The sequence below is a fragment of the Rutilus rutilus genome (genome assembly GCF_951802725.1).
Source record: "Rutilus rutilus genome assembly, chromosome: 5".
In the NCBI taxonomy this organism is placed as follows: domain Eukaryota; kingdom Metazoa; phylum Chordata; class Actinopteri; order Cypriniformes; family Leuciscidae; genus Rutilus; species Rutilus rutilus.
Window position 1 is genome coordinate 1,438 of NC_140213.1, and position 72,089 is coordinate 73,526.

The window sequence follows — 72,089 nt, forward strand, 5'->3', positions numbered from 1 at the left end:
CACGTGCAGATTGCGCGCACACAGAATCATTCAATAGCACAGAAATGTATTGTCAACACTTTTCTGTGATTTATCAACAAAATAGCTTATAAACTGAAAAGTTCTAACTAAAACCCACAGCTTCACTACTGACTGAGAGACGCTGCCACAATGTATTCATATAAATGTAATCTTTACTGTGCTACTTTATCTGTATCTGATTTAGAACGAGCAGAAATCTGTGAAAAATATATTGACCCAAAGAAAGCACATTTTAATTTAGCAGTTGATCAGGTGATGCAATGAACATTCTGATCACATAGGTGTGATCGTATGCGTCAAAGGGTCAAGTCAAGTGGCACCGAAATCTGTTTTCTGATTCGGTCTGGTCATATAGGGGGTTTCGGTACCCAACCCTAGTCGCCGGCCAATACAATTGTCGCATTTAGACACCGGTCATGCTGAGGCATTCCCCATTAGCGTCCTAGAACGCAGAGACTCGTTCCCATTTTCAGAGAACCAAGGTTACACTTGTTAGCAGAGACGTTTTGCTTTATCGTTTTCCAGCAAAAGCATGTTTATAAATGTATATCCGTCATGTAGTTTATGGTTTCAGCTCACGAAGAAATGTTTCTGACCATATTTCAAAAATGATAAATATAGATGTATAATTTCCAGCTACATTTCCAGCTAACTAAAAAATATTTGTTGTATATAAAATATAAAAAGTAAAACTAGAATAATTTATAGTATAAAGTATTATACAGTATTATGGAGTAACAAGCTGTTGCTGTTGTTGTTGTTGTGATCAGTACCTCCTCCTGTCTCCTGTGGGGCTCCTGCAGATCTCCAGGCTCTGAGCCGGTGGTGCTCCTCCTCACTCTGCGTCTCCTCACCACAGGGCTGGCCTTCATCTCATCCTCCTCATCCTCACTGCTGCTGGTACCGCCGTCTTGCTGCACAGGCTGATCCACTGGGAAAACTGTGTACAGATAAAAACACACACAACCCAGAGGAATTAATATCTATTGTTCTTAAATGAAGCCAATTATAATTACCATTGAGTAGTGTGGCATAATGGAATGAATAAAAATAAAAAATGATTACGTCTAATGTACTGTTGATTAAAATGCTAAATTAGGTATGGACTTGGTATTTTTGTGGACTTAAATAGACTTGAACTTGGTCCTGGTCCCCAAAAAAGATTCTGAAGCTGAAAATCCAGAATGATGTTAGACACATGCTTGCACTCTCTGTCACTAATTAGTAATTACATATAAATAATGCCCTTTTTTACTGGTAAAATCAGATATTTGGCATTATCAGGACCAACCAATATTCCACCATTGCATTATTATACATTGGGTCCTATTTTAACGATCTAAGCGCATGGTCTAAAGCGCACAGCGCAAGTTCACTTAGGGCGTGTCCGAATCCACTTTTGCTAGTTTAACGACGGGAAAAATGGTCGGCGCGCCAGGCGCATGGTCTAAAAGGGCTGTCCTTATTCTCTTAATGAGTAATGGGTGTGTTTTGGGATTTACATGCGTTAAACCAATCAGAGTCTCATCTCCCATTCCCTTTAAATGCCAGTTGTGCTCGCGCCATGGCAGATTTGCTATTTACATGACGGAATTTGATAGTGGAAAGACCGAAGCCGTCTCCAGAGCGCAAACGGAACTGCTCATGTGCAAGGTAAAAGTGCGCAAGCAGACCATCTACGGGACAAGCCAGATTCCACCATATCTTTATGTACACAATAATATTTGTGTAATCCTTACATTACATTGTAATCCTTTTAATTTTAATATTTGGCATGTTTGTGTGCTGATGTGCGTCCCAGTGTGTGTAATAAGCAGAGTGTACGCGTGTTGTGGACCGGCCTATAGGCGCACATTACTAACACGCTCATTATATAACAAAAAAATAAAAATATTGCGCCATTGACTTTAGACCAGGTTTCAGTTGGTCAATGGCGCAGTCTATTTCTGTTGCCTCAAAATAGCAACGCGCCAACAATGCGCCAGAACACACCTCGTTTTCAGACCAGCACACCAATGGCGCACAAATGCACGCAAATGCATTTGCTATTTAAACAACGTGGCGCAGGACGTGAAAATGATAACTGCGTCGGGCTGAAACTAGCAAAAAACACTTGCGTCGCGCTTGGCGCTGCATTGCGCCGGGTGTCAGATAGGGTCCATTATATTCAACGTTATATATACTGGTTTAATGTAGTACTGCCACTGAAACTCCGTAAACTAAAAAAAAATTCTCACGCAGTTCTTTTGCACTTTCAATGCAGGCATTCACACAATAATTGCACTAAAATGATAAGAATAAACCATCTAAAAGACTTTGAATACTGTACAGTTCCAAATTCAAGATGGTGTTTTTTTTCTTAGAAATACATCTGAAAAAATGGGGTTGTCTTATATTCAGGGTTTAGATTTTTACGTCAATAATACACTCGCAACAATAGGGAGCGCCAAATAAAATGAGTATGTCCCCCAGGACTGATAAACAACAGGGTATACATCAAACAACTCTCATTAAGCAGCCAAGAAATATGTTGCGTCAAAATGTATAGTTAGAAGATGGCGAGCCCAAAAAGACAGTCATAAAAATGCTAAAGAGCTAAAGAAAAGCTTACTGCGGTCCTAAAAACAGTCGCTTCAAAGAAATTGACATGCAAGTGTGTCAGTACATAGCCGAAAAAAGAAATGAGGGGCTGCCCATAACCAGAGCTGTCATCCAACTGAAGGCACAGGCTGAACATACCCACCAGCGAGGCCCTTCATTTCTTATTTCGGCTGCATACTGACACACTTGCCTGTCAATTTCTTCGAAGCGGCCGCTTTGATGCGGCGTAAGAAGGATGCGGTGTAATGGATTAGCATTACGAGTCTTGCCCAGCGCTTGCCCTCCAACTTCAGGGAGAAACTGATGTCTTTTCAGTGCTATGTGATCAGCCTAAGGAAAAAACATTCATATCCCCTGGATCAGATAGGTAATTCGGATCAAACACCTTTGTTTCTGACATGCCAACATATGTCACTGTACATAAAAAAAGGTGAGAAATCAGTCATTGTGAAATCTACTAGAAATGAGAACTACAGGTTATTTTTATGGTATGTTTATTTTTAAAAGTGATATAATTGGTATATTTAACCAGGATTTACCATACTTTCAATATAAAAATTTTAATATGAAAAATAAATCATTTTCTATATAAAAGACAATATCTGGTCCCCAAAAAGCCTTTTTCCAAAAGGTACATTTTGAAAAGGTGGGGTCATCTTATATTCTGAACAATATGGTAATAATACTACTAAAACTAAATGTGATATGGTGATTTAAATTATGTTTGTGCTTTCACTTTACCCCTAACTAACAGCTAGTTGGTCATACTAGTAGTAGTTCTTAAGACACAGTCTTAACATAATGGCTATGTTTATGCAACTGGCCCCAGGGCGTATGCGCTTCAGATGATCAGTGCAATTAAGTCGCAGTTCTAATCGCAAAGCGTGTCAAAATGGCTATTCTCAAACTTTAAAGGGTTAGTTCATCGAAAAATGTTAATACTGTTCTCCATTTACTCACTCTCATGTTGTTCTCACGTGTCGCGCACGCATTTGAATGTCTGTGTTTACTACAGTATGCACGTTGTAAATCTGTTCATCATGCCATTGTGTCCTTCAGAAGACTTTGATTTGGATTAGGCCGCTCGATAGATGCCTTACTGACCCTTTTAGATCTTTCAAGATTAAGGGGAATGGACTTTAAATAGTGCAACATTTATTTTTTATTTATAAAAAAAATATCTTCATTTGTGTTTTGAAGATGAGCAAAAACCTGATAATTACAGTAATCTGAGTTTTGGATAAAACTAACTCTATATCGCGAATCATGTAATTTACATCACTGGTACATATTGTCGCATTTTGATATTGTGATATCGCGATTTAACAATGTATCATTACAACCCTATCATCCAGTAATGAAACAAGTGAAGTATTTATGAGTGAGTCATTGAATCATTCATTCAAACTGATTCATTAAACATTTTAAATACTGCAGCAATTAAAATTTGTCATGGATGGATGGATGGATAGATTTGGTCCAACACTGGCTGTAATGAAAACACTCATAACGTAGTAGAAATGTGTAGACTTGTTACTTAATCAAAACTCATCTAAAATTTGATGGTCAGTAAACGGACTATAGACATTGTGCCATCTCAGGCAAATTCATCATAATGACTCACTAAAGGACCTTTAATGTAGGTTATGTGGTGAGGTTTTACATACTTTTTAGGGACCAAATAACAAAACCTGACCAACACACAAATTTGTATGAAATTTGTATGAAAATAATGCAAAGTGCAGAACAGTGAATCCTGTAGCTTATTTTGTACACACGGCAAACACATGCTTGCAGAGCACATGCTTGCAGAACACATCTCGCATACCATGATGCAGTGCAGGAAAAGATAACAAACCTGTTTACGCTACAGTAACAAGCTAATCGACTAAACCAGCACATGACATGTGCTCCAAAAATACAGCTGCAGGCCTAAAGCTGTTGTGAATGTCTCCTTTGTATTTGTCGTTATGCTTAAACAGCTATTGCATCAATATTTAGAGAAATAATTCATACAGAAGAAGGAAATGATTTAAGCATACTGGAAACACACCTAAAGGAACCAAGATTCTATAAATAGAATAAACCTGGGTTTCCCCATGCTGCCTTGAGCGCAACGCGATTTTATTCACGCTGCTAGGCAGCCTGTAGCCTGGTAATACCAAACTCTGCTACTTCGCTTTGCTTCGTAGACAGAGTCTGGCATGGCATAATTGAAAAGCGTTTTCTTTCTCGCGGGGAGGCGCTTGTCTGAAGTTTAAAATCATTGGTTCCCGTAAGCCAATCACATAACGTTTGGTTATGGCGTGTGTTATGCGCATGCTCAGCCGCATCTAACTTCCACTGTAAACACATGTATGATGCGAAAACAAAACCATCTAGCGAAATACCGGAGTGAACATGGCTGTGAACGACTTTTGCAGATTATGTGAAGTAAATCTACGCATCCACGGTACAATCAGTGTCTACGTCACGGCTCTCAGCCCGCCCTCTGTTCGTTGATTGGCCGGCTGTTTTCAGGCCGGAGGAAAACGGAAAGCTATTACGCTGTCTCAGACTGAGTACAGAAGCGAAATGAAATTGAGCGGAAGTAAGAAGTCTGACGTAGTCAGGCTAGGCAGCCTGGATACCATGGACTAGATTTTCGCCTCAGCTAGGGAACCAATCACAGAATGGGGAGGGAGCAGCAAGACGATGACGACATAACCGCGCGCGCGATCTGCTTGCAGTCATCGAGATGGATGCTGAGGAGTTGAAGAAAATAATAGCTAGTGGAGATTGTAAAGTTGTCGACAATACGTCATCAAAAATCAAGTCCAGTGTGTGGGAGAAATTTGGAGTTATCTGAAGAAAATATTGTGAAAGGCTATGCTGCAAACATTTTCGTGTTGGATAGCCGCAAATGTGGAACTTCATCCCTGAGGAAGCACGCAGATAACTGTGGTAACAAAGCAGTTCTATCGAACAGTATTTTTCATATTTAACACTGTTAAGTATGTGTGGTGTGCAGGGCGTGTTTGAACCCAAAATGGTCAGATGTAGGCTATACGAAATTGCGTGGCATATAGTGTTGTAGCCACGTCTGTTCGATTGGTAAAATGTTATAAGGCTACTCAGTTTTGTGGTAACGTTAGCCATGTTCTTCATGTATCGGCCTTTTGACAGCTTCGGCTGAAGTTGTCCTTGTGTTAATTGTCGTGTAATAACTTCTGTATGATCTGGCAATAAACATTTTTGTAAGTGTGTCTATAATGTGATAGTCTAAACTGATTTTATTTCAGGTGCGGGTCGGGTGTCGGTTCTATTTTAAGCGGGTCGGGTGCAGATTTTAATTAGTGCTGCTGTTGGGAAACGGGTCGGGTGCTGTTTTAAGCACTGCGGGTACGGGCAGGTGCGGATTTACAAAATCGGACTCGTGCAGGACTCTGGTGTACACATAAATCTCTGACCCATCGTCGTCTTCTTCGTTGAATATCTGTCGCTCTACATACATAATCTGGTATAATTGAAACGATTGGCTATGAGCTACGTACAGGCGCATTTGATAGACATTTGTAGTGCCCAATAAACAGCTCTGGGCATTCGTAAACCACGCCTCAAATACGAGAAAATGAACATGTGGTTCCCAGACCACGTCTCAAAGAGAAAGAGGTCTGACGTTAGCCAGGCTATAAATACTAATGAATATTAACAACATCTCTCCACAACAACACAATTTGAGGACTCATTCAGGTCTGGAGCACAAATAACCTAGAATACTCTCTAACACTTGATGGCTGCTCTGTCAAGTCTTCATCTTCAGTTGCTCTTTGATACCAATCTTTCATTTGAAAGCCACATTTCTAGCATCTGTAAAACTGCATTTTTTCCCCATCTTAAAAATATATCTAAATTATGACACATGCTCCCAATGACACATGCAGAAAAGTTAGTTCATGTGTTCATGACCTCAAGGCTAGATTATTGTAATGCTATTATGGGTGGTTGGCCTGCACTTAATAAACATACTACAGCTGGTCCAAAATGCAGCAGCTAGAGTTCTTACCAGAACCAGGAAGTATGACCATATTAGCCCAGTTCTGTCAACACTGCATTGGCTCCCTATTACACATTGCATAGATAAAAAAAATAATAATAATTACTCACAAAGCACTAAATGGTTTAGCTCCTCAGTACTTGAGTGAGCTCTTAATGCATTATAGTCCTTCACGTCTTTTGCGATCTCAAAATTCTGGCCAGTTGATAAACACTTCCTATAACACCCGGTGTACTTGTTACATCGTAAGAGGAATGGTATCTACGCTAAAATCAGTCTGTCTGTCTTATCCTTATCCCGAGGTCCATATGTAAATCAGATGGTGGACCTGCACCTAGACATGACCAACACACAGCCCAAAACACATTCTTTGCAAAATCTATTTATTAATTGATGATCTTTACAACGTAACTGAATCAACGCTGAAGTGACTTCAGCTGAACAACAGCCGAAATGCATATTCCTGTCATCACTGTAAAGCTGCTTTGAAACAATCTGTATTGTATAAAGTGTTATATAAATAAAGATGACTTGAGTTGACAAATTCTGACAACTAATTAACCCACAGTCTCAGACATGGAATTGGGACATATGACAGCACACAGCAATGTAGGTCAAACAAACACATTACTGTGGCTTTTTCCACACACTTTACACGTGTTATCTCTTCTCGCAGCTATTGGCTGGGCGTTTCATCAGCCAAGTTAATGTGGCTGAACCTATTTTTGCCACATCACTTAACTCACTCACAAACACACTCGCTGTCCTCAGAGCTTTATCAGCATGCTGATCACAACATGCTCACACTCCCATGGCAGAGCACCTGAGAGAGAGAGAGAGCTGTGAAGCTGGCTGCCATATTCCCACAGTGTCCTGGAAAATCCCCATCCACTCCAATGCCAGTCTGCTGCCACTCAGGAGAGAGAGGAACATTTCAACAAGGGCGAATGACATGAAAACAGTTTTTAAAAAAGTGTGGGTCATATTTAACTAGAAAATATTTATATATAGTATATACAGTATATAAAAAGAGCCTGTTTTAGGATCATTACAAAATTTTGCATTATGACGTTATTCTCATTAAAATTAGGAATTATAATTATATAATTAATTATTAAGAAATTAAGTATTACATTACTTTTATTATTAAGAATTATATGTAGAAATGTATTTATGCAAAAAATTTAACATTTACATTTATGCATTTCAAAATATAATTTCTGATTTTACCCTTTTTGGTAACACTTTACAATAAGGTTTCATTTGCTAACATTAGTTAACATATTAACTAACATTAAAGCGGGGCCAGAGCCCATCTACGGAGAGCCTGCCCACTCCCTATTAAGTCCTATTGTACCGAATTTTGGTTGTAGTTCCACCAGAGTTCCACTGGGGGCGATCGACCATGAGTGCAGATTGAATGGGAGTCTATGGGGCTAGACGGCTAAATTTATCTCTTTCACCCGATTGCCGTTGAGAAATCTCAGATTCGATAGTAGGTTTTGCAAGTTCAACATGGGTTATAGGTCGAAAGTTGAATGAACGAGTACTTATGTCCTTTCGATTTCTTACAGGTTGAGTTGTTGTTGCCCATAACACGTTAGCATTCTGCTAATGAACGCTGATTGGTCAGTGAAGGACTGATTACGACCAGAGATACCGCTTGATGGCATCGTGGCATCCGAAGCGGGACCAGAAACAAACAAAACAAAAACTCGTCTAGCACGTGTATTTACCTGTGTCAGCTGTGTTGTCGATGCCTGGAGAGAAAAGAAACTGCAGAGCGCGAAAGCACCAAAGTGACTGAAGGATTGCCGTAAAGCAGTATCTCTGGTCGTACGATGTGTATGACGTCATTGACACTTTAAAAGACTTTTTAAAGCAAATAAGTGACTCTAAAAAATCTAACACCCAGCAATGTGTAATTTCTTTGCATTTCCTTTCGAATACAATATTCAAATTACTAGACAAAAAATTATATCCTGAGAAAAGTGGATTTTGATGGGTATACTGCCATAGACCTCCATTCATTCTGCACTCGTCCTGTGAGCGCCCTCATATGGATTCAAAGTGGAACTGCAACCATTTCAGAAGCCGGAAGTGTACTGAGAGTGAAACTTCTCGCCTTATTAGACATTGGCTGCGTTCCAAACCGCATACTCAATGAGTAGGTACTTAATTTCAATAAGTACTTACTTAACGAGCGCTAAAAGAGTAGGTACTTTATAGCCAGACCTCGTTGAGTATGAATGCGAACCGGACATCTGCCATGTTGACGTTATCATGTGACCTACGACTCGTTATCACACGCGCAACAACTTAAAAGATTTGAACGACACGTTTAATTCATCTATCTGTAAATATCTTGATATTGATTAAACTTGCTCATTTTGTGGTCTTTTTGAAGAAACTGCTGCCCATTTATTTTGTGAATACATTTAGGGTTGATTTAAGTTCTTATATTTAACCCTACTAATGTGACCCACCGTTTTATCCTTAACGATATTATTTATTTTTATTACGAAATCCCCAAATTGTCATCTCTTGAATATGTTGGTAATTTTTTTTTTTTTTTTATCCAAACATTTTCATCCACAAGCAAAAGTGGCTAACTGCTTTATTTTTTCCTCTTTTTCTTGTTGAATTTAACTGTCGTTTCATCCCTCAGGCCTAGGCCTATAAATAACTAAAAATGTTTTTTTTAAATGTATTATAATTAATTATTTAAGAAAATATATATTAAGATATTCAACCTTGTAGGTTCTTTTTTCCTGTGTAAAAAATCTCATATTATGTATGCAAACCCATAATATATATATATATTATATATATATTATGGGTTTGCATATATAATGAGATTTTTTACAGATCTCATAACATCAGTAACTCGACAGCCCTACCTAGAACGGGTTTCCTCAGCGTTTGTAATGTCTGCACAAAGGGCAGCTTTTCGAAGATTCGCCTTTGAAGGAAAACTGTTGATTTTATACTCGAAAATTTTAAGTATCATTAATATAAAAAATGTATATTACCTCAGAATGAATTGCATTGCTATCCCACCCCAAAACATACAATAACAACAACGATAAATGCTGACCAATACTTAATTATATTACTTTTTACTGAAAATTATATAATTCAATAAAACAAACAAAGTGTGTATGTCATATGACATAGCTATGCATGATTGAATACACTCTAGATGTGTATATAATGAACATATCTACATTTTCTTTCAAACAATTAAATAAAACATTAATTAAATAATTATATTTTATTTACTGACAACAATGAGAAATATTAATAAATTAGTAAAAGAATGAATGAAAGTCACCATCACACAATAAACAAATGCATAAGTCAACACATGAAACAAAGCTTTATTCAAACTACAATCATGTATGTAGGCTACAGGCGCTGAACCCCACATCCTTCTGCCATCTCAACACAGCGGTTCCCATTCTGCGGCTTTATTCTGATGAATCAGCTGACCCGCCAGAGGTGAGCCGTTCCCTCGTGCCGGAGGTTGTTGCGTGATGTGTTGTCGTGCTTCACATTCTGAGGCAATAAGAGCAGGTGGAGTGATGGAGGGTCTCGTAAGGGCAGGTGGAGTGATGGAGGGTCTCGTAAGGGCTGGTGGAGTGATGGAGGGTCTCGTAAGGGCTGGTGGAGTGATGGAGGGACTCATCCATGGCACCGTTTCCAGGATTCAGCTCTGGGCTCCTCATCCTCAGTGCTCACACCAGCCTGCTGACATTTCAGATCCTACAAAATGCACAAACATAACACAAAAGCAGTAATTTTAACCGCACAATGTAATTTGATTGCAGTATTATTTAGAAGACAAAAACACTTTTTTTTCCACAAATGCCGCCATCATCTTTCCTTGCAGGTCCTGCTCCACCACAAAAGCTGTGCAGCAAATGCACAGAAATCAAGAATCAGAAAGGTGCTGTAATAGCTCTGTTTGAAATTACAATAATTAAAATAAACTACAACTTAAGATTTAAATAGTTGTTATTCATTTCTGTAGTATACTCACTCAAAGCCTTCATGAGCCACTCTCCACCAGATAAACACACATGAGGTTGTTTTAACTTTTTATCCAACATAAATGTTCCTCAATTTATCAACTACTAATGGACAAATAAAATAGATTATGTTTAACGTTAGTTACTTTATAGATTTGTTCTACATAATAGCACACATTCATCACTCAGATGTCTATTTCATGTTGTGATATTTCAAGATTTTCCTGTCAGATGTAAATAGACATTTAAAATAAGTGTCTTTAATATGTATATGGTTTATGTAAATCCACTTTAGAGACGTAACTTACGTGTCTTTACTGGAGCTCCCCTGTTAGCTAACGTTATACATAATAAAACGTGTTTTTACAGCAAAATCACAACTATACATTACTGTGTAACGTCTTTACACCTTCAACAATTCAACAGTTTACTCTACAGTAGTTCAACACATGCAATTTTAACAAAAGGAACTGTGTTTACTCACATTTGAAAGCACCCGCGTCGCCGATCTCTGCGATGTTTGATAATGACGTATCCTCTCGCGTGGCCTCCTGAGATAGAAGAGTATCCATCGGTTGAGCACTCAAAAATCTGGCCGAAAGCAGTAAGCCATCCGGGAACTTCTCGCCTACTCTTTTATGAATACTGATGTTTCGAACGTACTGCTTCCTTCACGTACTGTTTTCGCCTACTATATAGTAGGAAAGTAGGCATATTCGAACGCACTTAAGTCCGAATCTCGCGATAATTAGTACGTCACCCAGGTAATTCTCGCCTACTCTTTTGGATTCGTACATACTTTTTCGCTCGCCTACTCTTTTTCCCATACTAAATAGTAGGGAAGTATGCGGTTTGGAACGCAGCCACTCTCTGGCGGGGCTCAGTAGTTTCGGGATTTCTTCGCTGTATTCTCGCTTTTTGCTCGCAGGTTTCTCTCTAGAGCTCCCCCCACAGCTTCGGAATAGATATTTGACAACACTGTTGTAAAAGCTCGTTGGCGATTCTCAGACACTAGTAGATCAACGACATCAAAGCAGATGGGACATTCTTTAAAACGTCTTCTTCATTCGGGTTCGAACAGCGTGAGGGAGCGCAATAATGACAGCATTTTAGCAGATTTCTTTTGGCCGTAAAGCAATTGTTTACATCGCGAGACCTGATATCACGCGATACTTCCTGACGCGGCGGCCGGCGGCCCGCCGGCTCAAAGTTGCAAGTGCGGATTTTCCGCTCACGGGCACCAGAGGGGTGCGAAACGACCACCATTCAACCCGAAATAAGTAATATAAGTTAACCATTCCAATGACTCCGAAGCTGTTCAGTTAAGGTAAAAAAGTTACTTAGATCACCTTTAACTAACAATGTGCAATACATTAGTTACTGTATTTGTTAACCTTAGTTAATAAAAATGCAGTTGTTCATGTTAGTTCACAGTGCATTAACTAATGTTAAAAAATACAACTTTTGGTTTTAATAATGTATTAGTAAATGTTGAAATTTACAAACAAAGCTGTAATTAATCCCAACAAAGATTAATAAATGCTGTAGAAGTACAGTTCATTACTAGTTTATGTTAACTAGTGTAGTTAACCAATGTTAACTACTGAAACCTTATTGTAAAGTACTTTTTTATTATTTATTTCACAGGAAAGCTATATTTGTTAAGCTCTAAGCTGTTCCTAATCATCTCTCACGGTACGTTCACACGGGGCGTCAGCGTCAACGCTTCCCATTGACTTTGAATGGGTGACGTCAAGCGTTGCCGAAAAGAATTGTGGATCCGTCGGCGGCGCTTCACTGGCGTTGCTCGCGGCAGAAGTTGAGAATTTTTCAACCTTTGCCGCGAGCAACGCCAGTGAAGCGCCGCAGACGGAAGCGTCAGCCAATCAGGATTGCTCTATGCAAATACAGTAGCCAGGCGGCAGCCAATCACGTTCATCCTGTTCAAGAGCAGCAAACTGAGGATAAATTTGAGTTCCTGTCTAATTTCATTGGCTGACGCTGCTATGACCATGGCGTCAGTGCCAAACTTCAGCCAAGCCTTCCGTCAAGCGTTGACGCTGACGCCCCGTGTGAACGTACCGTAAGAGAAGGAATGAAATATGTTGCACACCAATAAATAAAGAGTAGTCAATTCATGATATATTCTTATCTCTTAAAGGTGCTGTACGTAATTATTTTGACTGAACTAAAGCATAAATCTACCATAATATGTTAGTAGATATTTAGGAAAAAATGCTGTTCACCTACTTGTTCCTAAGAAAAACAATGCTTCAGCCAGTTATTCTACTTTGAAATGTGCGTTCCGTGTTGGAATGTCTGTTTTTGTAGGCTATGTGTTTGTTAGGTCTGTGTTATCCTACCCACAGCCAATTTACTAGTATTTCAACACCCCGGATTGCACAGAGTATCATAGCCATGGAAGTCAGCAAACGAACTGGGTCAGAGATCGCAGATTATACCAACTAAAAAGCCTTGTCATCCATCTAAAAAGCTCTATGACCATAGGCATATTAAAACGGGAAAAAATCTACTCAAACTTACAGTTAGAGCTGCACAATTAATCTTTAAAAGATTGCGATCTCGATTGAAACACATTGAAATGCAATGTAAGTCGCTTTGGATAAAAGCGTCTGCCAAATGCATAAATGTAAATGTAAACACCCATGTGATTTCATTCCTAAATGACAACGATTTCACTGTCTATTAAACTTTTGACAAAAATTTTAACAAAACCTGTTTCAAATAAGTATTATCACAAAAGTACTGAGATAAAAGTTTATAGTTCATATATAAACACTGATGTCTATAGTAGCGATCAAAATAGAGCAAATCCCCTTTTGAAAGTATCTTGCCACTTCAAATAACAATTGTATCAATTACATTGTGTGACTGTTAAAAAATGTATTTGCCATTGAATCATTAAAGGAATGGTTCAGTGTAATTTCAACCTAGGGTCGTTTGCACCATGATCTCGAGCAACTCTAACGGTGCGTTTCCACTGGCGCGTTGCGAGCGGAGCGGAGCGAGCGTTTTCAATTCATTCCTATGGAAGTTGAGCTTCACGCTAGCGCAGTGCATTTTGGGATTGACAGCGGACCGGAGAAAGCGTTGAGAGCGACCGAGAGCGTCAAAAGGTTGGGCAGTTCTCGACTTTATGCAAATATCAAGCGTAAAACGCGGTCGGCAGCCAATTGCTGTGAGGTTCGGGATGTGACGTCTGTCTTGAGAGTTTAAACATATGCAAATTGTGCCGGTGTTATTGCTGAATTTAGTACGTAAATCGTTTTGTTTACGAATTAGAGGCTTTGCAGTTGTTATATATGTTAAATATTTCATTGTGGATGTGTTATATTGGCTGGTTTTATAAAAGTGTATACAATTGAAAGGATATCTTTGCTTGGTGCATTTGGAAACAAAGCTGGTCTATTTCTAATGTAATCCCGTGAATCTCTAATGATTATACTGTGTGTGTGTTGTAAAAAAACTTAGATTAAACACACTCGTAACAGACACACCCCAAAGCGGAGACGTTACAGCGTTTCCAGCGGCACTGAGCGGAATTTCGCCGCTGTAGTGGAAACGCACCGTAATGGTGCGTTCACACCAAACGCGAATATGCGTCTGGCGCGAGTGATTTCAATGTTAAGTCAATGGTAAGACGCGTTTACGCGCGTCTGGAGGTCTTGCGGCGCGAATGAGGCGTTTAGCGCGGCGCGGTAGACGCGAATTCGCCTCATTCGCGCGAATTGAGCGTTTGGTTACGCGCGAAATTTATTAGTGCTATTTGTGCATTCACGCGTTTGACGCGAATTCGCGTCTGCCGCCCGAGTTGAAAAATCTGAACTTCTGCGTCAATTCGCGCCGCGTTAACCAATCAGGAGCCTGCTTGCTGCTGTCACGTGGTGAACTGACAGTTTATAATGTTATTTTATGTTTGGCCTCAATAAATTATTTTGTAATATGACTAAAATGCACAACAAAGCAAATAATCTTTCACATAAAAACTCGATTTCAATGAGAGATACTCATTTTGTAATGAATGCTATTTATTTCATATCTATTCTAGATTATATGAAACTTTATTAATCTAATGTAAAGACAACAAACACAATATAAAAACTTTTCAAAAAATCACAGGACAGGTTTCACTTTTGGAGGCTGGCTCCATTTATTATCAAAACAAAAATAAATGACAGATTAGGTGCGGGAGAGGGTGAACCTCGCGCCGGGCTGTACAGCGCGGGCTCGTCATGCAGAGACCACTCGAGGCCGAGGCTTTATACGGCCTACGCTGTCCTCGTCAGCGTCCTCACCGTTAGGTCCACCAAACCTACCTCCTGAAGCAAATTGTGAAACTCCTGAAACCCTCCGGAGGGTTTGGTGGACCCGAGTACAGCCACGATGTCCCCTACGCAGCTGTTTCTGCTCTCCAGAGCATATACGAGCGGTGACTCTCTCGATTAATGCTATTGCTAATGCTCGATAAACATCTAAAAAAGATGGCCGCCAACAGGTTTCGAAACTCTCGCCCCCGGAATTCGCCTTTGACGCGCGTAAATTTTGCTTCAAACTTTTGATTTTACGCGCGTCAATTTCGCTCTGACGCGCGAATGCACACAAAGTGGTCACGCGTATAACTAGACGCGGCAGGCGCGAATTTTGACGCAGATTCGCGTTTGGTGTGAACGCAGCATTAATAGGTTGTGCGATTATTCTCTAAAATAAAATCTCCATGTTCTGGTGCTGATGCGGTGGTGACGCGTTCATGTAACCAGAGGGTGACGCTGCCAATAACGCACATAACAGCTGTCACAAAGAACCGGCAAAAGTAATGATTATGAATGTGTCAAATATAGCAAGGAGACATTTTAATTGTTTATTAATAAAGTGTTTTCTGTGTCAGTGTCGGGCTGCAAAGATGAAGTTGACGATGCTGACTTGTCATCTTCGCAGTGAACGCGCCTATATAGAGAAATGCACACTTCATACGGAATACATAAACATATGCTAGTCGGTTTATTTTCGTTTTGAATTGTTTTGTTTAAAAGTAGACAATTCAAGCTTTCTATATGGAATAACTAATGGAATATTGTTAAATTCGCTGATAATCGGGTGACCAGATCGCAACCCAGAATTCAAAGCCGACAAAGCTTAAATTTAACGCACAACTCTCTCATTCGTCATGAATCCAAACTTTTCCATGGCTGCGATGTAACATTTAATTGCTAACCTATTATTTCTTTTGTAAACAAAGCTTTGTGCTTCACTCGTGTCATAATATTCATGTAAAATAGCCTTCACATACGGAATTTTTTTTTGCCGGACCACCGCCGGTGCTACTCAGCAACCGCGGTGGTGCGATTGTCAAGTTTACCGGCACATCCCTACACTACATCCTTATTAGCTTCTGGGGGGGTGTTTGGCTCGAGGTCATGGTGCAAAGGACCCTAGGTTGAAATATCTCCGAACCATCCCTTTAATTCGTAAAGTCAGTTATAAAGATAATTCCACTGCTAATTACGGCATTGCAGTGGCATTGATATGCATGTAAACAAGTATTCCAACATGAATTGAAGGCAACATTTTCCACTCACTTGTCTCTGACTCTCCAAAAGTATACTGGCTGCTCGATGAGCTTCCGAGATAGAACTCATCACTTCCTGCTTCCTTTGCCTCCTTGGCAACAGGCTCCTTCCATGCATCAATCTCCGCCTCACAAGAGTCTGGCAGGGTTAGGATGTCAGAGTTCTCACTGGAGGAGCAAAGAATCACATGTTCTTCTCCACCCACATCATCTCCGGTCTGCAAGAAAACATAAATGCCCCTTCTTTAAGCTGGCTTACTTTGTGCAGAACAATAACACATGCCAAGAGGTAATTTTTGGATTTAATCTCACCTTTTGGGCAGGTGCCGCCTCCGTTGTCGTCTCCTCTCTCAGTGTGAGGTCTAAAGAAGTCTCTCCCAAACTCTCCTCCCCCCGCTCGTCTGAAAAACGAACATCTACAGAGACAGGCATGATCTTCACTTGCAGTAAAAGCAACAGAACATGTCTTACAAAAATTGGGCTCTACAGGCGCTGTAACTCAACAAATGTCTAGAGACCCCAAGGCGCAGATTCCATTGCCTATCGAGACAGAAGAATGCCAATGGAGTAGTGATTTCACAAGCTGATCACAAGATTTGCTTTTAACTGATCAGTATCGGCTATCTCAAGCCCGATCTTTTATTTTACATCCGCTGTCATGCAGGTGTCTTGCAGTAGGTGGTGGTATGTACTTCAAGTGGGTTTGCCAATCCCAATTAAGAGGAAAAGAAAAAGCTCAAATGTGCATGCCTGCTCTGTTCTAGATCTTCACACACACACATTCAAGCTTCCGTGTTTAGCATATTTGAAGCGCATGTTTGTAACGAATCACTCGAAAGTAAATTATTTACTGTATATTTTTATCTGCCATCTGACTGTCTGAGACGTTGTTGCCATAAAGTGTTGCTGTGGGTTGCGTCTCTCTTTGGACTTGCATTCTGACACCACAAACGTCATGCTTTATAACTTTAAAATCCACTTTTTTTATTTTGTTGCAATTATTTTGCTTATTGTATATAAAATACAAGAAGTTTATATTAGTAGTCCCATATTCATAATTGTGACCACACACAATCTTATTATAATTTACATACATAGGCCTATAAATATAATTACTGATAGATAAGCATTTTTTACATTTGAGCCCCTGCCCCTAAGAAACTCTCTGCATGGCCCTGTATACATTGGATTATTTTTAATAACTTTAATGTACTTGAAAATTGCACCAAGCACTAGGAAACTTCAAGTATCGGATAGGGACTCTGTATTGGTAGATACTCAATATTCAATGACTCGAATCTCAGGCACCAATTGGTTGGGCCATTCCTAATAAATAGTTTTGTGTTTATTCATTTTGAATGACACAAAGGGTGACATCCTCACCGTCAGGTATGTCCGGAGCACGGCTAACTGCTCCATCCTCACACTCTCCAGCGTTATCCGGCCCCAGCGTCTCAATGTCTGAACCCTGTAACACACACACACACACACACACACACACACACGCACGCACACACCAAGGTTATCACTATGGCTTGACATTAAAAGCATCAAACTTTTAAAAATAGAGTTGTTGCTTAGTAAACAAAATAAAAAAGCAGCTGTACTGGCTTCTAAAATAGGAAAATAAAAGACAGAAGCAGCGATATAAGTGAAAAACACAATGTTTGTATTATTTTGTATATAATTTGTAATTTAAATTAATTAATTACACATAAAATGTAATTTGTATATACATAATTTGCATTTACAAAATGTGTGTATATATATAGTAAACTGAATAGCCTAATGAATACTGAAAAATGAAGAAATGTCAAAAATGAATACTGTTAAGTTATATCAAGTTATATATGTCAATTATATAGCCTAGGTATCAACCAAAAATCAAAAGAACATCTAATGAGCATCATCAATAAGAAAATGTGGAAATTAAAATAATGCCACAATAATGATAATGGTCCTAAAAATAGGCTATTTTTTCCTTATGCAAAAAATAATTTAATATTTCTATCTTTAGATTTTGGAGCAAAATATGGCCTGTATGTGTTCTTGACAGGCTTTGTTTAATTTACCTAGTAGAGGGTACATAAAAGGAGAACTCCCCAAAAGCATTTATAGGCTACTCAGATTAGAGGTAAACCTGATGGGTAGCGAATAGCGATCCAAGCAATAAAACATTAATCACCTCATTACTAATGACTGTCCATCCACAGGACGACTCCGTGTCACTGGAGCTTTCAGACATCTCTCAACCAGCTAGAAAACAAATGTAAACACAACTTATGTTGTTGTCCTCTGTAATGATGTCTACCTGAACGCTCATTTATGGGATAGAAATGTCAGGTTGACCCTGCCACTGGTAAATGATTATTCTGCATTTTCAGAAGCCATGCGAATAGAGATCTCCATAAACAAGAAGAATTGCAGATACAAATAAAGAAGCTTTTTTTTTTCATTAAATATCTGACAGTAAACTGAAATCTGATGCATTCTGGTTTAGCTTCATGAGTAACTTCAAGAGATGCTAGAATTAATGAAAACAGCATGCAGGTTGAAGGTGAGTAAATAATGTGAGAATTAATTTTGGGTTGAACTAACTATCATCTGGTTGTTTCACTGGTTTGTTTTTCAGAAAGAGCCACCAAAAATAGCAGTCTGGTTTGTTAACCATCCAAAAAAGCAGAACAGAGCCATTGCACAAATGACACCATCCAAACAAAACTACTACTGCAAAAAGCATCTGATCCATGATATTTAGGTGCTTTTTTTGTATTATAGACCAGGGGTTTTCAAACTGGGGTCAAGGACCCCCAATATAGAGCTGGTAAGTCCCGCCCACCCGTAAAACCCCAAGTGGACCTCTAGGTTGAAAAATCGCCAATGCAAGTGAATGTGAGAAAATAATTATTTTCTGGTCCCGTTTGAATTGTGCCATGAATGTGAACATATGTTGTCTGTGAATTTTTTATATAATTTTTCATGTTACGAGTTTGACAGTATAGGCTATTGTATGATCCTTTGGCTAGCAGTTGTGGAAAAGACATAACGAGAAAGACTAGGCCTACATGTCGCCTATGTGACGTCACCCCATAACACATTTCCCCTCCACTTGTCAAATCATGGTGCTAATGCTGCGATAATCTATGGAGACAGATCGAGATGCCTGTGTGTTTTGTACCTAAATGTCACCATTCAAACCAAATGGGCTGTTCTTTCTTTAGATTCCCGTCTGATGTAAAAACTAGCAGCGAAGAGTTGTAGTCCACAAAGTGCTCTCACACAAAGTCTAACCGTATCAAACTTCTACCCGCTAAATTGTAGCATTCTTCACACGAAAAATTATATAAAAAATTCACAGACAACATATGGTCACATTCATGGCAAAATTCAAACGGGACCAGAAAATAATTATTTTCTCACATTCACTTGCATTGACGATTTTTCAACCTAGAGGTCCAGTGGGGTTAGCAGAAGGGGCGGGACTTACCAGCTCTATGGCCAAGGGAGTACGAATGGGGTTAAACATTCAGAGAAAAACAGTGTAAAAAAATTGAAGAGTAAAAGATTAATAAACATAAGATTAGGCTACATTATTTATCTAGCCAAATGTTGATTAAATTAAAGGTACCAAATTGAATAAAAATGTATTTCAATAAAATGTAATAATTTGATTAAAATAATTCAAATGTGATTTAAATAAATAATAAATCTAACAGTACAGTACTATAGTGAGTAGAAAAATAACGATGATGTTACGTGACAGAAAATAGCCTAAATATTTTCTGATAATATTTACAAATATTTAGAATATTCATTTTTTTAGTATTAATTAATTTAAAGTATTATTGGGGTCTTTAAGAAAATATAGAAATTATATAGAGAAATATTATCTATGAAAATATATAGCTGCCTTTTAAGTTTTAGGATGGAGTTCCCTCATACTTGGGGTCCATGGCATCTAAAAGATTGCATTTAAAAAACCCTTCCTCTATTATAGATTGATAAGAAGTAAATGGGTGGTGCATGATGCAGAAAACTGTTGTTTGATTCTGTGAAGTATGACAATATGATTAAACCCGTACAAAATAGATAAACATGACAACAGTGAGAGGATTATTTCAGAGTGCATCTTATTTCAGAACAATTCAGGTAAATTAAATAAAATCGAGGCAGGACACTGATATAACCTAAAGTTAGCCTTGCAATATATTTGCATCTAAAAAAGACCAAAACGACCGATTTGTCTCACTACGTGAATTGAACTGCTGTAGTTTAGATGAGCAGATAAAATGACAAACACTGGCTCAAATATACAAAATATGAATGAGTCTCTTTAATCTGTCAGTCCTGCTATAGCTTTATGGTGACTTTAAACTGCATTATGTGTCTTATTAGCTGTCCTTACCGGTTTTAAAGGTAAATTGCCGCGGGAGAAGGGAAGAAGGCAAATGTCCTCTGTGCAAATCTAGCATTAAACGTCACGCCTCTCCAACCGAGCCAAAGCATCAACATCAGACCATACGAACAACAACACTGTGGCGGCTGCCAAGAGGAAGATGGATGGGAGTTGTAGTTTTACATAACCATCCCCTCACTGGTGTCTTAACGTTCTAGAACTCTAAAAACAACATTTCCCATGACTCCCTCTAGAGGCGGCAGCACAGGGCTAACGTGTCATGTGAGTGCATTTTTGAAGCGTTTCTGTTTGCGTGGTTGCTGATTAGCTTAATCCGATTTACATTGATTCCAGAGTTTAAATTTAATTTCAGGACAAATATAGTTAATCGTGGGATGAACTGTTAGTTTTTACGCCTTTTTATTTATGCGCACGCGCCGTTGACGTAACCGGTCATTGCCATGGAGACGAATCTACAACACAGGCTGCGTTCCAGTCCACTTTTTGACACGCACTTGCAAACTTCCCTAAGCACTTCCCCTTGGGGAAATCCCTGCCGCCATTTTGAAGTGTGTTCCACTTCGTGAAGTGGATGAGGGAAGTTTATATGGACAGACCCTCGTTCCCTCGATTTTGACCGAGGGAGCGAGTCTACTTCATATGTACACGTGAGCTGTGTCCCAATGTGAAGGCTGCATCCTCCGAATGCCGTATTTGAAGGCCGATTGCGTCACAGCGGCGCGACGAAGGACGTCCCAATTCAAAAGGTGTGTTCGACACAGTGGGTAAGCGTTCCATATTAGTTTGAAGGTACCCCCGGGCGCCGCCATTGGCTAGCGGACCATCACCTGCTGTTAGCATCCCATTGACTCCCATTCATTTTGACGTCACTTTGACAGCGAATATCTTCACATCTGAAGCGTTTGAAGACTCCATTTGTCCATTATTTATTTCTAAAGAAACACGAAAATGTATAAAAGGCTCCATTACCTTGTATGTTACGTTATGGCCCCGTGGAAGCAGTTTTTGTAAAAGTAGGCTAACGATTGCGTCATACCCACGCGACTCTCTGTCGCACAGTAGAGAATTACCGTATGGACAGGAGGAGAAGCTCGCGGGCAATCGGGGGGATGTGGAGGCAAAATGACAAAGTAATTAATCAGAATACTTAGCAAAAGTTTCTCCTGCTGCTATCTCATGGACAGCTCCTACTCACACTCTCCGTCTCTGCGAGTTTCGGAAGGGAATGATTCAGATTTCGCTTGACACAGCCACTAGAAGACAGACGGTTTGCTCACGTCACATCTACGTCGTCAAGCTCAGTTTGAGTCTGCGCAGTACGCTCGACCATCAGGAAGTACGAGCTTCTATTTGCCTTCACTTGTCTCCGTTGAATCCAATGGGGTCGCTGTGTCCAGTTTATATACTGTCTATGGTTCGACATCGGCTGCGGCTGGATGTAACCGATCGGCGAGAGTAGCCGCGTGCAGGCGGGGAGGAGCTGCAAACGGAGACGTGAAGTCGGACACTTTCTGGTTCCCGTAGTGACCGTTCACGTGGTGTTTGCATACTTTACCACAGCTGAAGTGAAATAAATGCAATATTTGCCTAATAATGCACAGATGTTTCAGATACATTTTCATTCAATACTTTGTACTGCTTCATACAGCGTCTGTTAGAACAAGAATAAAGATCAATATAAGTTACTTTCAATGAAGTGGAGTCTACGTTTTTTAATCAGTTTTAATTTGATAAACATGACACAATATAAAATCACAACTACATGAAAAGAGTGTTTACTGTTATAAAAAAACTGATTTGTGAGCTTTAGAGGAACTAAAGGTGTTCGAATAAACCAAGCGGCAACCTCCCAGTCTCTCTCTTGAAACCAACACGGAAGTGAGTTAAACTGCAATTCATTGACTGGCCGCTTGGCCTGGCTGCAGAAGTGAGTCAAATCTGTATCTCCCTCATGTTAAAATTACCAACTTTACAGCAGAAAAAAGTATGTTTACAGCCTGGATCTCTATGTGGCTTTGGTCTATACAGCTAATTTTGCCCTTCATAACAACTGTGAGGGGGGTGAATTATTTTATAACTCGTCCGTTTAGTTGATTAATATTTAAATTTAAGGGTGTGGCCAGTGGCCACTTGAGTGACAGATGGATTGCCGCTGTCAGTGCTAGCCGTTTGTCTGCTGTTACTAGCCGTCACTTCACCTCAGCAAATGTTGCTGCTGAACTTGCCATCTCTGCAGTGTTTGTGCTTTTTTTCGGGATTATTTCATACAATTTAATACTTGGGTACAAAGCCCACGTCTTTGGATTCCGTCGTTATCGTTCGAGAGAACAACCAGCGCTGTATTTCAGTTGTTTTCCTCCGTGAACCTGCACTAATGGATGTCTGACAATTTCGTTGCTTTGGGGGGTTTTCAAATTTAAAACGTCAATAAATACTCGTTCGTTCTGCTCTCACGGGACAGATGGATTATAATATGCTTATGTACCGTCAGATGAAATCATGCAGGCGTCGGCGCTTTCTCCGTCCATGCAATAAATGCACATGAATGAGCGCGGATTTTCTAGCGCATTTACTTGCACTTCAAAGGCGATATATCTATGGTTTACCCCTTTGAGAGACGGCCAAAATCCGAATTTAAAATGGACTGAATAAGCTCTCTACGAACTTGAGCAATGCCGCGCTGACGGACCATGAAAGAGTGACGGACATGTATGCACATAAATCACTGTCACACACAAACACTCTCGAAGTAATACACAGTCTCACTTGTAGCCATGTCTTTTAACTATTATAATATTTCGAAGGGCAAAAATAGGAATGTTTAATTGGCTTTACATCATCAGCTAACTCGATCACATCGAGCTAGGTGATTTCAGATAGCCAGGCTCCTCAGCTCCACTCACGCCCCGCCTGTTTGCCTATTTTCTGTTATCCGGGAGTGACGCAAGGCCAAGATGGCGACGGCCGGCTCCGCCCACTTTAGGCTTCAAAAATGCTCTTCAGAAACCTACGGGTGACGTCACGGACACTACGTCCATATTTTTTTACAGTCTATGGAATAAACACGAAACACACGTGATCGTTGTCATGCAGTGAATCCGGCCAATCGTGGAACGGCTGTGTCGTCATCAGCCCTCGTGCAGCCGCTCTTGAGAAGCTGCGCTGGCTGAGTTCTCCGGCTACTCTCAAATCGCTCTCGCGGTACTTTGATGGCACACGTCACAGTCACGTGGCGTCGGCGCTGCATCAAGTCGGACAAAATTTCTAACCGGCATGCACTGCTTCAAGTCAGCCGCCGATCGGTCTGCGCAGAGCTGCATGAAGTCGAACAAGCCTGAAGGCTGCATCCTTGGAAGGTCGCATTTGAAGGCCGATTGCGTCACTGCGGCGCGATGAAGGCTGTCCCAATCATAGACAGTAAAAGAAATGGACACAGCGACCCCATTGGATTCAACGGAGACAAAGTGAAGTCAATTAGAAACTCTTACTTCCTGGGGGTCGAGCGTACTGCGCAGACTCAAACTGAGCTTGACGACGTAGATGTGACGTGAGCAACCCGTCTGTCTTCTAGTAGCTGTGCCAAGAGCAATCTGAATCATTCCCTTCCGAAACTTGCAGAGACGGAGAGTGTGAGTAGGAGCTGTCCATGAGCTAGGAGCAAGAGAAACGTTTGCTATGTATTCTGATTAATTATTTTGTCATTTTGCCTCCACGTCCCCCCGATTGCGTGCGAGCTTCAACTCATGTCCATACGGTAATTCTCTACTGTGCGACAGAGAGTCGCGTGGTTATGACGCAATCGTTAGCTTATTTTTACAAAAACTGCTTCTACGGGGCCATAACGGAAGCTACAAGGTAATGAAGCCTTTTGTACATTTTCGTGTTTCTTTAGAAATAAATAATGGACAAATGGAGTCTTTAAACGCCTCAGATGTAAAGTTATTCGCTGTCAAAGTGACGCCAAAATGAATGGGAGTCAATGGGATGCTAACAGCAGGTGGGGGTCCGCTAGCCAATGGCGGCGCCCGGGGGTACCTTCAAAATAATAGAAAACCCTGCCCCCCTGGTCCCAATTCAGTTCTGCATCCTGCGAAGGCCATAGGCTTGTTCGACTTGAACCGGCGCTGCACAGACCGATCGGTTTATGACATCAAAGTACCGCGAGAGCAATTCAAAAGCATAAGGAGCCGTCTACTTTCTATTCGCTCTCACGGTACTTTGATGTCATTCACTGATCGGTCTGTGCAGCGCCGGTTCAAGTCGAACAAGCCTTATATTCGAAGGCCGGTTGCGTCATCGCGACGCGACGAAGGCTACCCTGATTCAAAAGCGACGCCAAATGTGCCCTTCGTTTCCCCGTGAAAGGAAGGATACATAAATGGACACTTAGCGGCCTATCCTGCCCTATTCTACCCCATAAGTCATTGCACGTCGGTGACGACAGCATTTTTTATTTATTTTTAAAGGCGGCCGAGACTAGAGATCGGTGGTGGACAGCAAATTCACATTTAAATGTAAGTATTATGTTTTCATTTACTCAAATAGCTAGCGAAACCAGAGTTAAAGTTTCGTCACAATTGCGTGGCTTCATTTGTCAGGTAGTTTTAGGCAAAACTTGTGCTAATATTAGTTTAACGACCTATCTGTAATATTTGCACTAGTCTATCTCACTTGTGTATTATACGAAATATCACTCACCCTATAAAGCCCACAACAATAAGAAAAGCAGTTGATAAGGGAATGGGGTTTCACTTTTATGTGTTTTTGTAGTGCTGTCATGAAAGCTATGTGGTTTTAACCAAATTTGAGTATATAGAAATATGATTTCTTAAGTATTTTGTATGCATGTCTTGATGTGTCATATTTTGCAGTGTTAACAATGCACTTAAGATTGCACCCATGTGTTAGACCTAAGCTTTTTTAGAGCAATTCAGGAGAAAAAAATACAAAGTAAGAAAGTTAATACACACGTCTTTGCTGAAATGTATTGTGCTGTTGTGGTTAACAAGCCATGGTTCATTTGCTCTGCCTTTAGGATTGCAAGTGTCCTGGGACAGGAGAGGGTGTGAGTGGGAAACCCACTGCTGAAACTTGGCCCTGGTTTGTCCTCAGGGCCGAGTTCAGCAGTGGGTGCCCACTGTGAGGAGGAGAGGAGAGTAGGGAGAGGATGGACAGACTGTTTTCTCTTCTTGAGAGAAGGATTGAAAAATATATATTTTTTCTACATATTCTTGTTTAACTTTTTTCACTTTTATTTTTTAAAAGGAAAGAAAAAATCTGTACATTTATTTTTATGCAACTTTAAATGTGTAAATAAAAGAGAATGAATTGTTCTGGACATTGTTTATTTTTTTGACAGTCATAATTTCTACATGAAACAAATTCTTGTATACCTTTTTTATTTATTTATTTTTTTAATAAAATTGGTAAATGAAAATCATTTGTTCCACGGGCTACATTAAAGTACTTTTTCCAACTATTAACAACATACGTTAAACATATCAAAATCAACAAACATTTACAGTACATAAAATAAGAAAAAAATGATGTAGACTTTTATTCAGCTGAGCAGGGAGACCCTGGAGCTGCTGGACTGGAATGGGCTGCCCCTGGTAAGGCCTCTCTGCTGGTGGGACATCATCTGGGATGGTCTCCAGAGTGTTTGAGTGCTTATTTCCACTATCCACTTAGTTGTCTACCAACAGGTTTGCAGGGCTGACTCAATCGATGGCTGCCATGTCACTGATTATTTATTTTTTTCAAAAAGAGTAATTTCTGAAAAAAGTACTTTTAATAACAAGTTTTTAGTATCAAGAGTAAAACTAGAGGTATGTATTCTGCAAGGGAAAAAACTCCTTGTCAGGGTTTTTATGATAGTTTTGTATTTATATTATGCTACTACTGCATTTTACTTCTGAATATTTTCAAGGTTGTTACATTATACTTTGGTGTAGTTTAATGTAAAATCATATGTGAGGGGAAAAAAAGTACTTCAGTAGGTTACTTCACATTTGTACGTGAATACTATGCAGTTCCGAAAATTTAAAGTAACAAAATGTAGGTCTATTGTCACAATATTAACAAATTGTTGCTAACTACAGCTGCGTCCCATGTCAAAGGGCGCATCTGAAGCGCTCGGACCGGTCTAGCCTACGGAGGATTGTTCTTGTCGCCTGGCAACTGTGACAGCTGACAATGACGAGCACGAGAAATACTGGACAGCGGCGCGACGAAGGACGTCCCAATTCAAAGGCTGCACACTTCGGAGGTCGCATTTGAAGGCCGATTGCGTCACCGTGGCTCGATGAAGGCTGTCCCAATTCAATTCTGCATCTTCCGAAGTCCGTATTCGAAGGCCGGTTGCGTCATCGCTGCGCGACGAAGGCTAAAGCGACGCCAAATGCACCCTTCGTTTCCCCGTGAAAGGAAGGATACATAAATGGACACTTAGCCAGAGCCCGTCTACGGAGAGCCTTGGCACTTCCTATTAGCCCCATTGTATCGATCTTGGTTGCAGTTCCATTAGAATTCCACTGGAGGTGATCGCGAGCGAGTGCAGACTGAATGGGAGTCTATGGGGCTAGACGGCTAAATGTGTCTCTTTCACCCGATTCCCGTTGAGAAATCTCAGATTTTATTGTAAGTTTTGCAAGTTCAACATGGGTTATAGGTCGAAAGTTGAATGAACGAGTACTTATTTCTTTTCGATTTCTTACAGGTTGAGTTGTTGTTGCCCATAACACGCTAGCATTCTGCTAATGACGTCAGCATTCTGAAGTCATTGACATTTTAAAAGACTTTTTAAACCAAATAAGTGACTCTAAAAAATCTAACACCCAGCAATGTGTAATTTCTTTGCATCTCCTTTCGAATACAACATTCAAATTACTAGACAAAAAATTATATCCTGAGAAAAGTGGATTTTGAGGGTTTTTCACCTTAGACCTCCATTCATTCTGCACTCGCCTGCGAGCGCCCCCGCATGGACAGAGACGTGTTACTGCAGCCAGTCCAGAAACCGGAAGTAAGCAGAGAGTGCCAATTCTCTTCCTATTAGACATTCTCTGACTTAGCGGACTATTCTACCCCATAAGTCATCGCGCGCCGATGACGACAGCATTTTTATTTATTTTTAAAATGACGGCCGAGAGTTCGGCCGCGGACGGCAAATTCACATTTAAATGTAAGTATTATGTTTTCATTTACTCAAATAGCTAGTGACACCTGAGTTAAAAGCCACAAGGTTTTCTTTCTTATAAACTTCAGGCTTGTTCGACTTCATGCAGCTCTGCGCAGACCGATCGGCGGCTGACTTAAAGCAGTGCATGCCGGTTAGAAATTTTGTCCGACTTGATACAGCGCCGACGCCACGTGACTGTGACGTATGCCATCAAAGTACCACGAGAGCAATTCGAGAGTAGCCGGAGAACTCAGCCAGCGCAGCTTCTCAAGAGCGGCTGCACTGGGCTGCATGTGGGCTGATGACGACACAGCTGTTCCACGATTGGCCGGATTCACCGCATGACAACGATCACGTGTGTTTCGTGTTTATTCGAACACCTTTAGTACCTCTAAAGCTCTCATATCAGTTTATTATAACAGTAAACACTCTTTTTATGTCGTTGTCATGTTATATTGTGTCATGTTTATCAAATTAAAACTGCTTAAAAAACGTAGACTCCACTTCATTGATAGTTGAACTTTATTCTTGTTCAAACAGACGCTGTATGAAGCAGTACATTTAAAGTATTGAATGAAAATGTCTCTGAAACATCTGTGTATTATTTGGCAAATATTGCATTTATTTCACTGCAGCTGTGGTAAAGTATGCAAACACCACGTGAGCGGTCACTACGGGAACCAGAAAGTGTCCGACTTCACGTCTCCGTTTGCAGCTCCTCCCCGCCTGCACACGGCTACTCTCGCCGATCGGTTGCATCCAGCCGCAGCCGATGTCGAACACACCTTTCATCTTAACTCCTTCGTCACCATTACGTGGCTTCATTTGTCAGGTGGTCTGAGGCAAAACTTGTGCTAATGTTAGTTTAATAATTGTTTCAGGGAGCAAGGAGCAGACAGCCCAATTTATTAAATTGCAATTAAAAAAATAAAAAATAAATTAAATTTAAATTTATTGTAATATTTGCACTAGTCTGTCTAACTTGTGTAAATAAGAAATATCACCCTATAAAGCCCACAAACCTAAGAAAAGCAGTAGATAAGGCAGTGGGGTTTCACTTTTATGTGTTTTTGTAGTGCTGTCAGGCAAGCTATGTCTACAAAGGTTTTAACCAAATTTGAGTATTCATAAATATGATTTCTGAATATGAATATGATTTTAAAAATACAAAATAAGAAAGTTGAGATCACATCTTTGCTGAAATGTATTGTGCTGTTGTTGTTAACAAGCCATGGTTAATTTTCTCTGCCTTAGGATTGCACGTGTCCTGGGACAGGTGAGGATGTGAGTGGGAAACCCACTGCTGAAACTTGGTGTTGGGACAGAGGCATTACACCAACCCCCTGTCCTCATTGCCTCAATCCCTGAGGACAGACCAGGGCCGAGTTCAGCAGTGTGTGACCAAGAAGAGGAAGTGCCAGGGGCAGCACCAGCACCAGCATCAGCACCAGGAGAGTAGGGAGAGAATGGACAGGCGGTTTTCTCTTCTTGAAAGAATGATTGAGAAATATATATATATATATATATACACTATATATATATATATATATATATATATATATATATATATATATATATATTCTTGTTTAACTTTTTTTTAAAAGGAAAAAAAAATTCTGTACATTTATTTATTTTTATGCAACTTTAAATGTGTAAATAAAAGAGAATTCATTGCTCTGGACATTGTTTATTTTTGTAATGACAGTCATAATTTCTGCATGAAACAAATTCTTCTATACCTTTTTTTCCCCCAACTATTTACAACATACGTTAAACATCTCAAAATCAACATAAACATTTAAATTTACAGTACATAAAATAAGACAAAATGATGTAGACTTTTATTCAGCTGAGTGGGAGACCCTGGTGTGCTGCTGGACCGGGATGGGCTCCATATTAAAGACCCTGGTAAGGCCTCCTGCTGGTGGGACATCATCTGGGATGCTCTCCAGAGTGTTTGACTGCATATTTTCACTATCCACTAAGTTGTCTACCAACAGGTTTGCAGGGCTAACTCATGGAATAAATATTGAGATATTTTATTAATAACCACTAATACCACATTGGGGAAAAACTACTAGTCATATATTTCAAACCTTAGTTAAGCAAAATTATCTTGCATACTCTAATGTCCTTAAGGCATCAAGAGTAAAAGTAAAGGAATTCTGCAGGAAAAAAAACCTTGTCAGGGTTTTTATGATGGTTCTGCTTTTATATTACTGCATATATTGCATTTTACTTTGAATATTTTCAAGGTTGATACATTTAAACTATATACTTTTGTGTAGTTTAATGTAAAACAATGCATCATATTGTAAAATAACAATTTTGTAGTGTTGCTGTCCTGTGTGGGAAAATTACTTCGAGTAGCCTTAACGAAGTATGTAGTAACTTACATATCACCACTGGTTATTTTGAAAATTAAAGTAACAAAATGTAGGCCTATTGTCACAAAATTAACAAATTGTTGCTAATTACAGCTCCGTCCCATTTCAAAGGGCGTATCTGAAGCGCTCGGACCGGTCTAGCCTACGGACGATTGTTCTTGTCGTCTAGCAACAGTGACTGACAGCTGCCGATGAAGAGCGGGAGTAACATTCGCACTGGACTTTTTATAGTCAACTGGGTTTTATATTCAAATAGGGTTGAAAACCTGTGTAAATATATTTACCATGGTTTATTTATGTGCATAATAAAATCACATCAAAGTAAGATATAAATGACCATTTGAATCTTCGGCTAAGCCGAAAGTACATGGCCTGAAACATCCGTACCATGTCCTCCAGTAAAATATAAAACATAAAAATGACAATAGCCAATTCTGGCTCCATAGCTGTTTACTCAATTATATAAAATGAGTAAACAGCTATGGAGCCAGAATCAATTATATAAAATGAATTATCAGGACGCCTCCTTGAACTGCCACCTTACCGTGGTGGAGGGGTTTGAGTACCCGAATGAACCTAGGAGCTATGTTGTCTGGGGCTATATGCCCCTGGTAGGGTCTCCCAAGGCAAACAGGTCCTAGGCGACGGGTCAGACTAAGAGCGGTTCAAAAACCCTTATGATGCCAAAAAAAACGAGGACCGTGACGTCGCCCGGTATGGCGCAGCCGGGGCCCCACCCTGGAGCCAGGCCCGGGGTTGGGGCTCGTATGCGAGCGCCTGGTGGTCGGGCCTTCCCCCATGGGGTCCGGCCGGGCTCAGCCCGAAGGAGCGACGTGGGGCCACCCTCCCGTGGACCCACCACCTGCAGGAGGGACCGTAAGGGGCCGGTGCTAAGTGGATCGGGCGGCAGTCGAAGGCGGGGGCCTAGACAACCCGATCCCTGGACGCGGAATCTAGCTCTAGGGACATGGAATGTCACCTCTCTGGCGGGGAAGGAGCCTGAGGTTGTGCGTGAGGTTCAGAGATTCCGACTAGAGATAGTTGGGATCACCTCTACGCACGGCTTGGGCTCTGGAACCACACTCCTCGAGAGAGGATGGACTCTTCACCACTCTGGAGTTGCCCATGGTGAGAGGCGGCGGGCTGGTGTGGGTTTGCTTATAGCCCCCCAGCTCAGCCGCCATGTGTTGGAGTTCACCCCGGTGAACGAGAGGGTCGCTTCCCTACGCCTTCGGGTCGGGGATAGGTCTCTCACTGTCGTTTGTGCTTACGGGCCGAACGGCAGTGCAGAGTACCCGGCCTTCTTGGAGTCTCTGGGAGGGGTGCTGGAAAGTGCTCCGATTGGGGACTCCGTCGTTCTACTGGGGGACTTCAACGCCCACGTGGGCAGCGACAGTGACACCTGGAGGGGCGTGATTGGGAGGAACGGCCCCCCTGATCTGAACCCGAGTGGTGTTCTGTTATTGGACTTCTGTGCTAGTTACAGCTTGTCCATAACGAACACCATGTTCAAGCATAAGGGTGTCCATCAGTGCACATGGCACCAGGACACCCTAGGCCGGAGGTCGATGATCGACTTTGTGGTCGTTTCATCCGACCTCCGGCCGTATGTCTTGGACACTCGGGTGAAGAGAGGGGCGGAGCTGTCAACTGATCACCACCTGGTGGTGAGTTGGATCCGATGGCGGGGGAGGAAGCTGGACAGACTCGGCAGACCCAAACGTACTGTGAGGGTCTGTTGGGAACGTTTGGCCGAATCTCCTGTCAGAGAGATCTTCAACTCCCACCTCCGGCAGAGCTTCGACCAGATCCCGAGGGAGTCTGGAGATATTGAGTCCGAGTGGACCATGTTCTCCACCTCCATTGTCAACGCGGCCACTCGGAGCTGTGGCCGTAAGGTCTCCGGTGCCTGTCGAGGCGGCAATCCCCGAACCCGGTGGTGGACACCGGAAGTAAGGGATGCCGTCAAGCTGAAGAAGGAGTCCTATCGGGCCTGGCTGGCTTGTGGGACTCCTGAGGCAGCTGATGGGTACCGACGGGCCAAGCGGACTGCAGCCCGGGTGGTTGTGGAGGCAAAAACTCGGGCCTGGGAGGAGTTCGGTGAGGCCATGGAGAAGGACTATCGGTCGGCCTCGAAGAGATTCTGGCAAACCGTCCGGCGCCTCAGGAGGGGGAAGCAGTGCCCTACCAACGCTGTTTACAGTGGAGGTGGGCAGCTGTTGACCTCGACTGGGGATATCACCGGACGGTGGAAGGAATACTTCGAGGATCTCCTCAATCCCGCCGTCACGTCTTCCATTGAGGAAGCAGAGGCTGAGGGCTCGGAGGCGGACTCATCCATCACCCAAGCTGAAGTCACCGAGGTAGTCAAGAAACTCCTCGGTGGCAAGGCACCGGGGGTGGATGAGATCCGCCCTGAGTACCTCAAGTCTCTGGATGTTGTGGGGCTGTCTTGGCTGACACGCCTCTGCAACATCACGTGGCGGTCGGGGACAGTACCTTTGGACTGGCAGACCGGGGTGGTGGTCCCTCTTTTCAAGAAGGGGGATCGGAGGGTGTGCTCCAACTATAGGGGGATCACACTTCTCAGCCTCCCTGGGAAAGTCTATGCCAGGGTACTGGAGAGGAGAATCCGGCCGATAGTAGAACCTCGGATTCAGGAGGAACAGTGTGGTTTTCGTCCCGGTCGTGGAACACTGGACCAGCTCTATACCCTCTACAGGGTGCTGGAGGGCTCATGGGAGTTTGCCCAACCAATCCACATGTGCTTTGTGGATTTGGAGAAGGCATTCGACTGTGTCCCTCGCGGCGGCCTGTAGAGGGTGCTCCGGGAGTATGGGGTCCGGGGCCCTTTGCTAAGGGCTATCCGGTCCCTGTACGACCGGAGCAGGAGCTTGGTTCGTATTGCCAGCAGTAAGTCAGACTTGTTCCCGGTGCGTGTTGGACTCCGGCAGGGCTGCCCTTTGTCGCCGGTTCTGTTCATAATTTTTATGGACAGAATTTCTAGGCGCAGCCAGGGGCCGGAGGGGGTCAGATTTGGGGACCACACGATTTCATCTCTGCTCTTTGCGGATGATGTTGTCGTGTTGGCCTCATCAAACCAGGACCTCCAGCATGCACTGGGACGGTTTGCAGCCGAGTGTGAAGCGGCTGGGATGAAAATCAGCACCTCCAAATCCGAGGCCATGGTTCTCAGTCGGAAAAGGGTGGTTTGCCCGCTTCAGGTTGGTGGAGAGCTCCTGCCTCAAGTGGAGGAGTTCAAGTATCTTGGGGTCTTGTTCACGAGTGAGGGAAGGATGGAACGGGAGATTGACAGGCGGATCGGTGCAGCTTCTGCAGTAATGCGGTCCCTGTACCGGTCTGTCGTGGTGAAGAAGGAGCTGAGCCGAAAGGCGAAGCTCTCGATTTACCAGTCAATCTACGTTCCTACTCTCACCTATGGTCATGAGCTGTGGGTCATGACCGAAAGGACAAGATCCCGGATACAAGCGGCCGAAATGAGCTTTCTCCGCAGGGTGGCTGGGCGATCCCTTAGAGATAGGGTGAGAAGCTCGGTCACTCGGGAGGAGCTCAGAGTAGAGCCGCTGCTCCTCCACATCGAGAGGGGTCAGTTGAGGTGGCTCGGGCATCTTTTCCGGATGCCTCCTGGACGCCTTCCCGGGAAGGCGTTCCGGGCATGTCCCACCGGGAGGAGACCCCGGGGAAGACCTAGGACACGCTGGAGAGACTATGTCTCCCGGCTGGCCTGGGAACGCCTCGGTGTCCCCCCGGAAGAGCTGGAGGAAGTGTCTAGGGAGAGGGAAGTCTGGGCATCCCTGCTTAGACTGCTGCCCCCGCGACCCGGCCCCGGATAAGCGGTAGAAGATGGATGGATGGATGGAATTATCAGGATAGCAGCATACTCTCGCACCGTTGCTTGGCGCCTGGAGCGGTAATCGGGAACACCTGGCTGCGCAATTACGAAATCCTACGAAGGCTACATGGTGCGTCGTTCGGAGGACGCATAGGCTGCATCATTTGAAGTCCGCGGCCTTCGAAGGATGCAGCCTTTACATTCTCGAGGTCGGACATCCGGGACTTGTGCTCCCATAATGCACTGCGCGCGCATAGCAACCGCGGCGAAGGGTAAAACAAACAAGCGCCCGCCAACTGCAACACACGAAGCGGAAGACAAACGAGCGCCTAACTCTTTTCCTTTGGTTGCAAATCATGCCGAAAAACTTGTGTTGTTGGTTGCACCAACAACAGCGTAAAAATGAGTGACCTCTCCTTTTATTTGATTCCTAGCGAGGCAACTGATAAATTTCTGCAGTTAGCCTTTTTTGGCTTTTGAAAAAACTGTGTCCCTCACTGACACTGTACAAGCTGTGCCACTGACAGACTGAGTTCATTACAGCCACTGTGTAACACAATGCTTTTGAATGAACATAGTTAATGTAATCGATGCTTGATGGGTATTTAAACATGACTGCAAGTGTAGGACTCAGTCCAGAGCTGCCAACTCTCACGCAACTTTTCACACGCTTTCACGCCACACATCCATTTTCTCACGCACAGAAAAATCGCGAAGCATAGAGGACACGGAGACCGACAGACTAGACAGAGCAGGTTACTTATGATATATAAAAATCTCAGCTCTCAGATTCTGTCACTTTTATTATTTTATTTAATTCAGACAAGAAATAGCGTTTTGGCGCTTGTAAATGTGACGCGACAGATCCCTAGCGGCACGTGAACCGATCATCTCTACTAGCTAACAGTAAATAAACACGAATGAACAATGTTGAAAGAAACAGTAACGTTACAACTTACCGAAATGTATATTCCTCATACATAATATCGACCAATCAATCAAACAAAGGGGTCAATAAAACAGCTGGAGAACAATTATGTCACATTACATTTACCTCAGGAAATCCATTTGATGACCATAATATAGGCTAAAGCACGTAGTTGGCTAGAAAAAAGAGCTATAGGGAGTATTTTGCTAAATATAAATAATACTGCCAGCTGATGGGGCTCTCTGTATGTTTACAGCATTAGGTGAGTTGTTTTTTCTTGAGAAAAATGAATGCCTATCTTGCGTAGCCTACCTAATATTTATCCAAATGAGTCAATATTAAATCAAATCCCAATAATTGAATTGAAATAATAAAAAAGCGTAACGTTAGCTTACCAGAAATTGTACCAAGTAAACATTGTAACATGCTGTCACTAAACCTAATAAAATTCAGTTTAGTTACTAAAATGTTTTGACAGTCACAATACACTTAATGTGATGCAATATTTTTTTTTTACAGACGCTAGGAGACTGTCTACTGATAAGACATTCTGTAATAAAAGATCTGTAACGTTATTCATATAGCGCCTTTCACAGACATGTTGACGTTAGCTAGTCACAAAGCGCTTTACATGAGTGTTTTATTACTTCTCACCACCGACATACATTCGTATACACAGATATCATTCATCATTAATACAAAGTAGTCCGTTAGTATCCATAACTGACATAATCCACAGCAAAACTTCTGTGAATAGATACCTTTTTGATTTGCCTCGGGCTTTGCCTTCGGTTTGTTTTACCCTTCAAACATGGCGGCGGCTTGTTGCTACGCAGGTCACATGATTTGTGACGTAACGCCGACCAAGAGAATTGGGACACAGCTAGCGACCCCACTGGATTCAATGGAGACAAGTGAAGTCAATTAGAAGCTCTTACTTCCTGGGGGTCGAGCGTACTGCGCAGACTCAAACTGAGCTTGACGACGTAGATGTGACGTGAGCAACCCGTCTGTCTTCTAGTAGCTGTGCCAAGAGAAATCTGAATCATTCCCTTCCGAAACTTGCAGAGACGGAGAGTGTGAGTAGAAGGTGTCCATGAGCTAGGAGCAGGAGAAACTTTTGCTATGTATTCTGATTAATTATTTTGTCACTTTGCCTCCACGTCCCCGCGATTGCCTGCGAGCTTCTCCTCCTGTCCATATGGTAATTCTCTACTGTGCGACAGAGAGTCGCGTGGTTATGACGCAATTGTTAGCCTATTTTTACAAAAAATGCTTCTACGGGGCCATAACGGAAGCTACAAGGTAATGGAGCCTTTTATACATTTTCGTGTTTCTTTAGAAATAAATAATGGACAAATGGAGTCTTTAAACGACTCAGATGTAAAGTTATTCGCTGTCAAAGTGACGCCAAAATGAATGGGAGTCAATGGGATGCTAACAGCAGGTGAGCCAATGGCGGCGCCCGGGGAAACTTCAAAATAATATGAAACCCTGCCCCCCTGTATGTACACTTCAGGTACCTATATGTCCCACAATGCAGTACGACTGTGATGTCACCACATATCTCGTCTAATCACCACCACAACAAACAACTCTATGATATATTAATTATATATTTTTAAATTTAAAACAACCCAAACACGCCTATATACATTTGGATGCTGCATTAAACATATTCTTAAAGGGGAAAAAAATTTAAATAATAAATAAACTCCATAGCTGATTCCAAGTGATCAGGGGCTTAGGACGTTCCAGTTCAGCCCGCCGCAATTTCCGCCAGTAGTGGGCACTCGTGCAACATAAGCAATGACGTACATCCGAGTGAACGAGACGGAGGGAAGTTAGCGAGTGAAGGGCATGACAATTTTGGACTGGAACGCAGCACGAGTCTTCCACTCTCACTTAATATGAAGGTATGTTTTGGAGCAAAACAACTGAGCACCTGTACAATGGAATTTGTGGTTGTAGAGAATAGCCACACATGTGTATCAATAAATTTGAACTCACAGAGAAAACTCTTTTAGGTGTTGCAAACTTGTAAATGTTTTTCTCTCTCCAACAAACACACCACAAAAGTTACACCTTAAATTCTTCACTGCATGTGCACACATTCTATTCTACGAATCACAAATTAGTTTTGCTAGTTGCTACAGTGAATATGGGAAGTAAAAAAAAGCCAAATGTTTTTGAAACAAAAAATCTTGTTGAATGCATTGTACTTTTAGGGCTTGCATTTTTATGGGCTGCAATTCAGTACGGTTGAATATTTAAGCTGTGAATATTTCAATTAAAAACAGCTAATTGTCCACTTTTCAAATTCGCTTCTACAAATTCAGTGGTTCAAATTCGACATAAAATTCAACATTTCATATCCGGCAGCTGCAGGAATATCAATAGATTGCCGATTAATAATCTCCATCTGCTGTTAGTCGACCTCACCAGCAGATGGTGCAAAGCGGGTGTTGACGAAGACTAGAGCAACTGGTGAGAGAGTCATTCATTCATAAAAACTGATTTACAGAAATGGAATAAACAGTAAGTATTTGTGATGTTTATCAGGGCCAGTAGCTATATATGGAAAAGCTGATAAAGACACAAAAGCTGTATTTACATTAATTCTTCACAGTTACCTTTGTACGTATGTAAGCAGCTTTCTCTACCGTAAACGAGATTATAATGTTAGGTAGCCTATAATGCAGAGTCCAAAGATGAGACTGCAAGTTTTAAAGTTAAGACACTCACACACACATATATAATGCATATTTAAATTTTTTTTTTATTTTTATAAAATGTATATTTATTTGCAACAGTTATGTTAACAGCAATAATAAGAAATTTCGGTAACACTTTATAGCCTATATGTATTGGTACACTATTATTACAAAACGCCATGGTATGTTCTCGCTAAGGTGCTCCCAAATGTAAGATTGTTGTATCATAATAGTAGATTAAGTACCCCTTAGTTCTAATAAATATTTTTTTTATTCTCCTGGTTGTTACCCCTTTATTCCCCAAACTTTACATATGGTTCCCTTATACTTAGATGTAAGTACTTTATAGGCACACTATTATTACCAAAAGTTACCTGTAAATTCGTTTTAATTACGCAGTACTTTCCGGGCTGTAATCTAAAGCGTTACCGAAATTTCTGTCGTAAGAACAGCTATTCAGCTGTTGGACACTGTGCTGCATTGTCATGGGAACATCCCCGGTGAAAATAATGAGGAAATTACGATGTCTTTCGTTGCTCCCTCCGCCAAGTGCGTTCCAAACGGCTACATGATGGCACACAAGTGCCCTGCTCACTCCAAAGTCCCCACTTTAAGGGCTCTGCCCTTCGAAGGGAGTAGGGCATAGGGATTTGCCCATTGAGCAATAAGCATGTCCTAGTCAGGTTCGTCACTTATGGGGTCTCCATTTCCGCAGCGCTGGTTGTGTATTTGGTTGTGTTGTGAACTTATGCAGCGCGCTTCTGTATTTGGTTGTGTTGTGAACATTTTGCAGCGCGTTTCTGTATTTGGTTGTGTTGTGAGTAGGCCTATTTGGAGCACACGTATGTTATAAAACTTTTTTTTTTAAATTCCTTGCAATGTGTGAAATGTTGAGCGAATGTGATTCGCACTGTTGCCAACTTCTTTCTGTAGTGAAAAGTAGTGTAATATCGCTAGATATTTAATAATAATAATTAGCATATTCATGACGTAATTGCGTAGTTTGCAGTTTCAGCGTTTTACATTTGTTTGCTTCTCTACTCTCTGTGCTCATACTATATTTTAATACTGCCAAATTCCCAATAAAACTGTTTTAATTTATGTATTTTTGTGTTTCTGTTGTCAGACAACGGGATGAATATGAAATAGTGACTGAAACGCAGCCCATTAAAACTACAACCAGCTCTCCCTTCTAAGCTGTTATAAATCGGCACTAAAAATCCTGATTTATAATCGAGATGTCTGACAATTTTGATAACTTCAAAATGCTACAGTAAAAATGTCTGAAATTGTGCATGGTGAGACGATCAAGCACACTGGGTATAAGGCCTCAGTGCAACCTTTAACACCCCCAAATGGGCCAACAATGTGATGGATCTTCTAAAGTTAAAATATTCTCAGATTGGGTCCATAACTTTAAATAGGTACAGTAACCAAAAATGCAATGGCTCTTTCAAGTCAATTCAATTAAATTCATACATTCCTTTGTATAACGCTTTCACAAAACATATAATTTCAAAGCAGCTTCACAGAAAATACATGTTATATGTTACAAAACCACAATAGCATTTTATGAGATGATATCAGAAAATACAATACAAAACATGTAAGATACAAATTATAGTATTTCATACATGCATTTAAGTAAAATTAGTGTGCATTTTAAAGCAATGATAACATAATTTTGTATAATCATCCATGTTTGATGTTCTGGGGTCCTTGCAGGTGTAGGTGTCATGATCTATTCAACGGTGTTGGGTCATCTGAAGTCTTCATAAGTGGCTGAATCCAAGCTAGAGCAGGCATAATCTCTAGTTACCTCGTGATATTGAAATTTGTTTGTGTGAATTTTTTATTTTTATTCAATTGAGTTATTAATGCATTCAAAGGATGACGTGCAATAATTACAGAATGATATAATTATATTTTATGTACCTTTATATTTTTACAGTCCATTTTTGCTGATATGTCAGTGCTATTTGCATTTTAAAATAGTTTATTATTCTTTTATTCTGAAAATAGACACAAAAGCAACACAATCCCTTAGAAAAGTGTGACAGAGAAAAACCACATGGTCCCTGAGTTAAGAGTGAATAAAAAGCTAACAAATGCGGAAGCATCGCATCTTTTAAGGTGGAATGGATAGCGTCAATAAGAAGCACCGAATTAAGGCTGATTTATACTTCTGTGTGTGGCATGCATAGCCTATGGCGGAGCATGACGTGCACCTCTCCAAAAATGTAACAACACGTCAATTCTACGAGGACCGCAAGCACTGTGATTGGTCTACTAGAAGCAGACCAATCACCAAAGAAGAAGCGCTGTGATCTGTCTGCATGTGTAATTGCACATCGACGTGGACAACGATGAAGAAGAATAAATTAAAACCACAGCATATCCTACAGCATAGAGGCTACCGCGTGAGTCCGACGCAGAAGTATAAATCAGCCTTAAGAAGCTGGATTCAGTCCCCTGGCCAAGTGACATTTTTATTCATTTTATTATAGCCCAGCATTACCCAGCAATGGCCTCTGGTTATCTTTTTATGTCTTGCAGCGCGCAGACAGTCAAATATGATATTAGAAACCATTGGATGTGGTGTGAGTAAATTACCTCATCCAGATGTAATTTATTAATTCCAGAAGCATTCACTTGCATGGAGAGGGTTGCTTAGAACCATTCATTTGGAACAATTAAGACATTTTCTTTTTTGTTTTTGCTTTTGTTTCTTTTGAAAACAACGGTGAATATAAAACACAGTAAAAAAAAAAAAAAAGTATAGCACTTAAAAAAAAAAAGTATGCTGCATTAATCATTCTCATATAGAGTGGGGAGATTTGATACACTGCCGATTTTGCAGGTTTTCTTACAAAGCATGTAGAAGTCTGTAATTTTTATTTATTTATTTTTTAACATTTTTATTTAAACAACAATCAACATACATATTCACATAACAACACAACCAACAACACAACATGCATCCAGACATACATTGTGCTTTTACATTGTGTATATAAAGAAAACAGTAAGGAGAAATAATAACATCAGTAGATCAAAGGCAAAACCTGACGACAGCATCAATTCGTCCAGTTATAGTTATAATTGGTTTTGGAGATAATTTATGAAAGGACGCCATATGACAGTGAACTTAGGCCCGGAGCCCCTTAAATTAAGTCTTATTTTTTCCAAACTCAGGAAATGTAACACATCTCTGGCCCACTGTTTAAAAGAAGGGGGGAAGGACTGTTTCCAATTAATCAAAATTAAGCGCCTTGCCAGTAGAGAAGTAAAGGCTATACAGTCCAATTCACTTTTTGACAAAGTGTTTTTTTCACACACAATACCAAAGATGGCAGTTAAAGGATTTGCACAAACATCTTTACTAAAAATTCTAGAATAAGATACAAAAATCTGCGGCCAAACAAAAAGACAGCCTAGGACATAACCAGAACATATGAGCTAAGGTAGCAGGGGACTGCTTACATCTTGTACAGGTAGGGTCAACAGAGGAATACATCTTTGCCAGCTTGGCCTTGGATAAATGAAGCCTGTGTACCACTTTGAATTGAATAAGGCTGTGTCTAGCACAGATAGAAGAGCCATGAATTCTATATTTAGCCTCATTCCATTCCTTGTCTGTCAGACAAATATTGAGATCCAGTTGCCAGGAATCTCTTTGTGCATTAACAGAAGTGGATAATAATGATATAAGTTTTATATATAAGCTAGATCAAGTGGTAAGGGTGAGAAAAGGAGGGCTGGAAGTGAGGAAGGAAGGCAGGCCGAGGATTCCATCTGGACCCAGTCTGGTAAGTGATTTATGTGATGTGACCCTTGCCAGTAAGTCAGAGCTCTTAGGTTACAAGCCCAATAATATAATTGAAAATTTGGGAGAGCCATCTTTGATGGGAGAGCTGTTCTTTAGGGTTTTGCAGAAAACACAGACATATTCTATAGGGTTTCTTGTTCCAAAGAAAAGATGAGATTATCTTATTTAAATGAGTAAAAAAAGATTTCTTAATATAAATAGGAATAGTTTGGAACAAATATAAAAATTTAGGGAGTGTGTTCATTTTAATTGCGCTGATCCTACCAATCAGAGAGATGGGAAGCTTAGACCATTTCTCGAGGGATATCCTAGTTTGTTCCAAGAGGGGAGTAAAGTTGAGCTTAAACAGCTCAGAAATATTTCTTGAAACAACCACACCTAAATATGTAAATTTATCAGGAGCTACTGTAAATGGATAAGCAGAAAAATAATAATTTTTTGCTACACAATTAATAGGAAATAGTTCACTTTTAGAGAGGTAATAATAAGGGGGACAGAGGGCAACCCTGTCTAGTTCCTCTATACAATGGAAAATATTGTGAGCTAGTGTTATTTGGAATAACGGAAGAAAAGGGAGAAGCATATAAAAGTTGTATCCAGGACAAAAAATGTGGACCCACACCAAATCTCTCTAAACAGCTGAAAAGATAGCTCCTCTCCACTCTATCGAATGCTTTTTCAGCATCTAAAGATATTAAAATTTCAGGTATATGCTTATTTGAGTCAGGAGAATAAATAATATCGAATACTCTGCGTATATTAAAGAAAGAGAAGCGTTTTTTTAATGAAGCCAGTCTGATCTGGAGCCAAAATAGTAGGGAGAATGTTCTCCAGTCTTCGGGCTAGAATCTTTGCCAATATTTTACAGTCCACATTGAGTAAAGATATAGGCCGAAATGAGCTACAGCTTAGAGGGTCTTTTCCTTTCTTAGGTAAAACCGAAATTGTCGCTTGATAAAACGTGTGCGGGAGGCGGCCTATGGAGAATGATTCCTAAAATACAGCAAGTAGCAGAGGCATTAGTTTCCCTTTAAACATTTTTAAAAATTCTACCGTAAATCTGGCCCTGGAGCTTTTGAGTTTTGCATGTTTGAGAGAGCTGCATTAAGTTCTTCTAAGTTTAGAATTTTCTCCAATTCAGCATTATCGTTAAAGGGGATTTGTGGCATTTTAATGGAATTAAAAAAAGAGTTGAGTTCAGAAGGGTTGGAAGTCTGTAATTTTTATCCAGAAAATCACATTGTATGATTTTTAAGTAATTAATTTGCATTTTATTGCATGACATAAGTATTTGATACATCAGAAAAGCAGAACTTAATATTTGGTACAGAAACCTTTGTTTGCAATTACAGAGATCATATGTTTCCTGTAGTTCTTGACCAGGTTTGCACACACTGCAGCAGGGATTTTGGCCCACTCCTCCATACAGACCTTCTCCATATCCTTCAGGTTTCGGGATGTCACTGATGTCCTTACACAGCTCTCTGGTCTTGGCTATTGTGGAGAGGTTGGAGTCTGTTTGATTGAGTGTGTTGACAGGTGTCTTTTATACAGGTAACGAGTTCAAACAGGTGCAGTTAATACAGGTAATGAGTGGAGAACAGGAGGGCTTCTTAAAGAAAAACGAACAGGTCTGTGAGAGCCGGAATTCCTGTTGACACAAAGTCCTGTTGATACACATATCGGAGTTCCACCTCGTAAACGATCCATAACCGACTATCTCCTTCAGAGGCCAATGCAAGTAAAAAGACCAAGATGCCATTGGCTAAAGCTACATATGACAGAAAGCACAGCACTGGGGACTCTCAATCCACTAATGTAGAGAGGAGAGCAGGGAACAGAAAAGCCCTCCAACAGAGCTTATCCATGCCCCTGGATAAGCTCAGGGCCGGCCTTTATGCATAGCAGAGTATGACAGTTGCCATACCCTGGCATTCAGACAAAACAGGGTAAATAAACAGCGCATGATGCTGCTTGTTAGTTCTGTTGCTTGAGTTGGCCTTTGGCAGAAATTGCAGCTTTGAAAAGCAAATTTATAAAGCCTAACACCGTGTCCTAACCAGACTTGATGCAATAAGATTTCCAGCGGCAAGCAATTTATGTCCAAACCAGACTCTACTCGAGACACGACTATGTAACGAATCTAGGTATTAGCTCAATTGATATAGGGAAATTGATCAAAATTGATGAATCGGGGTTGTGATTCATCTAATTCGCAATACAGAATTAATAAAATTATTGAAACCGAAAATTTGATCATTTGTATACATTAGTGACCCATTATAATGAATTATGATTTAATCACTAATATATCAACAGTCCATTCCTCAGATCAATTATCAGAATAATTTTTAATGGAAATGAATGTAGCCATCAAACAATTTGTTTGTCCAGCAAACGGCCGTAAGATTAACCCATCAATTTCTCAACAGAAATTATCTCTTTCTTATAATTCGAAGAAAGCTATTTTCTGGCCACTGAAAATCACTTTCCTGTTCTTATAAAATATAGGTTACGAATAGTAACACAATTGTAAAGCTTTTGTAGCTTGGATCGGACGTTTCAGGGACTTCGAAATTTTGAGCAAACAGAAGCAATCAGGAATATATTGTTTTAATAAATGGAACTACGAATACAGAATTCTACATTTACACACGGAATACATATATATACAAACAGTAAAACTAATGAGACAGACGAATACTAATGAGAGAGAGATTGTGAAAAAGAGAGAGGATGAGCGAGCGAAAGTGAAAGCAAAATAGGGAGAGATCGCAGTATGGCAAAATCACAGACAATGTAACCTTTGAGAGAGACAACAAGAAATCACATCAATCAAATCAAATCAATAATCAATACTTGCATATGGTTCTCTTTGTATTGCTGAGGAAAGAAGGCGCGTGTGTCGTTCTTTCGGAGCTGGGCGTGTTCTCTCGTGTCTTCCGGGGCGAGGAGAGTCGCGGGAAGTTTTAAAGGTTCACCGAACGTGAAGTTACCAAAGAAACAATTCAGGCTAAGTTCATTTTCCCTCGTAGGTGGAAATGAACAAAGGAGAATATGAAAAACAAAGACAAAAGACTAAACTAAAAAGAAAAGAAAAACGGAGAAACTCCATTAAGGAGTCATGAACCGGGAACCTCTTTCTGCCGAAGTGCCCTGAGAAATTTCCTGAGTCAGTCTTTATGGAAAAGATGGGTTCACGCCTACTTTGCATACGTGGACCAATCACTTTCAGAGATTTCCGAGCGGGAAGATCTCTCTCTTTGTCCTGTCAGATGGTTCATCTGCATAGTTTATGACGGCGTTTAGAATTCGTCATTTCTACCCAGAAAGATGGTACACACAGAATAATACATTTTACTGTAATCTCCTATGTATGAGTGGTTCAGTCAAAACGAGGCGGTTAAAGAGAGACCAAGAATGGCAGGTAAAGGTAGAAGAAATATAAAGTTACATTCATATGCAGAATTACACACATTTAAAGTTCACTCACACGACTATCAAGCCATAATACCGGCTACTATGACATGGGAAAATCAAATCCATGTTTATACATTTCTTAAGTGGTTATACATATAGAAAATATAAGATTGCAGGGTCTATTCCTCTTTCTTTACAAGAATTAATGTGAGAGTTGTGGTTCTCTTGAAATTCCTGTTGGGGTCATACATTTTATGACCTAGCAAGAGGTAGGGTTACAGGATGCGATTCCATTGGGGGAAACATTCTTCAAAAATACATTTCAGAGCCACACACTAGAAGATCATAACTATATGATCAAAACAAAACTAATCCAACGTGCATGCTTTAACATGTCATCTACAGATTCTGAATCACTTGAACTAAATGCAAAGGGATGTTTGCGTGTGTGTGTGTGTGTGTGTGTGTAATGTCACGTAGAAAGTTCCGTTATCTCTTCGGTGCATCTCTTTGAGGCTTGCGAAGCTAGGGGGAAGATGCTGCGTCGTGTTGTTCTGGTAATACTCCAAGGTGCAATAAAGTGTCGGGAGAGACCATCTATGGCAGACTAGCTGGAGCCGAACGCATGATTGGTATTTGGGAGTTCAGAGGCTAGAGCTTGGATTTTAAGGAGGAATGTGCATTTGTGTTCAGATTCAACGAGCCATGATTCATTAATTCAGAACCAATGAATGAATGATCTGCTCATACGCTACAACTATATAAATCAAAAATCACAGCCAATCAGAAGAGCTTGTGGATGGGCTCTCTCTGCAAGCATTCTCAACTAAATGGATAAGTATCTTATCACATTCATAAATCTTACACCATTTTAACTTGATTAAAAATACATACTGAGTAACTGAAACTATCTTTTTTATCATAGAATATACTGATTTGTTCACATTGTTGACAATCTGAATACATTTTACATTTAAAAAAAAGAAATAATTCTTGCGTTTCGCATCTGGTTAGGACACAATGTAGGCTTAGGGCTGTTTCAGAATTTGCATTGATTTTGTATTGTTGTTAAGTTTGTGCAAGTCCGCAGACTCTCCAATTCCACTCCATTATTTTAGTATGTCCACATTTAGTTTAGATATAATATGATTACTTGGGAATGTCGTTGTTGTATGGCCAGAAGGAATCATGCTATACCCTTTTGTGAAATGCAGCCACTGGATAAGCTTCAACCTGTCCACCCCAGATGGGAGGGGCCTGATCCTGGACCTGACACAATTATTGGTCAGTTGCTCATATAATTCCATTGACATCACCTTAGGGACTGTGTCATAATGAATCACAATGAAAGCTGTTACACAATTCCTGAATTTTTATTATTAATTTCATTGTTTATTTAATATTTTCACATGTGCTTTCTATTGTTTCACGGTCCTTTTAAATGGATAGTTCACTAAAAATTCTGTCATCATTTACTCACCCTAATTTCCAACCCTTCTTTCTTGTGCTATTCATAAAAAAAGTTTAAAAAAAATTCTAAGCTTTGTCATTCACAGGAATAAATTACTTTTTTAAAATTGATTAAAATAAAAAACAATTATTTTGAATTGTAATAATATTTCACAATATTACTATTTTTACTTAATTTTTTATTAAATAAATGTAGCCTTTGTGAGCATAAGAGACTTTTTAAAAACATTTAAAAAAGTAATTGTTACGTGTATCTGTGTAATAATTATTTTGAGTCTCTAGGTTGAGGGGGAATCCTCAATTCATGGGAGCAGCGTGACATCATCGGGGATTCCGGATAAAATGGCATTGGCAGCGAAAATGTCCCTCTCTCTCTCATTCCCATTGTTTCTCACGCCGCTGCTCTCTTCACTACTTTGGAGTGATTCGCCTCTTTTCATAATTTAATTTGTATTGTTTGTGTTTTTGTGGACTTTTGAGTAATCTTGTATTTAGTGTTTTTTGTTGTCATTTTCTTTTCATTAATCAGTAACTGGTAGTGGATTTGTTTATTAGTTCACATTTTTGGTTATTTAGTCAGCATAGCGAGGGAAGCAGTGGCCTGGAAGACTCACCTGTTTTACTTTATCGAGAGCCAGATAATGCTACTTGTGAGAGCAGGTGTAGGCAAACGTTCTTTGTTTCCCTAGTTGCCCTACCGCTTTACTGTTATTTTTATGAATTCGTTAATATGTTGTTGTAAAGATTTTGTGTGAACCATTGTGTATTGTTTTCTGGTTGTTTAAGTTGTTTATGTAAACGAAGGCGTGGATTGGCATCTTGAAAATAGCATCAAGTGTCTGTGACTCATTCATATGCTCGGTCCGTACACATTATTTCATTCAGTCTAACAAGCTATTATTTTGTTATGGGCCGTAACATATTTGGGGGCTCGTCCAGGATCTGGATGATTTGTAGGATCTGGATGATCCGAATGATCTTGATTTTGCGTCGCTTTGTTTGATCTTCTGATCTGTTCACACATTTCGAATTTGTTACTTTGTAACTTTGTTGAGTCACAGTTGCTTGATGTTAATTTTGGCACCTGTAGTGCTTGTTTCTTTTTCTCATTAACCTTATTAGACATTTAATTCTAACCATGTTCGAATTAACGAATTTTATTGTAAATCCGACGCAAGCTGAACTGTTTCAAGATCTTATGAAAATGGTTGCTCATTATAAGGTCAGTTTTCGTAATACTTTATCTAAACGTGAACTTCAGATTTTGCTTGATGATGTAGAGTGAGCTTTTGTAGATCGACCTCTAGGGGGCAATCTAAAAATGTCGTTCGACTTGGCTTAAAAGTAGCAAAGAAGAGCCTGTTATGGCTAGTTCACACTACAGGATTTTAAGCCCGATTTAAGCCCGATTTGCAAGTTAACGAGCTCGCTGACAGGTCGGGCTGTAATCGCGTGCAAATCTGTGGGTGATCCGCGCTCGCCAATCTTTAAGTGTGAAATACTTGACGCATCAAAAACGCTCACTGACACATCACATCGTTGGGTGACAGTTGTTGTCAGCTTGTGTAGTGTGTAACCCCCTGTTGCAGAACATTTACGTAGTGTCACATAGTGTGAACACCACAACGACTTCAAGACTCCAGAGCAAGTCATGTAGTCTAAACAGCACAGCGATCTGCCGACGTTTAAAGTTGTGTAGTGTGAACTAGGCATTAGGTGTCCATGCATACGGGCTGGATCCCAAATGGCACACTCCGGCCTTGTGGACCTCCTTCGAGTTCACACTTGATGACGTCAGGAAGTGCAGACCTAAGGGGCGCTGGCCTCGAGTCCACGCGAAAGTGTATTTTGGGACAGGCTTGATGACATTATGCCACCAAAAGTCAAACAGCCACGAAACTTCTCCCCTCATTTATCTGATTGGGCGTTCGCAATGATTCCTGGGTAGGTAACTCGTGTGGAGGGTGCGGAAGTGCGGGCTTCGCTGAAGTCCGCATCAAGAGCACAAAGGCGGCGCTCGCGAGCACACTTCTGAGAGCTGAAATGCCGAATGGGACACCCTACGGACTCGTACACTTGGCGAGCAATTTAAGGCAACGACACCGCGAGTCCACATGAAGTGTGCCATTTGGGATCCAGCCATGGAATCCACTCCCAATCCCGCCCCAATTCACATACTATCCGTCCTAAATAGTATTCGAAAATAGAAAAAATAGAAAGTATGTTGAAATGAGTATTCCAAAGATACCCGGATGGTCTACTATTTCCGGTCGGAATCTGAAGTGCAGATCCATGAACACTCTAACGGCTAAAATTGCCCACAACCCATCGCACGGTGGACGAGGATTCGATTAGAACTACAAACACATGTAAAAAGTGTTAAAAAACTACAGACATGGAGAATGTGCGAGTCCGGCGGTTATGTAGAGAGATTTAGATAAAGGGGTTTGAGTGATTAATTATCAGTATCTAACCTGACAAAAATGTATTTACTTTTGTAAAGAAACATTTAGCCATTAACTTTTAAATGCATCATTATAACCTATTCAAATTGCAAACACATGAGGAGAGTCTCCGCATGAAAGACCCATGACTGGCAGATCAACATTTCTCTCCGAAACGGTAGGAATTGAAATTAGATTGAATGGAGGACTTTAACTGTGACAAGATGATTGACAGGGCAGTTTACGGTGACAGGATGCACGTACCTAAGCGACGGAGCTGTCCGTTAAAGATGATGAAATAGTATGTCCCAAAGCTTGCCTACTCTTTTGCTACACACTCAAAATATGTACTTTTTCTTCACAAAAAGAGTATATACTTTTAGGGCGTAGTATAAGTGCGAATTGGGACGCAGCACACCTGTGATGTTATTTTTCTTTTTTCTTTCTTTTTTTTTCTTTTTCTTTAAACCTTTATTTAACCAGGAGAATCCCATTAAGATTAAGAACCTCTTTTGCAGGGGTGACCTGGCCAAGACAGGCAGCAGCATATGAAAAAATAATACAAACACATAGGTACAGACAAATAACACAGAAAACTAGAACTAACACTTCATAAAATCATTTGAAATCATTTTTACAATCTAAAAACATTTACATATTAAGGCATCTGCCTCTACATCTTTCATTTTGGATTTAAATGCATTTAGCGAGATTAATTCAGTGAGTTTCAAGTCCTTTTGCAACGTATTCCATGCTGAAGGTGCAGAATACAGAAATGCCTTCTTTCCCATTTCCGTACGAGTCTTTGGCACAGAGAGCATAACAAAGTCCTGAGAACGCAAAAAGTGTCGCCCATTGCTTTTCTGTATGATATGAACACATAGGTAGCTTGGCAGCAGACCAAGAATTGCCTTATATATGAAAGTGTACCAATGACATAGCCTTCGGGTGGCTAGAGGAGGCCTTCCAACCCGAGAGTATAGTTCACAGTGGTGAGTCAGCGCTTTGCAATTTGTAATGAACCTCAACGAAGCATGGTAAGCTGTGTCAATCATATGAACATTTTGTGCAGAAGTATTCATATATAAAAGATCACCATAGTCCAGAACAGATAAGAAAGTGGTGGCCACAAGTCGTTTTTTTACATTAAAAGAAAAACACTTATTAACAATTTATTTCAAAAATACTTCAATAAACGCATTTTGCAAATATTCAATTGCTTGTACAAGAGTTGACACACTGCAATATATGACAGTATCATCAGCATAAAAATGAAGATTAGCATTTAACACATTTTGACCTATATTGTTTATATAAATAGTGAAACAAAGTGGACCTAATACAGAGCCCTGTGGTACACTCTTAGTGACTGCTACAGTATTGGAACATAGACCATCACATTTAATACACTGAGACCTATCACTAAGGTAATTTGAGAACCAAGCAACTGCTTGCTCTGAAAGTCCTGAGTTAATAAGTCTAAGTTTCAAAACATCCTGATCAACTGTATTGAAAGCTTTGGACAGGTCAATAAAGAGTAATGCCGAATGTTGCTTCTTGTCAAGTGCAACCAAAACGTCATTTACGGATTTTATGGTTTTCCAAAATCTTCTGGGATCATTTAAATTTTTAGTGGTGATAGGCAAGTAATATTCAGATTTGGCTGTCTTAATAAAAGAGGTGCATTTGTTTCTTAGCTGTCGAAATGCAAGCCAGTCAGATGTAGAACCTGTTTTCCTTGCTTTTGCCCAAGACCAGTTACGTTTATGAATAATTTCTGCTAACTCTGTGGAAAACCAAGGGTTATCATGCCCTTTACTCTATATCTCCTAAGTGGGGCATGTGTATTTATGATTTGTGTAAAACCCTCATTAAAAAATGTCCAAGCTGTCTCTACATCAGGGATAAGCTCTGTTCTACTCCAATTGAAATGAAACAAATCATGATAAAACCCCTGTTCATTAAAATGTTTAAGATTCCTCTTACAAATGACACGTGATTTTGATTTAGGGACCTTAGTGTTCCTGATGGCAGCCACAACACAATGGTCACTTATGTCATTGCAAAAAACACCAACAGATGAGAATTTATGAGGAACATTAGTCAGAATCAAATCAATTAAAGTAGACTTCTCCGGGCATTTAAGATTTGGATGTGTGGGAGAATTGATCAACTGTGTAAGAGTGACAGAATCACAAAAATATTTAAAATCATCAGATACTGACTTAAGCCAATCCCAGTTTAGATCGCCAGTTACAATAATTTCACTATAATTTAATCTACTTAAAAGTTGTATCAGAGACTGTAATGCATAATTTGGGCCAGATGGAGGTCTATAACACCCAACAACAGTTATACTGAGGCCCTTAACAATGTCAATATTTACTGCCAGAAATTCCAATTGTCTGCAGATTGATTCAGACAAAACTACCCTGACATGAAATTTTCGTCCGCTATGCGGACATCGTACACCCGATCGCTTAGAAAAATCATAGCTCACCTCTCCTCAATGAGCCGGTCGATTTGACACCTCACTCAGGGGTCTGTGACAAACGGTGCGGGGCGAGTTACGCGCCAAACTTTGTGTGGAATAATAAGAAGAACTAGAATGTACATTTCCTGAAGAAAATGTGAGTGGTGCTTGCAGTGGCAAAACTCGCCACTCGGTTGCTCGGGTGCGGTTAGCTCATTTTTAGCAAGATGATAACAAAATTAGCATAATGCTAGCACAATAAGCATGTGACTAACATAATGCTAGCATGTTGCTAGCAAGATTAGCATGCAGCTAGCATGATGCTAGCATGTTTTTAGCATAAGCTAACATGATTAGCATGTAGCTAGCATGATTAGCGTGTAGCTAGCATGATTAGCATTTTGTTAGCATGATGCTAGCATTTTTTTAACAAGATGTTAACACGAATAGCATGATTTACCATAGTTTACCATGATTTAGTCAAAAGAGCCAAGTCCCATCTCTATACGATGTTTTGATGCAGAGATATACGTTTTGCTAAACGGTTGCTAGGGTACTCTGTTTGGTTGCTATGGAGTTGCTTGGCAGCTGCCAATGATGAAACTGCAAAGGCTTCTTGTCACTATGAATGATATAAACCAACTCCCATGCCTCTGTGACATTCAGAATGGAAGATATCCCTCTTTGGATGTTGGTTGCTAAGGTGCTCGATAATGGTTGCTAGGGAGGGGCTAGGAAGTGTTGAGGTGATTCATGATTGGCTGTTTGCTGCCCCGAGTCAAATGAGACCACCCTCATGTTTCTATGACAATTCAGTCTGGAGATATACCTTTGATATCTTTCAATGGAAGTCTATGGAAATTGTTGCTAAGGTGCTCTAAATGGTTGCTAGGGTGTGGCTTGATAGTTTCACAATGATCCTGAGAGACTGATTGGTCGTCTGAGTAAAATGAGCCCGCCCCCTTGTCTCTATGACACTGTGATCCAGAGCTATGTTCAATACAAAATCTCTATGCAATTTACCATAGTAGGAAAAGCATGTGTGTTTCATGGGACGTTCCTTCCCCATAGTAAGTCAATGGAGCAACTTTGGGCAGCTTCTGCCCCCCAGGGGTGCAACTTTTACCCCATTGTGAGGTATGTTCTTACAAAGCCTGTCAGCCTCTTCAAATGTGGCAAATCACACGTTTCTGCGATATCCTCGCTCAGAGCTATGACTCGTCAAAGTTTGTCGCAATGTTAAGTCTATGGGATTTTTCGGCCGCTTTTTCGCCCCTGGGGCGAACACCGTACCCCCGATCGCTTATAAAAGTCATAGCACACCATTCCCGAATAATCCGCACGATTTGACGCCTCATTCGTGGGTCTGTGACAAAAGCTGCGGGACGAGTTACGCGCCAAACTTTCGGCGGAATAAAGAAGAAAATAATAATAACTAGAATGTACATTTCCTGAAGAAAATGTGAAGTGGTGCTTGCAGTGGCAAAACTCGCCACTCGGTTGCTAGGGTGTTGTACATGATTGCATACAAGCCAACAACCATGCCTCTACGATGTTGTGGAGCTGAAATATGGCTTCTATATGTTGCAATATGGTTGCTAGGTGGCTCTAAATGGTTGCTAGGGTGTGAAAACACAGTTACCATGGTGATATTTACAGACTGTTTTCCAACTGAAACTAATGAGCCAACCCCCATCTCTATACAATATTCTGATGCAGAGATGTAGGTCTTGTAAAATGGTTGCTAGGGTACTCTGTTTGGTTGCTATGGAGATGCTTGTCAGCTGCTAATGATGAAACTTCTTGTCAGTATGAATGATATAAACCAACTCCCATCTCTATACGATGTTCTGATGCAGAGATATACGTTTTGCTAAACAGTTGCTTGGGTACTCTATTTGGTTGCTAGCGAGTGGCTTGTCAGCTGCCAATCATGAAACTCCAAAGGCTTCTTGTCACTATGAATGATATAAACCAACTCCCATGCCTCTGCGACATTCAGAATGGAAGATATGCCTCTTTGGATTTTGGTTGCTAAGGTACTCTGTTTGGTTGCTATGGAGTGGCTTGTCAGCTGTCAATGATGAAATTCCAAAGGCTTCTTGTCAGTATGAATTATATAATCCAACTCCCATGCCTCTGTGACATTCAGAATGAAAGATATGCCTCTTTGGATTTTGGTTGCTAGGGTACTCTGTTTGGTTGCTATGGAGTTACTTGGCAGCTGCCAATGATGCAATTCCAAAGGCTTCTTGTCACTATGAATGATATAAACCAACTCCCATGCCTCTGTGACATTCAGAATGGAAGATATCCCTCTTTGGATTTTGGTTGCTAGGGTACTCTGTTTGGTTGCTATGGAGTGTCTTGGCAGCTGTCAATCATGAAACTCAAATGCTGCTTGTCAATATGAATGATATAAACCAACTCCCATGCCTCTCTGACATTCAGAATGGAAGATATCCCTCTTTGGATTTTGGTTGCTAAGGTGCTCGACAATGGTTGCTAGGGAGGGGCTTGGAAGTGTTGAGGAGATTCATGATTGGTTGTTTGCTGCCCCGAGTCAAATAAGACCACCCCCATGTTTCTATGACAATTCAGTCCGGAGTTATCTCTTTGAACTCTTTCAATGGAAGTCTATGGAACTTGTTGCTAAGGGGCTCTAAATGGTTGCTAGGGCGTGGCTTGATAGCTTCACAATGATCCAGAGAGACTGATTGGTCATCTGAGTAAAATGAGCCCCCCCCCCCTTGTCTCCATGACACTGTGATCCAGAGCTACGTTCAATACAAAGTCCCTATGCAATTTACCATAGTAGGAAAAGCATGTGTGTTTCACGGGATGTTCCTTCCCCATAGTAAGTCAATGGGGCAACTTTGGGCATCTCCTGCCCCCCAGGGGTGCAACTTTTACCCCATTGTGAGGTATGTTCTTACAGAGCCTGTCAGCCTCTTCAAATGTGGCAAATCACACGTTTCTGCGAAATACTTGCTCAGAGCTACGTGTGGTCAAAGTTCGTAGCAATGTTAAGTCAATGGGACTTTTTTGGCCGCTTTTTCGCCCCTGGGGCGAACACTGTACCCCCGATCACTTATAAAAGTCATAGCACACCATTTCTGAATAATCCGCACGATTTGACGCCTCATTCGTGTGTCTGTGACAAAAGCTGCGGGACGAGTTACGCGCCAAACTTTTGTCCGGAATAATAAGAAAAACTAGAATGTACATTTCCTGAAGAAAATGTGAAGTGGTGCTTGCAGTGGCAAAACTCGCCACTCGGTTGCTAGGGTGCGGTTAGCTAGATTTTAGCAAGATGATAACAAAATTAACATCATGCTAGCATAATAAGCATGTGACTAACATAATGCTAGAACCATGCTAGCATTATTAGCATTATACTAGCATCATGTTAGCATGATTAGCATTGTGCTAGCATGATTATTATGTTGCTAGGATGATGCTAGCATGCTTTTACCACGTGGCTAGCATGGTTTACCATGATTTACCATAGTTTACCATGATTTACTATTGTATATCATGATTTACCATGTTCAAGTATGATTTACTGATTCAAGCATGATTTACCATAGTTTACCATGATTTACCATAGTTTACCATGATTTACCACGATTTACCATAGTTTACCATGATTTACTATAGTATACCATGATTTACCATGTTCAAGTATGATTTACTGATTCTAGCATGATTTACCATAATTTACCATGATTTACCACGATTTACCATAGTTTACCATGATTTACTATAGTATACCATGATTTACCATGTTCAAGTATGATTTACTGATTCTAGCATGATTTACCATAGTTTACCATGATTTACCACAATTTATTATAGTTTACCATGATTTACTATAGTATACCACGATTTACCATGTTCTAGTATAATTTACTGATTCTAGCATGATTTACCATAGTTTACCATGATTTACCATAGTTTACCATTATTTACCACGATTTACCATAGGTTACCATGATTTACTATAGTATACCATGATTTACCATGTTCAAGTATGATTTACTGATTCTAGCATGATTTATCATAGTTTACCATGATTTACCATAGTTTACCATGATTTACCATGATTTATAGCACCTATTCTTAACCATAGGGCCGCGAGCGCCACCTGGAGGGCCGCAAAAAACTTTACGTTTTTCACCTGTGGGCCGCAAGGGCCGCGGGACCAAACAAGTTATCAATTGAAGACACGAGAATGACCACTGTTATCTATGACTGCTATCCATGAGACAGTTACAATACACCATCCCACCACTAGTAGCAGTAATGCCTCAGTTAGTTGTTTAACAAGCGCTAATAAGCAGAAGAAGACACTCAGTCAACCGTAGCCTTTAGCAGAGAATGTGTAGCAAAAGTTATGGAGAAATTTTTAAAGCGGAAAAGGGGAGACCAAAGTTGCGCCAACCCGCCCCAAAAGTCAAGATTTTGCCGCAAATACAATCCTGACTTCATTAAATACGGATTTGTGAATGGAGGTGACGAGGCAGAGCCGAGAGCGCAGTGTGTGGAGTGTGGGCTAATGTTATCCAACGAAGCACCGAAGCCTTCAAAACTAAAGCGGCACCTAGAAACCAAACATCCATCGCTTGTGGGAAAGTCGGTGGAATTTTTCAGGAGAAAAGAAAATGGGCTTCAGATGCAGAAAAGGTCTGTTGTGTCACTGACTGGAAATTCTAAATGCGCTTTGAAAGCCAGCTACCTCGTAGCCAGACGAGTGGCACAGACTAAGAAAGCATTCACGATAGCGGAGGAGTTGATTTTACCTGCCGCTGTGGATATGTGCCGTGAGATGATCGGAGAGGCTGCTGCAAAAAAGCTGCTAACCGTCCCACTCTCAAACGACACTGTTAGTCACCGTATCGCGGACATGGCCACAGACATACAGCATCAGTTGCTAGAAAGAATAAAAAGCAGCCCATTTTTCTCTTTGCAACTAGACGAATCTACTGACGTCACAAATGCTGCACTGCTACTGGTTTTTGTTCGCTATCGCTGGGACAGTAGTTTGCACGAAGACATACTGTTTTGTGGAGAGCTACCCACACGGACTACGGCTCAGGAATGTTTCCGCTGCATGGATAACTACTTCAAAGAGAACGGCCTAGACTGGCAGAACTGTGTTGGGGTGTGCAGCGATGGTGCCGCGTCAATGACAGGCAGGCATCACGGTGTCGTCAGGCAGATACTTGATCGTGCCCCAGAAGCTAAATGGACCCACTGTTTTCTTCACCGTGAAAGCCTTGCGGCAAAAAAAATGTCACCAGAGTTACATGAGGTGATGGATGTAAGTGTGAAAACCATAAACTTCATTAAAAATAATGCTGTGAACTCCAGATGTTTTTCCAAACTTTGTGAAGGCTTGGAAGCAGATCATGTCCAGCTGCTCTATCACAGTGAGGTGAGATGGCTCTCAAGAGGACTGGTCCTCAAGCGTTTGTTTGAACTGAGGAATGAGGTCCTATCTTTTCTCACTGAGAGAAATTCTCCTTTTGCACATTATTATGCCAATGCACAGTTCACAGCTAAACTTGCCTACCTCTGTGACATTTTTTCACTGCTGAACCAGCTGAATATCTCACTTCAAGGGAGAAATAGCAACATATTTTTTGTTGCAGATAAAGTTCAAGCTTTTAAGAGGAAACTTGCTTTGTGGATTAAGAGGGCTCAGGAAAAAAGGATGGACATGTTTCCCCTTTTGTCTGATATTTTGGAAAACTCCCCCCAGGTGAAGATTAGTGACTTAGTCTCACAGCACCTCTCACAACTGGCAGTGAAATTTGATGACTACTTTCCTGAGGATCCCAGAGAGGGACACATGTGGATTGCGGACCCATTTTCTGTGGATCCCACTAAAAATGATGTTGCTTTGCCCTCACATCTGGAATCCCAGCTTCTGGAAGTAGCCACTGACAGTACTTTAAAGTTGCAGTGGGGCAAACTGGATCTTGGCTCCTTCTGGATTGCTGTCTCAAAAGAGTACCCATGTCTAGCACTGAGGGCTGTGAAACTACTCCTCGCATTCACAACTACATACCTGTGTGAATCAGGATTCTCCATTGTGGCCACAACTAAGACCAAGGCACGAAACAGACTCAAAGCAACACTGGAGGCTACTCTGAGAGTGAGCCTTTCCCCCATTCCACCCAGGCTGGATCTGATAATGTCTGTGAAGCAGGCCCAAGTGTCTCATTAAGAGGGGAACATAAATAGGGAGTTGTAGCTTCAGGTTCTGCCATGCAAAAATGTAGACTGCTGAAACACTTTGTTTCAATTTTCATTTACAATTTATTTAATTTGAAAAATATTATTTTGAATTTATTTATTTTAGCAACACATTTTGTTTTTATTTTATTTATTATTTTTTGTAAGTAAAATTTGTCAGATCTAACTGTTTTTTGTGTTAATATGCCTGACTTGAGCCTTTACATTTGTTCTTAATGCAGATTGATTTGTTCCATGAATTGTTGTGTGTTTGGCATCTTGTTGTATGTGCAGGAAACTATATTTTTTTCATTTGCACTTTTTCACTTTTCATTTACAACTAATTTATTTAATTTGAAAAATATTATTTTGAATTTATTTATTTTAGCAACACATTTTATTGTTTTTATTTTATTTATTATTTTTTGTAAGTAAAATTTGTCAGATCTAACTGTTTTTTGTGTTAATATGCCTGACTTGAGCCTTTACATTTGTTCTTAATGCAGATTGATTTGTTCCATGAATTGTTGTGTGTTTGGCATCTTGTTGTATGTGCAGGAAACTATATTTTTTTCATTTGCACTTTTTCACTTTTCATTTACAACTAATTTATTTAATTTGAAAAATATTATTTTGAATTTATTTATTTTAGCAACACATTTTATTGTTTTTATTTTATTTATTTTTATTTATATACATTTTCAATTTTTTTGTAAGTAAAATGTCAAATCCAACTGATTTTTGTGTTAATATGCCTGACTTGAGCCTTTATATTTGTTCTTGATGCAGATTGATTTGTTAAATGAATTGTTGTGTGTGCAGGTTTACATACACATTAATAATAAACTGTTAAACTGCAAGTGGATTTCATTTAGTTATTGAATACAAATCAAACCAAGGGTGAGATCAATAAACCAATACAGCGCTAATATTTGAATGGGCCCTGGGCCACTTTGTACTGTAAAATTTGGGCCACGACATCAAAAAGGTTAAGAACCCCTGATTTATAGTATACCACGATTTACCATGTTCAAGTATAATTTACTGATTCTAGCATGATTTACCATAGTTTACCATGATTTACCATGATTTACCATAGTTTACCATGATTTACTATAGTATACTACGATTTACCATGTTCAAGTATAATTTACTGATTCTAGCATGATTTACCATAGTTTACCATGATTTACCATAGTTTACCATGATTTACCACGATTTACCATAGTTTACCATGATTTACCATGTTCAAGTATGATTTACTATGATTCTAGCATGATTTATCATAGTTTACCATGATTTACCATAGTTTACCATGATTTACTATAGTATACCATGATTTACCATGTTCAAGTATGATTTACTATGATTCTAGCATGATTTATCATAGTTTACCATGATTTACCATAGTTTACCATGATTTACCATAGTTCACCACGATTTACCATAGTTTACCATGATTTACCATGTTCAAGTATGATTTACTGATTCTAGCATGATTTACCATAGTTTACCATGATTTACCATAGTTTACCATTATTTACCACGATTTACCATAGTTTACCATGATTTACTATAGTATACCATGATTTACCATGTTCAAGTATGATTTACTGATTCTAGCATGATTTACCATAGTTTACCATGATTTACCACGATTTACCATACTTTACCATGATTTACTATAGTATACCATGATTTACCATGTTCCAGTATGATTTACTGATTCTAGCATGATTTATCATAGTTTACCATGATTTACCATAGTTTACCATGATTTACTATAGTATACCATGATTTACCACGATTTACCATAGTTTACTATGATTTACTATAGTATACGATGATTTACCATGTTTTAGTATGATTTACTATGATTCTAGGATCATTTACCATAGTTTACCATGATTTACTATAGTATACTATGATTTACCATGTTCAAGTATGATTTACTGATTCTAGCATAATTTACCATAGTTTACCATGATTTACTATAGTTTACCATGATTTACCACGATTTAGCATAGTTTACCATGATTTACTATAGTATACCATGATTTACCATGTTCAAGTCTGATTTACTGATTTTAGCATGATTTACCATAGTTTACCATGATTTACTATAGTATACCATGATTTACCATGTTCAAGTATGATTTACTATGATTCTAGCATGATTTACCATAGTTTACCATGATTTACCACGATTTACTATAGTTTACCATGATTTACTATAGTATACCATGATTTACCATGTTCAAGTATGATTTACTGATTCTAGCATGATTTACCATAGTTTACCATGATTTACCATAGTTTACCACGATTTACCATAGTTTACCATGATTTACTATAGTATACCATGATTTACTATAGTATACCATGATATACCATGTTCAATTATGATTTACTGATTCTAGCATGATTTATCATAGTTTACCATGATTTACCATAGTTTACCATGATTTACCATAGTTTACCATGATTTACTATAGTATACCATGATTTACCATGTTCAAGTATGATTTACTATGATTCTAGCATGATTTACCATAGTTTACTATGATTTACCACGATTTACCATGGTGTACTATGATTTACTATAGTATACCATGATTTACCATGTTTTAGTATGATTTACTATGATTCAAGGTTGATTTACCATAGTTTACCATGATTTAGTCAAAAGAGCCAAGTCTCATCTCTATACTATGTTTTGATGCAGAGATATACGTTTTGCTAAACGGTTGCTAGGATACTCTCTTTGGTTGCTATGGAGTTACTTGGCAGCTGCCAATGATGAAATTCCAAAGGCTTCTTGTCAGTATGAATGATATAAACCAACTCCCATGCCTCTGTGACATTCAGAATGGAAGATATCCCTCTTTGGATTTTGGTTGCTAAGGTGCTCGACAATGGTTGCTAGGGAGGGGCTTGGAAGTGTTGAGGTGATTCATGATTGGCTGTTTACTGCCCCGAGTCAAATGAGACCACCCCCATGTTTCTATGACAATTCAGTCTGGAGATATCTCTTTGAACTCTTTCAATGGAAGTCTATGGAACTTGTTGCTAAGGGGCTCTAAATGGTTGCTAGGGCGTGGCTTGATAGCTTCACAATGATCCTGAGAGACTGATTGGTCGTCTGAGTAAAATGAGCCCTCCCCCTTGTCTCTATGACACTGTGATCCAGAGCTACGTTCAATACAAAGTCCCTATGCAATTTACCATAGTAGGAAAAGCATGTGTGTTTCACGGGACGTTCCTTCCCCATAGTAAGTCAATGGGGCAACTTTGGGCATCTCCTGCCCCCCAGGGGTGCAACTTTTACCCCATTGTGAGGTATGTTCTTACAGAGCCTGTCAGCCTCTTCAAATGTGGCAAATCACACATTTCTGCGAAATCCTCGCTCAGAGCTACGTGTGGTCAAAGTTCGTCGCAATGTTAAGTCAATGGGACTTTTTTGGCCGCTTTTTCGCCCCTGGGGCGAACACCGCACCCCCGATCGCTTATAAAAGTCATAGCACACCTCTCCTTAATGAGCCGGTCGATTTGACACCTCATTCATGGCTCTGAGACAAACGGTGCGGGGCGAGTTACGCGCCAAACTTTGTCCAGAATAATAATAAGAATAACTAGAATGTACATTTCCTGAAGAAAATGTGAAGTGGTGCTTGCAGTGGCAAAATTCGCCACCCGGTTGCTAGGGTGTTGTACATGATTGCATACGAGCCAACAACCATGTCTGTACGATGTTGTGGAGCTGAAATATGGCTTCTATATGTTGCAATATGGTTGCTAGGTAGCTTTAAACGGTTGCTAAGGTGTGGTTACACAGTTACCATGATGATATTTACAGATTGGTTTCCCAACCAAAAACAAACAAACACACCCCCATGTCTATACGATGTTCTGTTGCTGAGATATAGCCTATTCATGTGTTTGTACGGTTGCTAGGGTACTCCAAATGGTTGCTAAGGTTTGTTTATACAGTTTATGGGGTAATATTTAAAGAGTATTTGCAAGTCTGGGTCAAAAAATGCCCAACTCTGTGTTTTTACAATGTTTTGTTGCTGAGATATGGCTTGTAAATGTTGTTCAATGGTTGCTAGGGGCCTGTAACTGGTTACTAGGGCGTGGCTATGAAGTTGTTATGTCACTACGTATTGGCTGCTTGATAGGACGAATCAACAGAGCCCAACCCCAAGGCTCCATGACCTTCTGAGCCAAAGATATGATTTTGCAAATTTTGTGGCTATATTAAGTCTATGGGACATTTTTCGGCTAATTCTCCGCCCTCCAGACGAACATCTTACACCCGATCACTTATAAAAGTCATAGCACACCTATCCTCAATAAACCGGTCGATTTGACACCTCATTCAGGGGTCTGTGACAAACGGTGTGGGGCGAGTTACGCGCCGAAGTTTTGTCTAGGTGAATAGTAATCACAACACTAGAATGTACATTTCCTGAAGAAAATGTGAAGTGGTGCTTGCAGTGGCAAAATTCGGCACGGTTGCTAGGGTTTTACTAGGTGGTTGCTATGGTGTTCTGGGAGGTTTCCAAGGTATTCTGGGTGGTTGCTAGGGCGTTGCTAAGTGGTTGCTAGGGTATTCAGTGTGGTTGCTAGGCAGTTGCTAAGGTGTTTACCATAGTTTACCATGATTTACCACGATTTACTATAGTTTACCATGATTTACTATAGTATGCCATGATTTACCATGTTCAAGTATGATTTACTGGTTCAAGCATGATTTACCATAGTTTACCATGATTTACCACGATTTACCATAGTTTACCATAATTTACTATAGTATACCAGGATTTACCATGTTCAAGTATGATTTACTGATTCTAGCATGATTTATCATAGTTTACCATAGTTTACCATGATTTACTATAGTATACCATGATTTACCATGTTCAAGTATGATTTACTATGATTCTAGCATGATTTATCATAGTTTACCATGATTTACCATAGTTTACCATGATTTACCATAGTTCACCACGATTTACCATAGTTTACCATGATTTACCATGTTCAAGTATGATTTACTGATTCTAGCATGATTTACCATAGTTTACCATGATTTACCATAGTTTACCATTATTTACCACGATTTACCATAGTTTACCATGATTTACTATAGTATACCATGATTTACCATGTTCAAATATGATTTACTGATTCTAGCATGATTTACCATAGTTTACCATGATTTACCATACTTTACCATGATTTACTATAGTATACCATGATTTACCATGTTCAAGTATGATTTACTGATTCTAGCATGATTTACCATAGTTTACCATGATTTACCACGATTTACCATACTTTACCATGATTTACTATAGTATACCATGATTTACCATGTTCCAGTATGATTTACTGATTCTAGCATGATTTATCATAGTTTACCATGATTTACCATAGTTTACCATGATTTACTATAGTATACCATGATTTACCACGATTTACCATAGTTTACTATGATTTACAATAGTATACCATGATTTACCATGTTTTAGTATGATTTACTATGATTCTAGGATCATTTACCATAGTTTACCATGATTTACTATAGTATACTATGATTTACCATGTTCAAGTATGATTTACTGATTCTAGCATAATTTACCATAGTTTACCATGATTTACTATAGTTTACCATGATTTACCACGATTTAGCATAGTTTACCATGATTTACTATAGTATACCATGATTTACCATGTTCAAGTCTGATTTACTGATTTTAGCATGATTTACCATAGTTTACCATGATTTACTATAGTATACCATGATTTACCATGTTCAAGTATGATTTACTATGATTCTAGCATGATTTACCATAGTTTACCATGATTTACCACGATTTACTATAGTTTACCATGATTTACTATAGTATACCATGATTTACCATGTTCAAGTAGGATTTACTGATTCTAGCATGATTTACCATAGTTTACCATGATTTACCATAGTTTACCACGATTTACCACGATTTACCATAGTTTACCATGATTTACTATAGTATACCATGATTTACTATAGTATACCATGATATACCATGTTCAATTATGATTTACTGATTCTAGCATGATTTATCATAGTTTACCATGATTTACCATAGTTTACCATGATTTACCATAGTTTACCATGATTTACTATAGTATACCATGATTTACCATGTTCAAGTATGATTTACTATGATTCTAGCATGATTTACCATAGTTTACCATGATTTACCACGATTTACCATAGTGTACTATGATTTACTATAGTATACCATGATTTACCATGTTTTAGTATGATTTACTATGATTCAAGGTTGATTTACCATAGTTTACCATGATTTAGTCAAAACAGCCAAGTCCCATCTCTATACTATGTTTTGATGCAGAGATATACGTTTTGCTAAACGGTTGCTAGGATACTCTCTTTGGTTGCTATGGAGTTACTTGGCAGCTGCCAATGATGAAATTCCAAAGGCTTCTTGTCAGTATGAATGATATAAACCAACTCCCATGCCTCTGTGACATTCAGAATGGAAGATATCCCTCTTTGGATTTTGGTTGCTAAGGTGCTCGACAATGGTTGCTAGGGAGGGGCTTGGAAGTGTTGAGGTGATTCATGATTGGCTGTTTACTGCCCCGAGTCAAATGAGACCACCCCCATGTTTCTATGACAATTCAGTCTGGAGATATCTCTTTGAACTCTTTCAATGGAAGTCTATGGAACTTGTTGCTAAGGGGCTCTAAATGGTTGCTAGGGCGTGGCTTGATAGCTTCACAATGATCCTGAGAGACTGATTGGTCGTCTGAGTAAAATGAGCCCTCCCCCTTGTCTCTATGACACTGTGATCCAGAGCTACGTTCAATACAAAGTCCCTATGCAATTTACCATAGTAGGAAAAGCATGTGTGTTTCACGGGACGTTCCTTCCCCATAGTAAGTTAATGGGGCAACTTTGGGCATCTCCTGCCCCCCAGGGGTGCAACTTTTACCCCATTGTGAGGTATGTTCTTACAGAGCCTGTCAGCCTCTTCAAATGTGGCAAATCACACATTTCTGCGAAATCCTCGCTCAGAGCTACGTGTGGTCAAAGTTCGTCGCAATGTTAAGTCAATGGGACTTTTTTGGCCGCTTTTTCGCCCCTGGGGCGAACACCGCACCCCCGATCGCTTATAAAAGTCATAGCACACCTCTCCTTAATGAGCCGGTCGATTTGACACCTCACTCAGGGATCTGTGACAAACGGTGCGGGGCGAGTTACGCGCCAAACTTTGGGCGGAATAAGAATAATAATAATAATAAAAAAAAGAATAATAAGTATGAGCAATAACAATAGTGATGCTTTTAAAAAAGCACCACTAACTAGAATGTACATTTCCTGAAGAAAATGTGAAGTGGTGCTTGCAGTGGCAAAATTCGCCACCCGGTTGCTAGGGTGTTGTACATGATTGCATACGAGCCAACAACCATGTCTGTACGATGTTGTGGAGCTGAAATATGGCTTCTATATGTTGCAATATGGTTGCTAGATAGCTTTAAACGGTTGCTAAGGTGTGGTTACACAGTTACCATGATGATATTTACAGATTGGTTTCACAACCAAAACAAACAAACACATCCCCATGTCTATACGATGTTTTTGTGCTGAGATATAGCCCAATTATGTGTTTGTACGGTTGCTAGGGTACTCCAAATGGTTGCTAAGGTTTGTTTATACAGTTTATGGGGTAATATTTAAAGAGTATTTGCAGGTCTGGGTCAAAAAATGCCCATCTCTGTGTTTGTACAATGTTTTGTTGCTGAGATATGGCTTGTAAATGTTGTTCAATGGTTGCTAGGGGCCTGTAACTGGTTGCTAGGGCGTGGCTATGAAGTTGTTATGTCACTACTTATTGGCTGCTTGATAGGACGAATCAAAAGAGCCCAACCCCAAGGCTCTATGACCTTCTGAGCCAAAGATATGATTTTGCAAATTTTGTGCCTATGTTAAGTCTATGGGACATTTTTCGGCAAATTTTTTGCCCGCTAGACGAACATTGTACACCCGATCGCTTATAAAAGTCATAGCACACCTCTTCTCAATAAACCGGTCGATTTGACACCTCATTCAGGGGTCTGTGACAAACGGTGTGGGGCGAGTTACGCGCCGAAGTTTTGTCTAGGTGAATAGTAATCACAACACTAGAATGTACATTTCCTGAAGAAAATGTGAAGTGGTGCTTGCAGTGGCAAAATTCGCCACTCGGTTGCTAGGGTGTTGTACATGATTGCATACGAGCCAACAACCATGTATGTACGATGTTGTGGAGCTGAAATATGGCTTCTATATGTTGCAATATGGTTGCTAGGTGGCTCTAAATGGTTGCTAGGGTGTGAATACACAGTTACCATGGTGATATTTACAGACTGTTTTCCAACCGAAACTAATGAGCCAACCCCCATCTCTATACAATATTCTGATGCAGAGATGTAGGTCTTGTAAAATGGTTGCTAGGGTACTCTATTTGGTTGCTATGGAGTTGCTAGGCAGCTGCCAATGATGAAACTCCAAAGGCTTCTTGTCACTATGAATGATATAAACCAACTCCCATGCCTCTGTGACATACAGAATGTAAGATATCCCTCTTTGGATTTTGGTTGCTAGGGTACTCTATTTGGTTGCTAGGGAGTGGCTTGGCAGCTGCCAATCATGAATCTCCAAAGGCTGCTTGTCAGTATGAATGATATAATCCAACTCCCATGCCTCTGTGACATACAGAATGGAAGATATCCCTCTTTGAATTTTGGTTGCTAGGGTACTCTATTTGGTTGCTAAGGAGTGGCTTGGGAGCTGTCAATAATGAAACTACAAAGGCTGCTTGTCAGTATGAATGATATAAACCAACTTCCATGCCTCTGTGACATTCAGAATGGAAGATATCCCTCTTTTGATTTTGGTTGCTAGGGTACTCTGTTTGGTTGCTATGAAGTTGCTTGGCAGCTGCTAATGATGAAACTGCAAAGGCTTCTTGTCAGTATGAATGATATAAACCAACTCCCATCTCTATACGATGTTCTGATGTAGAGATATAGGTCTTGCTAAACGGTTGCTAGGGTACTCTGTTTGGTTGCTAGGGAGTGGCTTGGCAGCTGCCAATGATGAAACTGCAAAGGCTTCTTGTCATTATGAATTACATAAACCAACTCCCATGCCTCTGTGGCATTCAGAATGGAAGATATCCCTCTTTGTTATTTGGTTGCTAGGGTACTCTGTTGGTTGCTAGGGAGTGGCTTGGCAGCTGCCAATCATGAAACTCCAAAGGCTGCTTGTCAGTATGAATGATATAAACCAACTCCCATCTCTATACGATGTTCTGATACAGAGATATTCGTTTTGTTAAACGGTTGCTAGGGTACTCTGTTTGGTTGCTAGGGAGTGGCTTGGCAGTTGCCAATGTTGAAACTGCAAAGGCTTCTTGTCACTATGAATGATATAAACCAACTCCCATTTCTCTGTGACATTCAGAATGGCAGATATCCCTCTTTGGAATTTGGTTGCTAGGGTACTCTGTGTGGTTGCTATGGAGTTACTTGGCAGCTGCCAATGATGCAGTTCCAAAGGCTTCTTGTCACTATGAATGATATAAACCAACTCCCATGCCTCTGTGACATTCAGAATGGAAGATATCCCTCTTTGGATTGTGGTTGCTAAGGTGCTCGACAATGGTTGCTAGGGAGGGGCTAGGAAGTGTTGAGGTGATTTATGATTGGCCGTTTGCTGCCCCGAGTAGAATGAGACCACCCCCATGTTTCTATGACAATTCAGTCCGGAGATATCTCTTTGAACTCTTTCAATGGAAGTCTATGGAACTTGTTGCTAAGGGGCTCTAAATGGTTGCTAGGGCGTGGCTTGATAGCTTCACAATGATCCTGAGAGACTGATTGGTCATCTGAGTAAAATGAGCCCTCCCCCTTGTCTCTATGACACTGTGATCCAGAGCTACGTTCAATACAAAGTCCCTATGCAATTTACCATAGTAGGAAAAGCATGTGTGTTTCACGGGACGTTCCTTCCCCATAGTAAGTCAATGGGGCAACTTTGGGCATCTCCTGCCCCCCAGGGGTGCAACTTTTACCCCATTGTGAGGTATGTTCTTACAGAGCCTGTCAGCCTCTTCAAATGTGGCAAATCACACATTTCTGCGAAATCCTCGCTCAGAGCTACGTGTGGTCAAAGTTCGTCGCAATGTTAAGTCAATGGGACTTTTTTGGCCGCTTTTTCGCCCCTGGGGCAAACACCGCACCCCCGATCGCTTATAAAAGTCATAGCACACCTCTCCTCAATGAGCCGGTTGATTTGACACCTCACTCAGGGGTCTGAGACAAACGGTGCGGGGCGAGTTACGCGCCAAACTTTTGTCCAGAATAAGAATAATAATAATAATAAAAAAAAGAATAATAAGTATGAGCAATAACAATAGTGATGCTTTTAAAAAAGCACCACTAACTAGAATGTACATTTCCTGAAGAAAATGTGAAGTGGTGCTTGCAGTGGCAAAATTCGGCACGGTTGCTAGGGTTTTACTAGGTGGTTGCTATGGTGTTCTGGGAGGTTTCCAAGGTATTCTGGGTGGTTGCTAGGGCGTTGCTAAGTGGTTGCTAGGGTATTCAGTGTGGTTGCTAGGCAGTTGCTAAGGTGTTTACCATAGTTTACCATGATTTACCACGATTTACTATAGTTTACCATGATTTACTATAGTATGCCATGATTTACCATGTTCAAGTATGATTTACTGATTCAAGCATGATTTACCATAGTTTACCATGATTTACCACGATTTACCATAGTTTACCATAATTTACTATAGTATACCAGGATTTACCATGTTCAAGTATGATTTACTGATTCTAGCATGATTTATCATAGTTTACCATGATTTACCACGATTTACCATAGTTTACCATGATTTATTATAGTATACCATGATTTACCATGTTCAAGTATGATTTACTGATTCTAGCATGATTTACCATAGTTTACCATGATTTACTATAGTATACCACAATTTACCATGTTCTAGTATAATTTACTGATTCTAGCATGATTTATCATAGTTACCATGATTTACCATGATTTACCATAGTTTACCATGATTTACTATAGTATACCATGATTTACCATGTTCAAGTATGATTTACTGATTCTAGCATGATTTACCATAGTTTACCATGATTTACAACGATTTACCACTAATTACCATAGTTTACCATGATTTACTATAGTATACCATGATTTACCATGTGCAAGTATGATTTACTGATTCAGGCATGATTTACCATAGTTTACCACAATTTACCACGATTTACTATAGTTTACCATGATTTACTATAGTATACCATGATTTACCATGTTCAATTATAATTTACTGATTCTAGCATGATTTACCATGATTTACCATAGTTTACCATGATTTACTATAGTATACCATGATTTACCATGTTCAAGTATGATTTACTATGATTCTAGCATGATTTATCATAGTTTACCATGATTTACCATAGTTTACCATGATTTACCATAGTTCACCACGATTTACCATAGTTTACCATGATTTACCATGTTCAAGTATGATTTACTGATTCTAGCATGATTTACCATAGTTTACCATGATTTACCATAGTTTACCATTATTTACCACGATTTACCATAGTTTACCATGATTTACTATAGTATACCATGATTTACCATGTTCAAATATGATTTACTGATTCTAGCATGATTTACCATAGTTTACCATGATTTACCACGATTTACCATACTTTACCATGATTTACTATAGTATACCATGATTTACCATGTTCAAGTATGATTTACTGATTCTAGCATGATTTACCATAGTTTACCATGATTTACCACGATTTACCATACTTTACCATGATTTACTATAGTATACCATGATTTACCATGTTCCAGTATGATTTACTGATTCTAGCATGATTTATCATAGTTTACCATGATTTACCATAGTTTACCATGATTTACTATAGTATACCATGATTTACCACGATTTACCATAGTTTACTATGATTTACTATAGTATACCATGATTTACCATGTTTTAGTATGATTTACTATGATTCTAGGATCATTTACCATAGTTTACCATGATTTACTATAGTATACTATGATTTACCATGTTCAAGTATGATTTACTGATTCTAGCATAATTTACCATAGTTTACCATGATTTACTATAGTTTACCATGATTTACCACGATTTAGCATAGTTTACCATGATTTACTATAGTATACCATGATTTACCATGTTCAAGTCTGATTTACTGATTTTAGCATGATTTACCATAGTTTACCATGATTTACTATAGTATACCATGATTTACCATGTTCAAGTATGATTTACTATGATTCTAGCATGATTTACCATAGTTTACCATGATTTACCACGATTTACTATAGTTTACCATGATTTACTATAGTATACCATGATTTACCATGTTCAAGTAGGATTTACTGATTCTAGCATGATTTACCATAGTTTACCATGATTTACCATAGTTTACCACGATTTACCACGATTTACCATAGTTTACCATGATTTACTATAGTATACCATGATTTACTATAGTATACCATGATATACCATGTTCAATTATGATTTACTGATTCTAGCATGATTTATCATAGTTTACCATGATTTACCATAGTTTACCATGATTTACCATAGTTTACCATGATTTACTATAGTATACCATGATTTACCATGTTCAAGTATGATTTACTATGATTCTAGCATGATTTATCATAGTTTACCATGATTTACCATAGTTTACCATGATTTACCATAGTTCACCACGATTTACCATAGTTTACCATGATTTACCATGTTCAAGTATGATTTACTGATTCTAGCATGATTTACCATAGTTTACCATGATTTACCATAGTTTACCATTATTTACCACGATTTACCATAGTTTACCATGATTTACTATAGTATACCATGATTTACCATGTTCAAATATGATTTACTGATTCTAGCATGATTTACCATAGTTTACCATGATTTACCACGATTTACCATACTTTACCATGATTTACTATGGTATACCATGATTTACCATGTTCAAGTATGATTTACTGATTCTAGCATGATTTACCATAGTTTACCATGATTTACCACGATTTACCATACTTTACCATGATTTACTATAGTATACCATGATTTACCATGTTCCAGTATGATTTACTGATTCTAGCATGATTTATCATAGTTTACCATGATTTACCATAGTTTACCATGATTTACTATAGTATACCATGATTTACCACGATTTACCATAGTTTACTATGATTTACTATAGTATACCATGATTTACCATGTTTTAGTATGATTTACTATGATTCTAGGATCATTTACCATAGTTTACCATGATTTACTATAGTATACTATGATTTACCATGTTCAAGTATGATTTACTGATTCTAGCATAATTTACCATAGTTTACCATGATTTACTATAGTTTACCATGATTTACCACGATTTAGCATAGTTTACCATGATTTACTATAGTATACCATGATTTACCATGTTCAAGTCTGATTTACTGATTTTAGCATGATTTACCATAGTTTACCATGATTTACTATAGTATACCATGATTTACCATGTTCAAGTATGATTTACTATGATTCTAGCATGATTTACCATAGTTTACCATGATTTACCACGATTTACTATAGTTTACCATGATTTACTATAGTATACCATGATTTACCATGTTCAAGTATGATTTACTGATTCTAGCATGATTTACCATAGTTTACCATGATTTACCATAGTTTACCACGATTTACCACGATTTACCATAGTTTACCATGATTTACTATAGTATACCATGATTTACTATAGTATACCATGATATACCATGTTCAATTATGATTTACTGATTCTAGCATGATTTATCATAGTTTACCATGATTTACCATAGTTTACCATGATTTACCATAGTTTACCATGATTTACTATAGTATACCATGATTTACCATGTTCAAGTTAAATTTACTATGATTCTAGCATGATTTACCATAGTTTACCATGATTTACCACGATTTACCATAGTGTACTATGATTTACTATAGTATACCATGATTTACCATGTTTTAGTATGATTTACTATGATTCAAGGTTGATTTACCATAGTTTACCATGATTTAGTCAAAAGAGCCAAGTCCCATCTCTATACTATGTTTTGATGCAGAGATATACGTTTTGCTAAACGGTTGCTAGGATACTCTCTTTGGTTGCTATGGAGTTACTTGGCAGCTGCCAATGATGAAATTCCAAAGGCTTCTTGTCAGTATGAATGATATAAACCAACTCCCATGCCTCTGTGACATTCAGAATGGAAGATATCCCTCTTTGGATTTTGGTTGTTAAG

At 39.8% G+C, this 72,089-nt stretch overlaps 2 protein-coding genes and 1 long non-coding RNA gene across 7 annotated transcripts; 2 read left to right on the plus strand and 1 right to left on the minus strand.

The window, feature by feature from the left end:
* Nucleotides 1-698: 698 nt before the first annotated feature.
* Nucleotides 699-20,805, minus strand: LOC311290233 (cell cycle progression protein 1-like). Of its 5 annotated transcripts, none has more exons than XM_084408589.1 (7): nt 20,682-20,793; nt 18,462-18,532; nt 17,660-17,744; nt 16,589-16,692; nt 16,287-16,494; nt 7,482-7,562; nt 699-961 (listed from the first exon to the last, which is right to left on the minus strand). In XM_084408589.1, the coding sequence occupies exons 2-7, from the start codon at nt 18,519-18,521 to the stop codon at nt 714-716; spliced, it is 786 nt and encodes a 261-aa protein (XP_084264715.1). In that variant the 5' UTR covers nt 18,522-18,532; nt 20,682-20,793; the 3' UTR covers nt 699-713. The 5 variants fall into 5 exon arrangements, with proteins under 5 accessions (XP_084264715.1, XP_084264714.1, XP_084264716.1 ...); XM_084408588.1 differs by having other exon boundaries at nt 7,482-7,565; XM_084408591.1 differs by lacking the exons at nt 699-961; nt 7,482-7,562 and adding exons at nt 10,019-10,423; nt 11,174-11,240 and having other exon boundaries at nt 20,682-20,805.
* Nucleotides 20,806-20,947: 142 nt separating this feature from the next.
* LOC311290235 lies at nt 20,948-26,749 on the plus strand. Its single transcript, XR_014627345.1, has 3 exons — nt 20,948-21,439; nt 25,160-25,207; nt 25,729-26,749. It is a non-coding gene; the product is annotated as an uncharacterized lncRNA (long non-coding RNA).
* Nucleotides 26,750-55,949: 29,200 nt separating this feature from the next.
* On the plus strand, nt 55,950-57,623 carry LOC311290817 (SCAN domain-containing protein 3-like; the record flags this gene model as incomplete). The annotated part of the gene is made up of 1 exon (XM_084409530.1): nt 55,950-57,623. One exon carries the CDS (start codon nt 55,950-55,952, stop codon nt 57,621-57,623), a length of 1,674 nt encoding a protein of 557 aa, XP_084265656.1.
* Nucleotides 57,624-72,089: the final 14,466 nt, after the last annotated feature.

Coding starts and splice junctions, on each gene's coding strand:
- LOC311290233 (XM_084408588.1), bottom strand. CDS start 18,521: ATGTCTGAAAGCTCCAGTGACACGGAGTCGTCCTGTGGATGGACAGTC. Junction 16,693..17,659: donor TGCTCCGGACATACCTGACG/GTGAGGATGTCA, acceptor CTGTCTCTGTAG/ATGTTCGTTTTTCAGACGAG. Junction 16,495..16,588: donor AGGCGGCACCTGCCCAAAAG/GTGAGATTAAAT, acceptor GTTTTCTTGCAG/ACCGGAGATGATGTGGGTGG.